The following is a 69,290-nucleotide window of genomic DNA, read 5'->3' as shown; positions in this document are numbered from 1 at the left end:
ATCCATATTAATTCAGTCCATAATTAAATTCTAAAAAAAAAAACTATTTTGGGCTAAAGCCTAATTTGTGAAACCAACCCAATTTTCGGACCAATCAACATTTTTCACCCCAGCCCACATTTAAAATCAACCCATTCCATTAAATCATTCCCCGACCCAGAAGCCCATACCCGTTTTAATTTTCACCAGACCCGACCCGGGTCGTTCAAAACAAAGGAAACCCATTAGGGTTTTCTTTCATTTTCCCCACCATCCGCCGCACTCCCCCCCCCCCCCCCCCCCTCTTCTTCTCTTCTCCCTTCTCTCCTTCATCATCTCTCGTCCCCACCACCGCCGCCTGCACCCCGCTCCCACTTCCCTCTATTCCCCACTTCGTCTTGTCCCCCCCGCTCTTCTCTCTCTTCTTGTCAATCGAAAAGCCCTAAAATTTCCCTATAAGTACTCATTTTCTAATCCATCTTAAAAGAGGATTTTTGATTGGAAAAACTCCCCCCAAGAACCCGGATGATTTTTTTCAGTTCATGAAATTCCCCAAGAACAGTTTTTTTTTAGGCGCAGAAATCCCCTAGAAATCAAAGTTGGAAACCCCCCCCCCCCCCCCAAGAATCCCCTTACAAAAAAAACGAGTTCTTGAACCCCATAAATCCCCTACAAAATAGGGCTTTCGAGTCGCAAAAATGCTCTGAAAATCAAAGTTCTGAAACAAGTTTTGAAACCCCGAAAAGCTCTAAAATATTAGTCTTTTAGTCGCCTATAATTCCCCAAAATACGAGTTCTATTAGCAGTTTCAATCTTGTTTTATTGTCAAATCAAAATATCAAATCAATTTTATTCTCGTTTACTTTGGTGCTGCTGCGAATCCGAGCATCGCAAGCTCGGATTTGGCGGTGTTCGAGTGTAGATCGAAGATTCGCACCCACTTCGCTGCACCCGAAGAAGGTCAGCAATTTCCCCTCCTCCTTTAATTTTGCGATTCTGTTTTAATTTCATTGTGTTATTTTTTTTAGTTTTGTGGTGTTCATGTTTTATTATCTTCTCTAATTATGTTGGCTGGATTTAGTTATTCTCCTAAGTTCTGTCTTCTGCCTATTTAAATCTAGCAATGAGTATAGGTTGGTTGATTTGACTATACAGTTGTTTTGTGTGTTTTGGCTTTAAACTTCTCTACCGTGTTAATCTAAAATATGAAGTCATGTAAGTTTGGGGTCCTAAGTTTCAGAGTAAGTTTGTTTTGTTTAGAGGGATAATGAGTATGAACTGAATACGATTGTTTGTGCTAGCTTTAAGTCACATTGTTCTCCTAAGATGTATTCTGTTTAAGCTGTATGAGAAGTGAAAGTAGCGTCAAACTCCCGTTCATCTTTTTTCATTATGTATTAGAAGTCAATTTCTTTTATGGCATAATCAAGAAATATAAATGGATACATCATTTTGCCTGCTAATGTATAGACTATGTAAATTGCGAAAAACGAATATGCCTTGGTAGAAAAAGAGATTTATTTGTTGTCGTGTAGTGATCTCCAATACCTCTTCTTTCAGTTTCAGCCTTTAGTTCTCATGTGTATCTATTGAATAATTAATGCATGCTGGTAACTGGTTAGCATGTTTATAACTTATTCACTTAGTATGGAGATAGTTCAGTCATAAGCATGCGATGTTGTTACTGTTTAGGGTCGCGTGCTGTTTGGTGTAATCGATAGTCTAACTTAGCATAGTTTTCCTTTTATTGATTTTAGATAATATAAATCAGTTATGAACCCATTGTTTCAAGTCTAAGTGTCCCTCATATGGTGTATTTGCTGCTAGTTTAATTTGTACTGAGCATTCGCTTAATTTGAATCAATAATCTTGGTCTGTAGCTTGTGGTGCGGTTAGCTGCCTGGTTTAGTTATATAGGGAAGAGACAATGTTTATATGAGTGTGTTTTCCCTTGTTCCCAAGTCCCCAGCTTAGATTCCCTTTTGGTTTCAATCTGTTCTATGAAGATGTGGCAATCAGATTAGTTTGGCTGAGTTTCAACATCATATGTTAAGGTTGGGTTTGAGAATGTGAAGTCATAGTCAAACTCGCTGGCTGTTTTGATTCTATTTACGAGCACTTATTGGTCTATTTGATTTCATATTTGTTTTAGCTTTTATCTGGTTGCTATATGTATAAAGCATGGAATCGATCCCTTTCCTGCTCAGTTCTGAGTTCATTTTGATGGCTATACGAATCTTTTTTTTTCTGACTGAATATGTTTTCCCTTTCTTACACCCTTCCCCACAGTTTAGTTAAGATTGATAAATATTTAGACTTCAACTATCGATAATAAAGATCGATGAATGGCTGGAATTTCGTTGAATACCTGTCTTTAGCTCATTATGGACATAAGTTGTGTATATGGTCGCGTCAATTTATTCTGCCCTTTCACCTTGTTCTGGCATGAGTGATTTAGTAATCTTGGCGTAATTCTGAAGTAGCATTTGCTTAAGTTTATTAATAGTCTCTTAAATTATAAATCTTCGTATAAATTAAGTTTTGATATGAAGTTGTCGCTTTTTTCTGCCTTAACATAAGTAGGAATACACATGAGTCAAGTTGGCTGTCTCTTTTCTATTTGTCCTATAGAACTGATTTATAGAAATATTTGGTTTTGTGGTATAATCAGTGTACTTTCCAGTCACACGTTTAGCTTATTAGTATGACTTGAATTTGGGTTCAGCTAAGCTTCTTGTACGATTTTCAGGTTTCTTCTCCTCTTTCCAAAATTAGATTTGCTTATTTCCTTTGATTCAAAACTGCCTCTTTAGAATAAGTCTCTAGTAACCTGAACATGAAAGGCTTAGGTATCCTTTTAGTTGCGTCCCTTTGAAATAAATAAGCTAGCCTAGAATATTCTTTAAGATCCATTTTACTTGATATATTGCCTACTAAGTGGTTGGATCAGATTTTGTCACTAAAGTATTCCTGCCTTAGTGGTTTAAATGCCCAGTTTAGGCTCGTGTTTTCTTTTACCATAACTTGAGGTTAACATGTAGAAATGCACTAGCACCTTTCCATACTTATTTAAAGAAATCACCCACCTGTGCAAAATGTGTTCTGAATTTGCCTCTTTCAACATAATGTGATCTCTCGTTTTGTCGAAATTATATACTAATCCTTTCTTTTATTTTTTTTATGCATGACCATCACATACGAGTCTGAGGGACTGTTCCTCTTCCACATTCGGTGTTGGGCTAAAAGCCCAACGAAATCTCCTCCGTGTCCAGCCCATCCGCAACAATTTATGAAATTTCTGCTGGATTGAGGCCCAACAGCAGCAAAACATACTGTAGCAGTTTTAAATGGGGGCTGGCTCCACGCCGGATTGCAGCAGCTCTCTTTAAAATGGGCTGAGCCCATTTAAATTATCTATTCCTCTATTTATTTTGTGCATATTAATTTATATTATGCAACTAACTCTTTGTTTGTTTTGTTTTCTTAATTTAGATAAATCCTAATTAATTAATAGATTTAGTTTTAGTAATGGGTAGTTAGTTTAAGGAAGACTAACAATTAATTTCATAAGCTTTATTCTTTTTGCTTCATGTTTTATTTTATTTGGAATAGTTGATTTGCAAAATAGCATGATTATATATTCTAAGTAAAGGGAATCATATTTTATTCTTATTATCATATACATTTTTAAAACGTCACTAATACGCAAGTATAAACTCAAGTATATTTTATAAATAACTCTTCAAGTTTGAATCAATCACGTCTATTTTTAGCCGAGCATAATTAAATAAATCAGTAAAAAAGAGAAAGAAATTCATCATCTTCGCATTCTATTTTTAATACAAGTCTAGATTTTTTACATTATTATACTGATATAATATTGGCTAGGTTTTCTCTTAAAAGCTTCTATTTATATACAAATCATTATATTTTGCCAATTTCATTTTTACAATAAAAATTATTATTTTAAGCTTAATAACATTTATAAGTTTTATTTTTAAGTGGACTACTATGCATGTCTTCAAGTCAGTTTAAATAGCATCAATATGTTTTTTCCTTTAAAACCTCAATAACACTTACAACCTATTTTCTTAAGATTTAAGCATTATATTTAATCTGAATTAATTAACCTAAGTTTGGTCGGATAACCGTAGTTAACGGATTCTAAAGGATGCCTAACCCCTTCCCTTTAGGATAATATAGAGCCCTTACCTAGAATCACATTGGTTAAGCAGACTATTAACAGAGGTTTAGTTTTAACTTTACCTTAGTTAATAAATTAGGTGTCCTAATTCACCGTTAAATTAATTAGGTGGCGACTCCTTAAATAAAACAAATAGGAATCACCAATATGTTGTACTCTTACTTTAACCCGATTAAAATGGGGTACGACAACCTTCTCTATGTACATTTCAAGGACGTTTAAAGTTATACATTCCTTATAATCATAAGGCACCTTCAAATAATCCGTCAAAGAACCATCGTCTTGAATGTACCACTGTCCATAACTAGTTACACCATGCGGCGTAAATGACATTGGATATTTTCCAATTATATTTAAATCAAATCACTCCTACTAACTTGTAGTCTATTATATAAGGTTTGGAGTAGTTTTGAGAATTTTAAGTCAAGTGGAAACTTAACATTGTATTTTGGGGGAGAATCATAGCGCAAATTATTTTCCTTGAATATAATTTGTCCGTCCCAGAATAAAGAAACTCTAATTTTTGGAACATCTTCAATTTTTTGACTAATTTAGGAGGAATACAAAATGCAAAAACTGGATGAGTCCACTCTATTAGCCCAAGGTCCACGCCATGTGTCGAATGACATGGCGCGTCAAGTCAAGTCAAGGACCAATAAAATCGTGCCACGTGCATAAGTGAAACAACATGTCAAGTCAATAGAAGAACCAATCAAATATCGCCAAGTGTTCAAATGACATGGTTCAACCAATCATATACATACCCTAGCTCTCCCCTGTAACTATAAATAGGGGTCTTCATGAAGCTAAAAGGGATGAAGAAAAATACATAGAGAAGCTCTCATCCGCAAGTCTTCCGCATACCAATAAGTCTTCGCTCCAAGTGGGGAGCCGCAAGTTTCCATACCTCTACGTTTGTGATTAAAGGTCGGCTCCGCATTCGTAGTGAAATATCAACAACAAGTGACCTGTCCATTCAAGAACAAGCAAATCCCTTGATTGACGGCCGTATCGTGAGGAGAAGAATCAGAGGATTACATCTTTTTATTTAAGATTTCATAAAGATTGTAACCCCCGCGCAAATTCTTGAAATCAAATATTATTCTTTGTCGCTATTTTTCTTGTCTTGATTATTATTTTCAGGAACGAAAGATTAGTCGTTACAAATTTGGCACGCCCAGTGGGACAATCTTTACCTCTCATCTCTTCTGTCATAGAACTTTAAAAACACTAAGATGGCTTCTAAGAATGTCAACTCGAAATCCGCATCCGCATCTGCAAAAACTATCGGATCCAAATTCTCCGTTGCTGTGAAAAACATCCTAGATGTTACTGAGGGGAGCGTCGGACCCGTCACAAGGAAACAAGCCAAATTGCTAGGACAACGAGCTCCGCAAGCACAGTCTGAATCTGCTGTCGTCATTGGTTCATCTTCAAAAGGCTTGAGATTTCCCGCAAACTCCACAGAAGAAGGGGAGGATGTCGCCAAAATGGTCGAGAGGGTTCTTGCCCAACTTAGTTTATCTAAATACAAGAAATCCTTCACGCCAGCTAATGATGATGTCTTAAGCACTGGATCTACTCCGCATAATATGTTTGCATCCTATATTCGCGAAAATCCATGTTTTTCTCCATCACCTACGATGGTGGTGCATACGATGATGACTAATGCTTCAACCATACAAGAACAACTTGAAAATTTGATGAATGTAGTTGAAGGCCTATCAAAGAACGTTAAAGATCAAGATGCTAGAATCACCAAGTTAACAAATAAACTGGAGAGCATGGCCAAAGGAGAATCTACCCAAGCACCTGTGAAGCTTCATGAAAGACAAGAGGAACGACAGTCCTCCACTAAACAAGAAATAACGATAAAAAAGGTCCAAGCTTCAGCCGAAGGTTTGATTCCAGTTGGCCAATTGAAGGATTTCATCATGGAGGCTATCAAGCATAAATCTGAGTCTGCATCCAAATCTTCTGTTACATATGCAAAACCTTATACGCAAAGGATTAATAACCTGAAGATGCCTGCTGGCTATCAACCTCCTAAGTTGCAGCAATTTGACGGCAAGGGAAATCCGAAACAACACGTAGCACACTTTGTTGAAACTTGCAACAATGCTGGAACATATGGTGATTACCTTGTCAAACAATTCGTTCGATCCCTCAAAGGGAATTCCTTCGATTGGTACATAGACTTCGAGCCTAGTTCCATTGATAGGTGGGAGCAACTAGAGCAAGAATTTCTCAATCACTTCTACAGCACAAGGCGTGTTGTGAGCATGATAGAGCTTATAAATGCCCGCCAAAGAAATGGTAAGAAAGTTGTTGACTTCATCAATCGGTGGAGGAGCTTGAGCCTTAACGGTAAAGATTGCCTTAGTGAAACTTCTGGGATCGAAATTTGCATCCAAGGTATGCATTGGGGTCTTCATTACATATTGCAAGGAATAAAGCCTAAGACATTTGAAGAGTTGTCAACCCGTGCACATAATATGGAATTAAGCATTGATACAAGTGGATATCAATGGTTTCCTATCCGTGAGCCTCACGAAGATGAAGATGTAGAAGAACTCCATAGTGGGGGCAAGTCTGAATCCGAAGATGAAATCGAAGAGTCCATGTATGTTATAGCGCTCCTCGACGCAAGAACCTAAACTGCAAGTTGAAATGTTCCTCGATGCATGAGCATAAACTGCAAGTTGAAATGCTCCTTGACACAAGAGTCTAAACTGTATGTCACAAGCCTTCAAATTCAGGCTAAATCCTCAAGTTGTAAAGCTCATCAAATTCGAGCTAAATCTACAGTCGTGAAGCTCTTTAAATTCAAGCTAAACCTTCATATCAAGAAGCTCCTCAAATTCGAGCTAAATCTACAAGTTGTGACGCTCCTCAAATTCAAGCCAAGTCTTCAAGTTTCAAAGCTCTTCAAATTCTAGCTAAATGTTCAAGTCATTGAGTTGTTCAAATATGAGCCAAATCTTCAACTTTTGGAGCTCTTCAAATACGAGCTGAGTCTTCGAGTTGCGAAGATCTTCAAATACTAGCCGAATATTCAAGTTGCAAAGCTCTTCAAATTTCAGCTGAATCTTCAAGTTGCAAAGCTCTTCAAATACAAGCCGAGTCTTCAAGTGGCGAAGATCTTCGAATACAAGCCAAATCTTCAAGTTGCAAAGCTCTCCAAATTTCAGCTGAATCTTGAAGTTGCAAAGCTCTTCAAATTTGAGCCAAATCTTCAAGTTGCAAAGCTATTCAAATTTGAGCTAAATTCTCAAGTTACAAAGCTCTTCAAAATCGAGCATAGTCTTGAAGCTGCGAAAGCTCCATGAAAACGAGCTAAATTTTCAAAGTTGAATAATCCTGGCCCACGTGAGTTTAAACTGTGTATGCCGCAATGAAAGAGAATGTCTGCTAGGTCGAAGACAAAAAATAAGGCGACCTGGGAAAAAGTTAGGACATTAAAAAAAAAACTCACTCTTTCTGAACTACGTTATGACTTGATCCTCTTCAACGAGGTACGTAGGCGCTTAGAGTTATATCTAAGTTCAGTCAAATAAGTTTATCAAAAAGAAAGCACGGCATGATGTGGTCACCAAAATTAAAGCTGGGGGCATCACATTAATGCTTTCAACTACAAAGACATACATTGAGAAAGAAAAGAAGACAAATTGCATCGAAATGTAAAAGATATTTTATTGCCTCAATTCCGAAGGATTTTGGAACATCAATGATTCCAAAAAAAAAGATGAAACTATATGTACATCATCCTGTACAAGTCAACTCGTCTTAAGTGCCTTTATCATGTGAGCATTACTTCTTCAAATGGGACGTCACTACAAAAAATTTGCGTAGTCGAATCTAATGTGAATTGTGTCTCCATCAGCCCCATAATTGTAGCACCTATATTTTGAGCTTCGGAGGATCAAGCGGTGCATAATTCGAAATCTCTAAGCTCAAGTTATGAATTTTACGGAACAAGTGCACAAGCTTAAAAGCAGGCGATATGGCAGATGTATGGACCAACTTCATGAAATTGCTACAGCAAATCTTAAACCAAATCTGCCAAAAAAATTATACAAGTTGCAGATTTCTGAGTTTCGCTTCCGATGGGACAGGCGTCTCACAATTCAGACGCTCCAAATTTGGGATATGAATTTTTTGGCGAGACTGCACAAAGCTGTGAAGCAAACATAACAGATTTGTAAATCAGATTCAAGAATTAATTTTGGCTGAACCAGAACGGTATTGGTTATGAATTATGGATATGTTGCAAAACTTTGAATTACGATTCTGTACGATCAAGAATCTCAAAATTTGAACATTTCTAACTTGGGATATGAATTTCTCCGCCATAGCAGTCAAATCTGAAAAATCAGAACGGCAGATGTTTTGTTCAACTTCAAAAATTTATTCGTGCTTGTCCTTAAGGAATTTTGATGTGAATTTTTGATATGTTGTGGCCTTTGGGATTTGACTTTTTAGAAACAAGCATGGTTTGGTTCCATCGCTCCTACATCAAGAGACAAATATTTTTGCGAAGATGCTCCACATGCTCGCAAAAGATGGAGTACGGTCTCTCCAAGCCTCTTTCTTACCAAGCCGCAAGGATGAGATGCGTCAGATGCTCGCTCACCAATGATGGAACAAAGTTGTTGCAGTCAATGTGTCTCCAATGATGGAATGCGGTCGACATGTTTCCAAGATGGAATACGATCGATATGTCGCGAAGGATAGAATACGGTCTCTCCAAACCTCTTTCTTGTCAAGGCACAAGGACGGGAATCATAATGTACTTCTTTGTCAAGCTGCAAGGAGGAGACAACATCACGTCTTCTTCAAGGGAGGTGGAAATACCAACTCGTCTCTCGCCGAAATCACCAAATTGTAAAGGGGACGCTCCATGTATTTCTTCACCGAGTTTCTCGAAGAGGTTAATGCATGTCAAAGCTGGATAATTAGTATAGGACGCTCACTATACTTTTTTGCTAAATATGTCGGAGAGAATTGGCTCCACGTTTATTCCCAAGTTGCAAAGAGAGAATACTCCAGCACTTCCTCGCCAAAGATGGAATATGGTCACCTCTTTCTCGCCGAACCACAAATGGTAACGCGCCATGTTGTTCCTCGCCAATCATGCGGCCTGTAACTTAGATCTTCTTGGCTTGATATCTAGACCAATCCTCACTTCCTCATAAACCTGAAAAAAAAGGATGATGTAGATGACAACGCCCACTGTGCTAATTGCACTAAGCTTCTTAGTTATATACGGATTGGCGCCAACGGTGCGAACTGCATGAAGCTTCTTGGTTCTATAAGGATCGACGCCAGGTTCTATACGGATCGACTATAAATATTCAGTTTGGCATGACTAACATCGGGAGAAGCACAACAATCTGGTTCGACATGGAAGATATTGGTGCCAATAGCACAAAGTTTCGATTAGAGGCCAAATTCGATCTTGAACATCCATCTCCGCTGCTCAATTAAGCTCGGAGCATGTGAAACTTCTTATGCTATTGCGGTCCCACAATATCACTGAAAATAAGAGCAGTTGAAAAAATAAAGGATATCAGCATGAATAAAGAGAAAAGTTAAGACTAAAGAAGAAAACGACTGGGAAGAGAGAAGCTAAAATCAGCAAGGGGCTGCATCGCTAGTCTGATTCTACTGGTTCCAAGAACAGAAAGGACTTCAAGTAACTTTGATGAAGGTTACGAAGGAACATACTATATTTATAGAGTTGTCAAAGGCGACTGATTTTATTTTTTTAGGTCTTACAAGGCGGCTGCTTTTTTTTTTTTTTTTTTTAATACAAGGCATTAAACGGTGGATGGTTTAAACAGCAAAAGTATAAAGCTGGTAATTCCTTAAAATAAGGGATCAATTCCCTGATGGAAACGTTTAAGTCGTCTACCAAACCCAATTCCAAATGGATACGAAGCTGCACAAAAAAAAGTTCAAAATTTTAGAACAAGTTTGATCGGGATTGAATTCATGTGGTGTTAAGTTTAAAAGCTTGGCCCCGTGACTTTTCTCATTGCTTGGGTTGGCCTTCTGTTCCAATATGAAATGGTCTTAAGGTGATCATTAAAGTCAAAAGATGGACTTATTTGATCTAGTTGTCAACTAAGAAGACCACAAATTTATCTCCTAATTGAAGGATGGTCAATCTTTGACACATCCAACAACTCATCTCCTTAATTAAGTTGTTTACCCAGTAATTATTTTGGGGAATATTTACATGGGAAATATGAAGAATATATTCCAAAATTTGATATTCTCAAGCTACACTGAAAGAGTTGTATGGCAGGTCTTGATTAAGCATTTGAAATGAGATCAAACAAAACATTATTTTCAACTGTACTACAAGCCTCGTCTTTCAAGTTCGGCAAGTTTACATTTCGACAAGCCTTGAAGTAGGGGGCATTTGTAGGCATATGAATTTTTTGGAATTGATCCATATTTAATTTGGATAAATTTTCATGTTCAAGAAATATCAAGTCTGAATGAGGGTTAAATTATTTAAGTCCAAGACATGGATTTAAAGTAAAGTCCAATTTTATTGGGCTTAGTCCATTGAGTTGGTCTTCAAATGAGTCCACTCTATTAGCCCAAGGTCCACGCCATGTGTCGAATGACATGGCGCGTCAAGTCAAGTCAAGGACCAATAAAATCGTGCCACGTGCATAAGTGAAACAACATGTCAAGTCAATAGAAGAACCAATCAAATATCGCCAAGTGTTCAAATGACATGGTTCAACCAATCATATACATACCCTAGCTCTCCCCTGTAACTATAAATAGGGGTCTTCATGAAGCTAAAAGGGATGAAGAAAAATACATAGAGAAGCTCTCATCCGCAAGTCTTCCGCATACCAAGAAGTCTTCGCTCCAAGTGGGGAGCCGCAAGTTTCCATACCTCTACGTTTGTGATTAAAGCTCGGCTTCGCATTCGTAGTGAAATATCAACAACAAGTGACCTGTCCATTCAAGAACAAGCAAATCCCTTGATTGACGGCTGTATCGTGAGGAGAAGAATCAGAGGATTACATCTTTTTATTTAAGATTTCATAAAGATTGTAACCTCCGCGCAAATTCTTGAAATCAAATATTATTCTTTGTCGCTATTTTTCTTGTCTTGATTATTATTTTCAGGAACGAAAGATTAGTCGTTACAGTTACCAACCACATAAAATTGAGTTACAATGTCATTTTTTGACCAATTTAGAGATATTAGTCGTGTTATATCGTTCACTCTAGAAAACATATTCGACGCAATGGGTAAGACATGAGAATTGGGTGAAGTTTTTGAATACTCAAACAACCCGAACGAGAGATACAACCAACATTACAACAATATGATGATAGAGGAGTGGAATTGGCGTGTTAGGGAGGCTGCAGCACTGGAGCAAACGTTAGCGTCAGTAGGGCTTAAACGCCCCAAAAAAGGTGCTATGTCAATGCCTCGTGAAACTCCACAAGAGTTTAATTTTGCTTTTAACCGTTTTCGCGAAGAGAACAATCGAATGCAAATACGTTACCTTAGGGTAGAATATGGTGTATATGGTAGCACAAGATTTAGATCCAAGTGGGATTCGGACTGTGAAATGTCCGATGAAGATTAATATTTTTTTATATAAAGTAAGTAGGTAGGGTAAAGACCAACCCCTCCCCCCCCCCCCCCCCCCCCTCCAATTAGGAGTACAAGAGGGTTTGCAACTATATAAGTAGCACTTTCTTTTATTATTAGACTACAACATATTCAATGTCGAGTAGTAGAAACTCAGCTTGGTCTTTACTCCTTCCAAAAGAACCAAATAGCAGTGATGATGAGAGTTCAAATCATAGCAGTTTTTCGAGCGATACCGGTGATTTCAAACTAGATGAGCTAAATCCCCACCTTCTTATAGAGCGTAATGATGATTTCTGTAGTGTGAAATATTCAGATTCGCGAGAATATTATTGCGGTTTACGCCGAGAATGGTCACATCGGCATGCCGAATCAGAACGTCTTGTTCGTGACTTGGAAAATCTCAACGCTCCAATCCTAATAAGGTACTCCATAACCATACCTCGAGTAGGTCCAGAAACTTGTGAGCTTGTCGTGCAAAGGATTAGACAAGAAAACAATAGAATGCTGGAAAGACGATGTAGATTTTACATGCTAAAGTTGGCCGAAGAACAAGCATCATCAACCGGTAGAGAACTAACATCTACTGAAAAAAGATGTGTCTTAAGAAACCGCCAATATTTTTCTGAGGACGATATTGAGGACTTCTATTCTGATGATGATTAAGAATGTTGTGATTTTAGTTTTAAGTTTAATTTATGATGATGTTGTTATTTTGAAGAATATTAGTATGTTTAGTTTTTCATCAACTCAAGGGCATGAATGGATGAATGTATTTTAAGGTTTTTTTTTTAATGATTGTATTTTTACTACTTTTGGTTTATTATTAATGAACAAGTTTAAGTATTCGTAAAGAACTTAAAGCTAATGACACCAAGCCTTCAAACAAAAATGGCGTTCGAACACTTTTCAACCACTAAAACGACAATCCGAAGTTTCTTATCCTTGATGTATTGTGCCTACCTTATTAATCACACAAAAATAAGTAGGGATTTATATAAAATATTGAAGTTTCGGGGTCCCGAAGCATGATTAATCTATGGTCAAAGTACGTTAAAAAGTGTAATGAAAGAGGGGTTAACCAAAAGGGCAAAAAAAAAAAAGGAACCCTTTAGTGCAGTAATTTACTGCGCTAAAGCACTTGACGGTGTCGTCCCAGTTAAGTGCTTTAGTGCAGTATTTTACTGCGCTAAAGCACTTAACGGCTCCGTCACAGTTAAGTACTTTAGTGCAGTATTTAGGTACTTATGTCACTTTTTTTTATTGGGGTATTTTGGTTCAAAAGATTTTTTTTTTTTTTTGTCATTTTGGTTCCGGACTCTTATACCTCCACCCCACCTACCCCCTTCATCACACCCAAATCCACCCACCCCAACTCCACCAACACCCATCCTACCACCTACCACCCACTACCCCTCACCCCACACTACTCCTCACCCCCACCCACCCTCTACCCTCCACCTACTTTAAAGTTTCTATTTTATCCTTTACCTTAGTTTTCTTAATATATAAAAGAGTTAAGGGTATTTTAGTAAACTTACATGTTATTACATTGTATAATACAATCAAAATAAACCATAAAAATGTTATTAAACCACTACAAACGATACAGTCTATCAAAAGGTTGTTTTTATTAATACAGTACAATATAATATGATACGATACTATACAATACCACATTGTACATTTATATGAAACCATGGGTAGTGACCATTCCATCCAAACAGAGTGTAAGTTATTTAGCTAACGGTAAATAAGAATTTAATCCCATCACCAATTATCTATTGAGTTATATATCTTATCCGTGATCCCTCCGGTTCAATTTATGTGATGTAATTTAATTTAGTACGGAGTTAGATTCTTGAAAGTTATTGTATAAAAACATGTCACATAATATTATGTTGTCATTGTAAAACTTTTGAAATTTGTGATTTTAAATGTGAGGTAACATTTGTGTACTGGCTATAAAATCTTCTCATTAAAGGATAAAATAAGATCATTTAAATTAAATTATTTTTTGAATATAAGAATGTGTTATTATTAGCAAGCTTGGAAACTATATATTTAATAAATAAATCATCATCACATAAATAAAGTACTACGGTCAGATCTCTCTCTAACATTCATCTTCTATGACGACATTTCACTATAATGACTAAATTCTATGGGGAATTAATTTTTCATGTAATTTTATACTATATGTTATTTAGAATAATACTTTGTTATAGCAACCCAAAAAATATTCGTACAAACGAATGTCGTTATAAAGAAACTTGATGGTAAATAAGCACGTATCCTCTGTCCAATACTAATCATACATAACTGGCCTTAATTATACACATATCCTCTGTCCAATACTAACCATACATAACTGGCCTTAATTATCCCTTCCTAACCACGTATCGTACACGCATGCTCCTTTAAGGAATTCTTCATATATGCTATACTTATCTTAAACTAGTATACTTACTCGCGCTTCACGCTATTGAAAAAAAAAATTACACATATAAAAATTATAAATTTAATGAAAGAAAAATAAAAGTTACAAAAAGTTTGACATAAAAAAATAAAAATATAGATAATCTCCACATTTAATTTAAAATATTTATTTCTTCCAAGGAAATAAAATTTTACAGATAAATGCACAAAAAGTAAAACATGCTAATAAGCATAACAATTGTATATTTATTGAAGAAAAAAGGCGAAAAAGAGCAATAAAAGCATAACATATTTGTCAGCCTTAAACCTCTCTGAGAACATTAACTTGACACATACAAAAAAATTAAAATTTCAACAAGATTACAAACCAAACAATACGAACTAAAGTAATTTAAGAGAACTAATGATATGTACATGGCGATCAATAAAACAGTAAGGAATAATTTTAAAGCCAGACATTTTTTTCTTCTTTAAATACACAAAGATATTGAATACAATATTCATAAAAAAATTATAAATGCACGTGCTTATTAGGCGTGAGCCTCTCTCTAAGCACATTGACCTGAAATTAAAAAAACAAAATCACAAAAAATTTATAAAAATGGATACCTCAATATTGCAAATATTTCACAGTTATAAACTGTCAATTTTTTTTATGACGATTTCAAATTTAAAAAACAAACTCGCATGTACTGGTGCAAGGGGAAGAGATCGGTAGGAACAAAAATGACATGGGAGTTTTTAAGAATCATGATAGCTTTTGTTTTGTCATTCTTTTTTTTTTTTAAATCACTTTACGAATCTTGTATAACATTTATAATTTCTTGATTTGATAGGGGTAACAACATATACACAGACACCAACTTATAATCTGTCAAAAAAAAAATTAATCTGACCCTAATCACATGTCACCAAATAAAACAAAAGCTCATCCTAGTTAGAGTTAAAACCAACTTCTAAAAATAAGAAAAGCAACAATTGGACAATTTAAACACCTGGAGTTAAGAGGGAAAAAATATACTCCTTCCGTCCCAAATTATGTGACTAATTTGGCTTCTATGTTGGATTAAATCAATTAAGTATTATAAACTTGAATTAAAGATATCTTCTCATGCCACTATGATAACAATAGTTTCAAATTAATTTGGTCAAAATTTACATAATTTACCTCTTAAGAAGCGAAGAATGTCACATAAATTAAGACAGAGGACTTATACCTTTTCCAGTTTCTAAAGATTTTGAGAACAATCTTGAATTTGATGGTGTAACTATCTTCATACCAAATTATTGCTAAAAGTCTCGTGAATCTTCTTCTGCAATCAACACACGAAAGCAAAGACCCGTTAGCTTACCCTAGTTAAGTAAGCCAGATTTTACAATCAGAGAGACGATTGTTATTTATTATAAATAAAGATGGGAAGATGATGATGCATGGCGAAGAAATACGGAAATTAAAACTGACGAAAATTGTAAACCCAGCCATACATAAAACGTTTGAGTTGTGGAGGAAAAATTGTTATAATTAACTTGTTAATTGTCTTGAGATCGTATTATGTTTTCCGCATCTGATTTTGTTAAATTTAATCAACATCACTTTGTCTTCTATCAAACTTTTTTGCTATTCTACGTGTAATAACTATTTTAAAAGAAATTATGTCCAAACAGAGATTTGCAAACAAATTAAACTTCTATTGGATACAATATATACACCAAAAGGAAAAAGATTGTGAAATAACACTTTATCGAAACAAAAAACGTACGAGTATAACTTTTAGAAAGGAAGAAAAAAAGCAGACCTGGGACTAAAGGTGGCAACCGGTTGGAACCAGAACCGGTTATGGAACCGGTTAGGAAACCGGCCGTTCCGGTTTACCGGTTTTAAACCTCAAACCGGAACCGGTCCGGTTTGGAGTGATTAAAATCTTTTTTTTTTGTTTTTTGTATTATATATATATATTATAGTATTTATTTGTATATTGTAGCTATATTTTCATATGTTATACAACTTTATAATTAAAGTTTAAATATTTACTGACTAACAGCCTAACAGCAAGTCAGCAATACAGAATAGTGCTTTTCGTATACATATATATGTATAACTTACATATATGTATAACTTATTATATATACTATATATATGTATAACTTAATATATATACTAAATATATGTATAACTTAATATATATACTATATATATGTATATATATGTATAACTTAATATATATACTAAACATATGTATAACTTAATATATATACTATATATATGTATATATATGTACTATATACTATATATACTTATATATATGTATAACTTAATATATATACTATATATACATATCTACTATATATACTATATATACTTAATATATATGTACTATATACTCTATATACTTATATATATGTATAACTTAATATATATACTATATATATATACATATCTACTATATATACTATATATACTTAATATATATGTACTATATACTCTATATACTTATATATATATATATATATATATATATATATAACTTAATATATATACTATATATATGTACTATATACTCTATATACTTATATATATGTATAACTTAATATATATACTATATATATATATACATATCTACTATATATACTATATATACTTAATATATATGTACTATATACTCTATATACTTATATATATGTATAACTTAATATATATACTATAAATACTTATATATATGTACTATATACTATATATACTTATATATATGTATAACTTAATATATATACTATATATACATATCTACTATATATACTATATATACTTAATATATATACTATATATATTTATATACTATATATACTTATATACTATATATACTTATATATGTGTATAACTTAATATATATACTATATATACTTATATATATGTACTATATACTATATATACTTAATATATATACTATATATACTATATATACTTATATACTATATATACTTATATATGTGTATAACTTAATATATATACTATATATACTTATATATATGTACTATATACTATATATACTTACTTATATACTTTAGTTTTTTTTTTTTTTTAATTTTTTACCGGTTTAACCGGTTCCGGTTCCGGTTTTACCGGTTTCCAAAATATTGGAACCGGACCGGTAAACCATTAAACGGTTAACCGGTTCTACCGGTTCCGGTTCCGATTTAACCAGTCCGGTTACCGGTTAAAACCGGTAAGACCAAACCGGTTAATAAGAAACCAGCAGCCCTTGAAATGACTCATTCAACTATTACCAATAACGAAGTAAGTAACCACGGCTAGAAACTTGCAACCTTCTTCCACAAATTTTGTAAAAGTTAATAGTGGGTTCCTATTTTAGGGGAAGAGGCCGTATATAGTGGGTTCCTACAGTTTAATAATGCAACAATTTTTTTCTCATTTAATAATATAATTATTAGCCACTTTCAAATTTTTTAAAAACAGAAAAATTAGGAGAAAAAGGCAAAAAATCCACAAAAGGATAAATAGCAATGCTGGTCATAGAGAGGTGTCACATCACCTTATCTATGTCTAGCTTTATATTATATACAAATTCTTATCTGCAAAGTCATTAATTACGGATTAAAGCGGTAACTCAAAAATTAGTGTGTAAAGTTTTGTTTTTATTGAACATAACATACTTTGTGAACGTACGCATAAAAATGCATATTAAATTGATTTCTTGCCCCCCAAAATATTGTACAAGAAGTCATGAACCAATAGAATTTGATCTTCATTTTCAACTTAAAAAAACTACATAACAATGACTCGTAGTGAACTTCAATTCGTGAGGATATTATCAAAGATAAATTGTGTTGATCATGTCGCCTATAACGTCCAGCCTTAGCTGGCCCTTTCTGGAACAAAGATTCTTTGCTAAATATTATGATTAAATATAACTTTGAGATGTAGCCTTCACAAATAAGCATTTAAGATAGAGTTTAAGCTTTACCGGCGGACTTAAGATCGAATTAAAAAAAGGGATTAGAAAAAAATGTTCTATGTCAAGGGAATTCAACATAACTTATATATATTTCATTTATAATTTTTTAAAACAGGGTTCAATTGAACCCGGTTGCATCCCTCTACCTCCCCCCATATTTACACACTGAAAATATAAAAACTATTTACACAATCAGATCGCTTATTAGGTGATTACCCATAACTTCTATGAGAGTTATTAATTTGTAACAAGATAAAAATGGTGACAAACCTGCTTTTGCAAATTAAACTACCATGACATTGTAAAAATCTTTACGTTGCAAGTGTATAACTTAAAATCCTTTAAATATCCGTGTCTGATACTATATATGCCTATGTCATGTCCATTGTGTTTATATATATATATATATATCACAGCTAGATTTGTTCAATCTAAGGAAAACATGGCTGCAATTCCATCACAACTTGTTTCAATTCATGAAAAAACCATTGTGAAGCCTTCTTCACCCTCTCCTTCTTCTCTCAAATATCACAAGCTCTCTTTTGTTGACCAATCGTTGAGTCATTTATACATTCCTCTAGTCTTTTTCTATACTAAACAGCCGCAACAAGTACTAGAACTTTCCCAAATAACTAACGCATTACAAAGTTCTCTTGCAAGAACCTTAGCCTCATATTACCCTTATGCAGGGACTATGAAAGACAGTGCCACGATTGAATGCAACGACAAGGGGGTCGACTTTTACAACGTTCACATTTCGCGTCCAATGTCTGAAATACTAAATCTCCCTTATGATCATCATACAGAAACCTGCAATGTTTTCCCAAAAAATTTACCTTGGAAGAATTCGTTCGATGGAAGTCTACTTGTGGCTCAGTTAAGCCATTTCGGTTGTGGAGGAATTGCTGTTAGCACGTGTTTGTCACATAAGATTGGTGATGGGAGCTCTGCAGCTAGTTTCTTACACGATTGGGCTAGAGTAACACGCGATCCAAACATGATTACTCGTCCTGAATTCGTTGGAGATTCAATCTTCCCGTCGCGTAATAGTCCTCTGTCTGATCCTGTTTTTCTATCCAACACAAAAAATTGTACACATAGGAAGTTCCTTTTCTCTGGCTCCAAGTTACGCGCGCTTAGAACAATAGTTGCAGCTGAATCGGGGGTCAAAAATCCTACTCGCGCTGAAGTTGTGAGTGCAATTTTGTTCAAGTTCGCCACTAAAGCAGCATCAAGAATCAAGAATTCTGTTTCATTTCGCCCGTCCATGATGTTAAACGACGTTGATATACGCCCTCTAATCGTGCCCCCTTTGCCACAAAACTCTATAGGGAACCTCGTGAGTGGTTTTTTACTCATCGTGACTGAGGAAGATGAGATGAAAATACCAACATTGGTCCACAACCTTAGGAAAGAACTTGAATCATTTTACAAGAAAGATCCTGTTCGACAAAATGACTTAGTGATGGAAATAGAGGGATGCACTAAAAATGGAAGGCCGTTGTTCGATACTGAAGACTACGACATGTACTTATGCAGCAACATGTGCAAGTTTTCGGGTTATAGTATAGATTTTGGATGGGGAAAACCAGAGAGAGTGTCATCACCATTTGGTCCATGGAAGAATAGCTTCTTCTTGAGTGCTGATAAAAGTCTTAATGGTGTTGAAGCAATGGTAACATTAGAAGAAGCGCACATGCTAGCATTAGAGAGTAATGAAGAATTTCTTGAGTTTGCTACTCCAATTACAAGTTATTAGCTAACTTAGAAAACACCATTAGTATTTCTATGTTTATGTCGCGACATAACGAGGGAAACCCGCATGTCGTGTACCAGTTACTGCCCCTAGTTTGAGTCGTGATAAAACTCTTTATGTTGTTTTTTCCATCAATAATAGCTAAAGGTTATGATTTGAATATGTATAACTTAGCACATTTTTTCCACCACCTTTATCGCTACACTACATGCTTTCTTTGTACCAAAAAGAAATGTACCCAAAAAAAAAAAAAAAAAACAAAGGAATTAATACAATTTATTTAGGGAAAAGCGTCAAGTATACCCTCCGACTTTAGTTTATTGGCTAACTTTGTCGTCCGTTAGCCAAAGTGAACACTCCCTCCGTTAGCCAAAGTGTTCACTTTTACGCTCAATTGGATGGAAATCTTCAATTCAGCTAAACTTACCCATTTAATTAAAAATACTCATGTCCCATATTATAATCCGCTGTACCCTGACCCGAAAATAATTTGACCCCATCCAAATATACCCCTCTACGCATTCTTTCTAGTAGATAGAAACAACTATCAGCTCCCACTTAAATGCCTCTTAACACACGTAAATCCCTCCATTAACATCACATGCAGTGTCACTCTCGTTATATTTAAATCAAGCCATTGGATCCTACTACGAAATTTACACCAAAAAAATACAAAATATTAATCCAGATACTCACAAATAAATGTTACACATGCACAATGTACAACTAGTAAACCGTAGCTTTAGATTTCATTAATCAATAAGAACTAACAGAAATTAAACGTATCACCATTCCTCTGAAACAAATCTCACCAAATAAGATGTATTCTAATTAAATCCATTTACTAATCAAACTAAACAGAAACTACACCCAAACACAATTCACAACAATTAAAAAAAAAAAAAACTGATCTAGAATAGAAAGAATGCGTAGAGGGCTATATTTGGGTGGGGTCAAATTATTCTTTGGGTCGGGGCGGGTTATAATATGGGGCATGAGTATTATTAATTAAATGGGTAATTTTGGCTGCATTGGAGATTTCCATCCACTTAAGGGTATAAGTGAACACTTTGGCTAACGGAGGGGTATATTTGATCACTTTGGCTAATGGACGGCAAAGTTAGCCAATAAACTAAAGTAGAAGGGTATATTTGACTGAAGGGTGAGACTGGTAAAGCCTTTGCTTTAGCCCCAAACATTTGAGGCCCCAAAAATTTTTACCGATGAATTTTTTGATATTAGTATCTCTTAGATAATATTGAAGGTTGCAGAAAGCAGTACAAAATATTCTAATAACAGAAAGAAAAAACTATCTACTTTTTAAGAGAAATATTTTAGAACTTTGAACTAAATTACTCAAATCTTCAACAACAACAACAATCCTAGTGAAATCCCACAATGTGGGGTCTGGGGAGGGTAAAGTGTACGCAGACCTTACCCCCACCTTGAGAGGTAGGGACACTATTTCCGAAAGGCCCTCAGCTCAAGAGAAAACAAGACAAAAGAGTCAGATAAGGACAAACATATCAAAATAATGAGAAAAATAAGAATTAACAAGAGCAAAGAGCCAACAAATATAAGCAGAAATCAAAGGGCAATAAACGATAGAGCAAAACTACGACCACTAGTGTGGGAGAATAAGTGAGACTACCTACTAGCCTTACTAGTCTTCTATCCTAATCTGAGCCCTCCACAACCTCCTATCTAAGGTCATGTCCTCGTTAAGCTGAAACTGCGCCATGTCCTGTCTAATCACCTCTCCCCAATACTTCATTGGCCTACCTCTACCTTTCCTGAGACCGTCTATAGCCAACCTCTCACACCTCCGTATTGGGGCATTTGTGTCTCTCCTCTTCATATGCCCAAACTATCTCGGTCTCGCTTCTCGCATCTTGTCCTCCACCGATGCCACTCCCACCTTGTCCCGGATGTCTTCATTCCTAATCCTATCTCTCCTAGTGTGCCTACACATCCACCGCAACATTCTCATTTCCGTGACTTTTATCTTCTGCACATGAGAGTTCTTAACTGGCCAACATTCTGCCCCGTACAACAAAGTCGGTCTAACCACCACTTTTTAGAACTTTCCCTTAAGTTTTGGTGGCACTTTCTTGTCACACAGCACTTCAGAAGCGAGCCTCTATTTCATCCACCCCGCACCAATACGATGAGTGACATCATCATCAATATCTCCATTTACTTGTATAATAGACCCAAGGTACTTGAAACTTTCTTTCTTTTGGACGACCTGCGTACCAAGCCTCACTTCCACGTCAGCCTCATTTGGTATGCCACTGAACCTGCACTCCATGTACTCCGTCTTGGTCCTACTCAGCTTGAATCCTTTAGACTCCAACGTCTGCCTCCAACCCTCTAGCTTAGCGTTAACTCCACTACGAGTCTCGTCAATCAATATTATGTCATCCGCGAACAACATGCATCATAGCACCTCACTTTGAATTTGTCGCGCCAATCCATCGATTACTAAGGCAAATAGAAATGAGCTAAGAGCTGATCCTTGATACAAACCCATCAGAACTGGGAAGTGCTCTGAATCTCTTCCTACTGTCCTTACCCTGATCTTGGATCCCTCATACATGTTCTTGATCGCTCTAATGTACGCCACAGGTACACCTTTAGCCTCCAAGCATCTCTATAAAACCTCTCTTGGCACTCTGTCGTAAACCTTCTCTAGGTCGATGAATACTATGTGCAAGTCCCTCTTCCGCTCCCTATACTGCTACACCAATCTCCTAACAATATGAATGGCTTCCGCAGTAGAGCGCCCTGGCATGAATCCGAACTAGTTCTCTGAAATAGACACGCCTCGCCTCACCCTCATCTCTACCACCCTTTCCCACACTTTCATAGTATGGCTTAGCAGCTTGATACCTCTATAGTTGTTGCAGCTTTGAATGTTGCCCTTGTTCTTGTACAAAGGAATCATTGTACTCCACCTCCATTCTTCGGTCATCTTCGCCATCTTGAAAATGACATTAAACAACCCAGTCAGCCACTCCAAACCTGCCCTGCTTGCACACTTCCAAAATTCCCCAGGAATCTCGTCACGTCCGGTCGCTCTTCCCCTGTGCATCCGACGAACAACACCCTTAGCCTCATCAATCCTTATACTCCTACAATATCCAAAATCACGATGCCTCTCAGAGTACTCCAACTCTCCCAACACAATGTCGCTGTCCCCTTCTTCGTTCAAGAGTTTATGGAAGTACGATTACCATCTCCGTTTAATGAGAGCTTCCTCCACCAGCACTTTGCCATCCTCATCCTTGATGCACTTCACTTGATCCAGATCATGTGCCTTCCTTTCTCTCGCCTTGTCCAGCCTGAAAAACTTTTTATCCCCGCCTTTGTCCTCTAGTTCTGCATAGAGGCATTCAAAAGCTTCCTTTTTTGCTGCCGAAACCGCCAACTTCGCTTCCTTTCTCGCCATCTTATACTTTTCCCTATTTGTCCGCTTCTCTTCATCATCGTTGTTTTCTACTAACTTCGCATATGCCTACTTTTTTGCTTCCACCTTCCCTTAGATTGCTCCGTTCCACCACCAATCCCCTCGGTGCCCACCACGGCGACCTCTCGAGACCCCCAGAACCTCTCTAGCTGCTTCTCTAATGCAACTGGACGTCCTATCCCACATACTGGTCGCGTCTCCTCTACTCTCCCATGCCCCCAAAGCCATCAACTTGTCCCCTATCTCTTAGGCGCTAGACGGAGTCAAACTCCCCCACCTGATCCTCGACCGGTCATCCACGACCCTCTTCTTCTTCTTCTTCTTCTTCTTCTTCTTCTTCCTCTTCCTCTTCCTATTTATCTCCAAATTCATCACCAATAACTTATGTTGGGTCGCAAGATTCTCACTTGGAACGACCTTGCAGTTTTTACAAAGACCTTTATCATCTTTTCTAAGGAGCAAATAGTCTATCTGCGTCGCAGCCAGCAAGCTACGGAAGGTTACCAAGTGCTCCTTCTTCTTTGGGAACCTCGAGTTCGCTACCACCAAATCAAAATCCTTCCAAAAGTGAGACTTCTCCTCCGTTCTTGTCTCCGAAGCCAAAACCCCTATGCACATCGTCATAACCCCTCGACACGGACCCAATGTGTCCATTGAAATCTTCTCCTATGAATACCTTCTCCGTAGGCGGTAAACCTCCTACCACTTCATCCAAATCCTCCCAAAAGCGCCTTTTTTCCTCCTCGTCCAAGCCCGCTTGCGGCGCGTAAGCACTAATAATGTTCCAGGTGAACCTTCCAACGACCAACTTAATCACCATCATCCTGTCATTGACCCTCCTGACCTCTACCACCTGATCCCTCAGCTCACTATCAACTAAGATACCTACCCCATTCTTATACCCCGACCTACCCGAGAACCAAAGCTTATACCCGTCCACATCCTTAGCTTTAGGCCCTACCTATTTAGTCTCTTGGACGCAAGACTCTTGGACGCAAGCAATATTAATCCTCTTCTTCTTAAGAATCTTAACTAGCTCTATGGGCTTTCCCGTTAAAGTTTGATGTTCCAGGATCCTACTCTCAACCTAGAAGCTCTCTTAACCCACTTAGCCCCTGACCCCGACCGTGAACATGACCCTAATCTACCATCCCTCACTAAAGCCACTAAAGCAAATATACACTAGCCAAAGGTTTATCTAAGACAAATAAGGATCAATACTAAAGCAACATTTAGAGCTAAAGGCAAGAAATTGAAATAAATGTTTGGTATAGTAGGGCAGGCAAAAATTATAAGGCTAAAAGGCGGAATGGGTACGGGCTACAGGAGGTACCAACTCCAGGTAAATGGAACCTGTTCACCGCCAAAAATACTGTTCACCGCTGTACTCTGCCGGGGACTTGGGTACCTGTGCAGGCCTGACCAGAAAACCTACTGGAGAAAGGTTTCCAGTTGCAGTAAAGAAAAGGGAAGAAAAGAAAAGAAAAGAGAAGAAGAGAGAGAAGAGAGAAATAAATCTGGCCGGCGTCGTCGGCGGCAATAGAGGTTATGGTCGTCGGTGACAGAGGAGCCGGTCGGAGTGGCTAGGTGTCGGGGGGAGGGGGGAGGGAGTCACTGATCTTTCCGTCGGGGAGTTAAATAAAGTTTTTTCAACAACATCGAAGGTAATGTGTTTAATGTTGGAAATCTTACGGAAAATACTTGATCACGAACACTTATAGGAAACTCTTAATACTTGATCACGAACCTTGTCGGAAAATACTTGATCACGAACCTTGCAAGAAATTCTTGAAAGCTTGAGGCATGTCAATTAAGACACTGTCCTTAAGGATATTTCACCCGGTATGGGTGTATTCCCCAGGATTCAACAAGCTCTTCTAGTACATAATTAGGAGCCAAAATATAACAAAGATTTATCTCAAAGAAAACCCAGCAATACAAAATTATAAGTAGTATTTCTGCTGTATTTTTCACCCTTTAAAGATGAATCCGTAAAATCATATATAAAGCAAAAGAGTGAGCTTTTTAATCTTCTGCCAACGTCTACAAATTTAAGAGAAATAATGCCCATAAAAAAGGCAATTGAAATAATCAAACTAAATTCCCAAACGTTTGGCAACTGCATTTTTCCTCTTTAATAAAATCATTAAAGCAATTCAATATTTGTATTAATTATCTTGACCAAACTTAATAACAGATGCTAGAGAAATTCCAAAATTGATTGTTATTCCTTTTGAGATACTACTAATATTTTTTAACAATTCCCCACATATCTCAAAAAGAATAATAAGAAATAAAATAAAATAAACTTTTTGGAATAATATTAAATGAGACGTTTTGCTGGGTTTTCAAATATGAGTACAATGTGTCGAATCTGGTGTCTCGTAGACTATGAACCAGACCTAGACAAAATAAGATTAAACTTACAGAACAATTGGTGAAGTTTAGAACTTCTATGAACCAAGAATTCTTTTGTAAGTCTAGGGTCTTATTCTATCACATTATACTCGCACAAATTTTGTCGTTATCGCGGTTTTGCGCTAAGAGGCCATGCGCGTGTCTTGGTATTCATGAGTGCTCTAGAAACCTGTCACAATTTCGTAGAAACCATAGTAGAAACATGTACCTACTCAATTAACGCTAATGTTTTTCAGAAGTGATTTTAAGAAGAACTTTTCCATTTCAAGAAATTGGGTAGTTCTAGAAATCACCAACATAATAAATCATTCTTCTTCTTCAACTTGGGTGACACAGAATTATTTTGGTAGCACAAATATGCTTAGTAGCACCGCAGTCATCTAACACCCAATATCTCACATTAGTCACAAGATTCACTTGAGAAATGATTACAATAATTATATCATCTGTTTAGTCAATTTTATTATACTTAGCGAGATTATCATTTCTCCGAATCTTCTTCTACATCGAGGGGTATGATGGCTTAGTTTGCCACACTCAAAATATTTTTTCAAAAATTTCATCACAATAACTATATATTAAAACATATGCATCTACATTCAGCTTAACACCTCAAATATAAATTATTCACAAAACACTCAAACGATTTAAAAATTATTAGGAATTACCTAAATAATAACAACACAAATATATATATATATATATATATATATATACCAAAAGGAGATCGTCCAATAAACACTTTTTGGAAGAATCAAATATATCCTCAAAAGGATCTTTAAGAATTTTCTCACCCAAAGAGGTAAAATAAATTTCCCCCCTAAACTGCACTGTTGTCTTCTTTCCAAACAGAGAAGGCAGTCATCTACTACATAGTTCAAACGGAAAAGGGCCAAAATTACTCCTGAACTTTGGGAAATAGTTCATTCATACCCTTTGTTATACTTTATGGCCAATTATACCCTTACCGTTATACTATGGGGTCAATTATACCCTTATGTCTAACAGCTGTCACGTGGCATCATCCCAGCCCTTCAAAATTATTTCCCCTCAAATAATTTTTTACCCACTAAAATAACCCAACCCGACCCGATTTTTTTTTCCAGCCAAGGGGTAGTAGGTTGGGTCTGTATCAGTTTGGCTGGAAAAATAATTCGGGTCGGGTTGGGTTATTTTAGTGGGTAAAAAATTATTTGAGGGGAAAATAATTTTGAAGGGCTGGGATGATGCCACGTGGCAGCTGTTAGACATAAGGGTATAATTGACCCCATAGTATAACGGTAAGGGTATAATTGGCCCTAAAATATAACGAAGGGTATGAATGAACTATTTCACAAAATTCAGGGGTAATTTTGGCCCTTTTCCGTAGTTCAAATTAACATTTTTGCACTATTTACAATATCACTGATGGTCATAACTCATAAGGCAAACTCAAATTCTTAATAGTTATCATATCTCCATGCTTATTACTTTTCCTAAGTTCTTAATATAGAAATACTTCTGGAAAATCTTCGGCTCGATATTTAATTACTTAAATAATACTCCAATTATATATGTAGTAGAGTCTTGACCAATATATACCCGTATGTGCATCTCACCGGAAAATTTTAATTTTGAACCAGTAGACATTAGAATTATTCTGTCAGTATTTATTCAACACATAGGTATGGAAACTTCGTACCTTCAATTTTCTTAGAGAAGAAAATTAACCTCCACTTACAATGATGATGGGATTGGTTAAAGCTTCATGTTGACAACGTGTTGAAAAATCAGCCAGCCATTCTGGCCTTCTTTGTAATTGGTATTTTCCATAAGAATATTATAGTATGAAATATCCTTAAGATTGTTGGAAATCTTGCGGAAAATACTTGATCACGAACACTTGAGGGAAACTCTTAATACTTGATCACGAACCTTGTCGGGAAATTCTTGAGGCATGTCAATTAAGACACTGTCCTTAAGGATATTTCACCTGGTATGGGTGTATCCCCAGAATTCAACAAGCTCTTCTAGTACAAAACTAGGAGCCAGAATCTAACAAAAATTTATCTCAAAGAAAACCCAGCAATACAAAATTATAAGAAGTATTTATGCTATATTTGTCACACTTTAAAGATGAATCCGTAAAATCATATATAAAGCAAGAGAGTGAGCTTTTTAATCTTCTGCCAACGTCTACAAATTTAAGAGAAATAATGGCCATAAAGGCAATTGAAATGATCAAACTAAATTTCCAAACGTTTGGCAACTGCATTTTTCCTCTTTAATAAAATCATTAAAGTAATTCAATATTTGTATTAATTATCTTGACCAAACTTAATAACAGATGCTAGAGAAATTCCAAAATTGATTCTTATTCTTTTTGAGATACTACTAATATATTTTAACATTTAAAACGCAAGGCTAACATCTTAATAACTTGAATTGGTCCTCACTATTATAAATATTAATGTTACTATGTGAAGTTTAGGTTACAAGTATAAAAAAAATAAAAAGGCAACACAATTTTTTTATATAGTTGTATATACTTAAGTCCTCGGACTAAAATATAGCTTTAGGTTACTAATTTTACTGAGACGCCCTTGATTAACGCATTATAAAATCCTTAAAATGATCATTTCACTTATGTCATATTTTCTTGTAGGTAGAGTTAGGCAACAAGTAGTGATTGGTTCAAAAGAACATACTGTTGAGTGCATGAAGAGGCTAGTTAGACGTAAGGTTATGTTTTCTAGCACGATTCAATGGATCCGAGGAGATTGATTTTGATTACACCTCTGTCGAGAATATGTAACTAGGAAAATCAAGGTCAAGTCAATCTTAAAGATTGACATGTTTTAGTTTATCCAATTCAGGATTGTGGATTATCTAGTGCTTCCACCTTAGTTTCTTCTCTTCCTTCATCAATTAGAGGTGAGATGGCCGTGAAGCTTGGAAATAAGAGAATTCTGGACGACTCTGGTATGTTTTTCAAATGCAAAAAGAGTGGATTTTGTGGGAAAAAATAATCTTAAAAATTGCCTACTCTTTCAGATTTTATTTCTTGTTAGTAGTTACTGTTGAATTGTGCCTCATTAGTGAATATACACTTCTATTTAGTTATTTTACATATGTAACTCTCACGTCTGGATCCTGATACCATGTTGGATTTTGTGTTCATCTCATCCCTAGAGAAAAGACATATCTATTTAGTTATTTTGATTCTTATGATAAACTCTTATAATGTTCCGTCCTCATCTAAAGCAAATCATTTCATTTAGGCCATATTTTCTTGTAGGTAGAGTTAGGCAAAAAATAGTGATTGGTTCAAAAGAACAGGCTGCAGAATGCATGAAGAGGCTAGTGAGACGTAATTTATTTTGTTGTATATATACTTAAGGCCTCAGATTAAAATTTAGCTTTTTGCTACTAATTTTACTGAAATGCCCTTGATCAGCACATTATAAATTTCTCAAAATGATCATTGAACTTATATTTTCTTCTTATAAAAGTCACTAAACTACTTTTTTTTCACTATAAAGTCACTCAAATATCTCCTTTGAAAACAACTATGGCTGCAAAACCAACTAAATGTCACCGGAAAACAACATGAACAAGGCAAAACACCATGGTAGCTCAAATTGAGAATAAGAGAAGCTTGTATTTAATATTCAAGGATTTGTCGGAGATATTGAATAGTTTTTCCCAGGAAAAAAAGCATATTTCATTTGACGGTAAAATAGGCCTCATACATTTTCAGTTGATGGTAAAATCGGCCTAAAATGCATACATTTGCTGGTCAATTTTAGAGCATAGACAAGACATATTTTCTGTAAACACGAACAAGCAATCCAAACACTAACTTTTGACAAGGAATTGTTGATTCAAGTATTGATATGTAAGCATTCGTTAAATTAATTGTACAATCTTCTCTATAATTTGGGCAAGTATTTACAATCTGAGTATGTGAAAGATTATGTGTTTGTTAATTAAGCTACTGGTTGTACTAATTTGCACAATCAGCATTAACTTAATGTTATTCAAAAGTGCCTTCATGACACCAAAATCTGCGACGTTACCCTAATATTGTGGTTGTGCTTAGGGCCGCTTATTGGACGGATAAGGCGGATAATTATATTTAACGGTTCGGTTTATCTGTTATCAGCTTTTAAATGTACTATAGCCAACCAATAAGATATTGAGTGGCGCGGTATCTGGTTAGTAGTTATTGAGCGGTTATCAACCAGTGTATTGGTTAAATCTAAGAGACAATAAAAAATAAAATCACAATATCTAGTCCAACTTCTACCGACAAGTTTACATTAGCGACGTTAAATTTTGTTACGTCTTTATCAACTTGAGACCCATTAAATATATGAGTGTGATTTGTTATTTCGGCTTCTTCATTTTCACCTTCTGAGAGGAATTTCCAACATTGGTATTTCCTAAAACTTCTCCTTCTCTTTCAAAGGTTCCATTCAAAATTCTCAAATGCTATGAATCCTTGGCACTAGAACAAGCATCAGAAGCACTATTATCGCAAGAAAAAGGAAATGCGGAGGTGCTTGAAGAAGAGAAAGGCCAAGAAAATGCTCAAAAATAATTAATGAAACTTAGCACAAACTAAAGCCAAAAACTACCTTACTTATAACTAAGAAATTGATTTCCTAGTTAGAAATTGATTTCACACTCTATACTTAGGGTTAAAAATGTGTATATATGATAATTCCTAACGGGTTAATGATCTATCCGATAAGAAAATTGAGTAATCCGCCCACGCACAAATAAACTGTTAATTATAAGATTTTAATTCGTTACCGTTAATCCGATAACTCAATACCAATAAGCTAATTTTGCGATTGATTTATTGGCTACAGTTGGATTTTGAACAACGCTAATTGTGCCTATTTTAAATGTGATTAGTACAATATTAGGTTATGTTTTTATCAGTGTAAAGACTAAATCCCGTTCTTCCGTATCTACTTGGTTCTTAAACATACGTGATTGAACTACAACAATATATTGGTACATATTATTCAACCTTTTAGGAAGGGCTAAAAGCATTTTGATCCCTCAGTTATTGGCAAATTCTCATTTTAGTCCCTATGATATTTGATTACGCACATTATTAGCTTTAACTTTCTTATCGGGTCAGATTAATAACCCATTATAGAAAGTGGTCAAACTGAGACTTGAACCAATAACTGAATAATCATAGAGCACTGACGCGTTACAAAACCAACAAACCAATAACCCGAACCATTAACCCTATTATTCGCTTTATTTTTCATGATAATTATAGTTGTTTAATTTTCACTTGAAATGTATCGCGATTCCTCGAACACAGCAACAAGAATGAAGAAACCAATTAGATTCCAAATATGGTTTGTATTTTAAACAGCTGCACACATATAGCTGCGCTAACTACTAACTACTTGGAGTTATCCCTTGCAAGAATCCCAGCCGCTTATGAGGGACTCTGCAATATTAACTGTAATGATGTGGGCTCTGAGTTCTTAACATTCAAATCAAGTAATGCATTTTTTTATTTCACAATTGATGTCTAGTATTCATTTTGGGCTCAATTAATCCAAATTCAAGTCAAGTAGTTCCACTTTGGGAAATAAAATGCTCCTTATCAAATACAACTTTATTTTCAGGACTTGGATCCGAGACCTATGGTTAAAGCACCACAACCTTTGATGGTGAGTGTCATATATTCACCTCATATTGCATATTGTCTCAATATATAGTGGCGTGAATTTTGTTTTCTAGTACTATAGCCGTCTCATTTTATGTTCTTACCTTAAATAGACACTGAGGTTAAATGAGTAAAAAGAATTTTTTTAATCTTGCGGTACTCTTAAACTAAAGATGTGTATAACATAAAAATAAAACACCCTTTAAATCTTATGATCTTAAACATGTAATGCAATCCTATAAGAAAATGTCATTAAGGTTAAAATGAAAAAGTAAAAATAAAAAATAAAAAAATCTGACTCTAGATGAATGAAGTATACATGCATTATGCAGAGGCTTGGGGTTTAAGAGCATAAATCATACAGATGAGTCAATTTGAGATCAAATTAAAGGAAATTGTTGCTATGAAATCATCGAGCAGTATGCAGTTTGTACACGTCCCTCATCATTGTTCATAATTGGTTATTAAATTCACTTTCTTAGAATCCATTGTTAGACGAATCAACAAAACGAAATGCCAGAATAAGAAGATTGATGCTACATTTTTGTCCAAGTACATCTGAGATGATATGGAATCTTATCCTATCAAATTCCTTTAAAAAGGGGAGGATTAAAAGACAGTAGTTACAGTCAATGAACCAATTTGATTAGCTCAGTTGTTACATAATTAATTTTAGCTTGAAACAAACTCAAGAAGATTCGCAGAGTGAAACTCAATAAGCTAGCTAATGGAGTTTAATTATTTTGAAACATCCAATTAGGCATTTGATACCAGCGGAGCCGCAGAGAAAGTGTCATTTTTTCAGCCTATGAAACAATGAATACCAACAAGAATTTTTAAAAAGCATAAATGAATACCAACTACGTACTTGGCTAATTTCTCCTTACCACAGAGGGGTGTGCTGGGAAGGTGGGATTATCCCCATTTTTAATCAGAGGTCTCGGGATAGGAAGCGTTTTATCCCCTCTAGTGTGCATATCCGATGCAATTTTGGATTAATCGAGCCAGTGTATTTCTAATACATGACGCCTAAAGTAAAAATAAAAATAAAAATAAACTTAGTAGTCCTTGTTGGAGCAAGATTCTTTAATTGTGTCCTTTAATGTAATACATAGTGCACAACTTGAGAGTATGCAAGTATATATGATACTATAATATTGTCCCTTCTTGTTTGGTGTGTGTATATATATATATATATTGGCAATACATCCAAGCCCATATTCATATTGAAAAAATAATCATGGCTATAGCTCCATCACAACTTGTTTCATCAATTACTGAAAAACTCATCGTCAAACCTTCCTTTCCTACCCCTTCTCCACTTAAATACCACAAGCTCTCATTTATCGACCAATCCTTGAGTCACTTGTACATTCCTCTAGTTTTCTTCTACTCTAAGCCACCACAAGACGTTAATAACATTTCAAGCATCCATGATCTTGATCAAGTAGCTCATAAACTACAAAATTCATTAGCAACAACTCTATCAGCTTATTATCCCTATGCTGGAAGCATGAAAGATAGTGCCACGATCGAATGTAATGACAGGGGAATTGAGTTCTTTAACGTTCGAATAAAGTGTCCCATGTCCGAAATGCTGAACAAACCTCATGACTATGCAGAAGCGAACATATTTATGAAAGATTTACCTTGGAAGAATTCATTCGATGGAAGCCTACTCGTGGCTCAATTAAGCCGTTTTGATTGTGGAGGAATAGCAATCAGCGTGTGCCTGTCACACAAAGTTGGTGATGGAGGCTCTGTGGCAAGTTTTTTCTATGACTGGGCTAAGGTTACTCGAAATCCAAATCGAATCCCTCGTCCCCATTTCATTGGTGACACGTTTTTTCCAACCCCCAATGGACCTTTGACTGCACCATTAATTGATTCCAAGTTAGAGAAATGTGTACACAAAAAGTTCCATTTCTCTGCTTCAAAATTACAGGGCCTTAGAGCAAAAATAGCAGCAGAAGCAGGGGTCAAAAATCCGACACGTGGAGAAGTTGTGAGTGCACTTCTATTCAAATGTGCTACAAAGGCTGCATCAAAGATCAATAACACTTCATTCAGGCCATCTAAGTTGGTGAATTATGTCGATATACGCCCTATGACAACTCCCCCTTTATCGCGAAACATTATAGGAAATCTCCTCAATATTACTTTCACATCAGCGAGTAACTATGAGGAGATGAAATTACCTAAATTGGTTCGCGAATTTAGGAAGGAATTCGAGCTAGCTTTCAAGAAAGACCCTGTTGAACACAATGCATTGATCTTGAAATTACATGAAACCATGGAATCACCATACGCAATCGATGAATTTGACACTTATTTCTGCAGCAATATGTGCAAGTTTTCTGGTTATAGTATAGATTTTGGATGGGGGAAGCCAGAAAGAGTGTGTGCACCAATGGGTCCATTCAAGAATTTCTTCATATTGAGTGCTGATCAAAGTGTGGATGGTGTTGAAGCTATGGTGACTTTAGAAGAACAACACATGTTGGCATTTGAATTTGATGAAGAGCTACTGGAATTTGCTTCTCCAATTTCAAGTTTCTAAAGGAGTGCTTGAAATGTTGAAGCCTCACATATTTGTTCATCAACAAGGCCTTCCAAGTTCTATTATTAGTATTGTTAATTTCAAATTTAAAACCACTTGTAATTCTACGTTACTCTTCCTTTCTTTCTTTGGTTTCTTTTCTCTTCTTTGTTTTTCCAATTCCTGTAATTATTGTAATAAAGGAATTCAAGTTATGTGTTAATGCATTGTTCTCACCAACCAGAAAGCCCCTAGCTATCCAATAAAAAATAAATATTACTTTTAAAATTCCCTTAAATTTAGTGAATGCAACACTTAGAATCAAATTTGCCCTTTGAAGGACCGATCAATAGCAAATTACGCAAGAGTTTAAGTACTATACATTGTAAGTGTAAGCAATTTTTACATTATCAGCTCATCTTTACCTGTTACAACACGTAATATCTTCTTTTTTTTTTCAAGATTTTAAATCCACATTTTTTAAGAGATGCAGATTATGTTTTCATCAACATTTCTCCTTCCCTATTTCCTCATTCCCGAGCTCCTAGCTTTCCACTACTAAAGGTAAATACAAAATAAAGTCCCATGGGAGGACGAAGAAGATTTTATTCCTGGAGAAGCAATTCAATTAAAAAAAAAAAACCCTTTCATATTGAGAAGCAATTCAATAAAATAAAAAAATAAAAAATAAAAAACTGTTTCATATTGATAAAAACACGACGAGATTTTCCTATATAAAATGATTCTTCGAATACCCGAAATAGAGTATTCATAGAAAATATGTACTACTCCCTTCGTCTCAATTTATATGTCACTTTTCATTTTTTAAAAGTTAAGTTGACTAATTTTTGAAGTCAAATTACTTTAGATCACTCAATATTCTAAAATTAAAATTTAGATATTCAAAAATAATATGATAAGTACTATAAGTTGCGATTCTTTCCATGTCAATATTGGTTTCGCATTGTTTGCATCTATGAGAAATGAAAAGTGCCACATAAATTATGACAACATGAGTATTTGATAGAATCCACATTCCTACACCATAGATTATAGAATCGGGAGCTGCAATTTGGTTTTAAGGGATATCAAACAAGGGTAACTTATCTGAACAATTATAGTTTCTAGACTTCTAACCAACTGTAGCTACTGTTTTTGTAATTACAATTCGTAGCTCTAGTTTGCCAAAAAATACAGCAAACCAAATTCATATATAGATATATATATATATATAGTCAGCCAATATACATAAACCTTATAGCTACGATTTGTAATATAATTAAGGTGTCGTTATTAAACGTCAATACCTCTTCTTATATGTTAGCTACACCACGCAAAAATTTCATAAAACAAATTAAAGAGGCTTTGCAGATTGTGAAATTGAACCAATTGTGTTTCAGGCCCATAATATCAACCACATGTGGCCCATTAGCTAAATCCAAATAGGCCCAATTAATTCCTCTACACTACTCACATTTCACCACCAAACCAAATATCCCAAAACCCTAAACCCTGTTACTATATTCTTGTAGCTTCTCTTCCATCACACCACCCTATCTATATAAATAGTATTCTCATTTCTGTTAAAACCCTAGACAGAGCAACCTTAAACCCTATTCACTTCCCCCCTCCCTCCCCAAAGCAGCCATGACTGACGTTGAGCTCTCTCGCTCAGAGAAGAAGAAAAAGAAATCCAAATCAACCAAAAATGACGACCTGGAAACCCAAACAACACTTTCCACCCCAACCAAGAAAGAACCAAATCAAGATAATACTGATGATTATCTCATTAAACCCCAAAGCTACACACCCACCATTGACACTTCACAATGGCCTATTCTCTTGAAAAACTATGATCGTCTTAATGTCCGTACAGGTCATTACACTCCACTCCCATCTGGTTTTTCGCCATTGAAACGTCCACTTGCTGAATATATAAGGTATGGTATTCTTAATCTTGATAAACCTGCTAACCCATCATCACATGAAGTTGTTGCTTGGATTAAAAGGATACTTCGGGTTGAAAAAACGGGTCATAGTGGTACTTTGGATCCTAAAGTTACTGGTAATTTGATTGTTTGTATTGATAGAGCTACCCGTTTGGTTAAATCCCAACAGGGTGCTGGTAAAGAATATGTTTGTGTTGCTAGGTTGCATTCTGATGTACCTGATGTTGCTAAGGTTGCTAGAGCACTTGAAGCACTTACTGGTGCTGTTTTTCAAAGACCACCTTTGATTTCTGCTGTCAAAAGACAACTTAGGATTAGGACAATTTATGAGAGTAAGTTGCTTGAGTATGATGCTGATAGGCATTTGGTTGTTTTTTGGATATCGTGTGAGGCGGGGACTTATGTTAGGACGCTATGCGTTCATCTTGGTTTGTTGTTGGGTGTCGGTGGACATATGCAGGAGTTGAGGAGGGTTAGGTCTGGGATTTTGGGTGAGAAGAATAATATGGTTACTATGCATGATGTGATGGATGCACAATGGATGTATGATAACTATAGGGATGAGACTTATTTGAGGAGGGTGATTATGCCATTGGAGGTTGTTTTGACTAGTTATAAGAGGTTGGTCGTTAAGGATTCCGCGGTTAATGCTATTTGTTACGGTGCCAAGTTGATGATTCCCGGGCTTTTGAGGTTTGAGAATGATGTTGAGGTTGGAGAGGAGGTTGTGCTGATGACTACTAAAGGGGAGGCTATCGCGTTGGGGATTGCGGAAATGACTACTGCTGTTATGGCTACTTGTGATCATGGTGTGGTTGCGAAGATTAAGAGAGTTGTGATGGATAGGGATACTTATCCTAGGAAATGGGGTTTAGGGCCAAGGGCTTCGATGAAGAAAAAGTTGGTTGCTGAAGGGAAGTTGGATAAACATGGGAAGCCAAATGAGAAAACTCCGTCTGAGTGGATGAGAAATGTTGTTTTACCCACAGGTGGGGACGCTATGGTTGCTGGTCATGCTGCTGCTAGTGCGAAACCCGAATCTGATGCAGTGGCTGCTGATGGTGAGGTTGAGAAGAAAAAGAAGAAGAAACATAAGGAAGATGAGGAGGAGGAGGGTAACAAGCGAAAATTGGATGACATGGATGTATCCCCTGTACCCAGTGCTTTGAAGAAACCAAAGGTAGAGATAGTCGAGGAAGCGCTGGGAACTGAAGAGAAGAAAGAAAAGAAGAAGAAAAAGAAGAAAGAAGCTGATGAAGCTGCAACCCCTGATGTAGAGTCGGTGAAAAAGGAAAAGAAAAAGGACAAAGAGAGTACTGATGCTGCATTGTCAGATGAGGATAAGTCTGAGAAAAAGAAAAAGAAGAAGAAGAAAGATAAAGAATCAGAGAATGGTGATGTTGCTGTTGGAAGTGGTGATGAAGGAAGTAAAAGCAGCAAGAAGAAGGAGAAGAAGAAAAAGAAGAATAAAGACGCACAAGAGGATTAGATGTGAAGGTCTTGGCCCCCGTCCTCCTATGTATGTTAAAATGCATGTCGTGTAGTTGTTCAAAATTTTGTCATTTATTTACTTGTTTTGGCAGGAGTTTGTTTCAGCTGGAGTTCCTGATCATAGACGTGCTTATTAGTTTTATCTTTTTATTTATTAAGACTTGAGTATTGCAATCCACAAGGCTTTTTTCAATCTTAACTTTTGAGATGTTATCTATAGATTCTTATGATCTGCTTTTGTATTTCATTGCTCTGTAGATGTCAATAGCTGAATCACAACTATTCAGCAGCTTGACTGCGTTTGTTTGAAGCTGTCTGATGTGCAAGTAAAATATATAGTTCTTGGAGCAGGATGTTTTCAAGGTGGTAGAATGATTTTGGCCTCTGTTTAGCACTTCTATCTCAGAAGGGCTGTTTGAGTGTTAAACTATTATCCTTTATTGAATCAATATACTTTAAATTTCAAAATGTGTGAGTGTTTGGCATAATACTCAATAGTTTTGGATCAAGATTTGGATATTTTGACAAGGAAAACAGATATTGGTGATGATATATTAGATTTATCTGTATGGGCAATGTTCATTGGTTAAGTTATGGCCTGTATGGTGGTTTCAATTTTCCTTTCTGTGGTTGGTTTTGCTGTTTCCATTTCTCATAAAAAATATGGTTAATTGAGGATTTCAACTTCAATCAAGTCTTGTAAATCTGAAAGTTATGTTGCATAATTCTTTTTATCATCAGCATTAGAACTAAGTTTGCTCTTTGATAGTCACAGCCGATACGGTTTTCTTATATGCAACTTTTGGTATAATTTTCATGAGGCCTTGATGAGTAGAATTATTCTTGTCCTTCCAATATTATTCATATACAAAGTGTTCCTTAAGAGTTTTTTATAATGTGAAAACACTGTTGGTGAAATTTCAATGTTCTATGTGACTGGCCATGTAAAACAGAGACTGAACGAGGAAGTTGCCTGAGTTTTAAGAGTGTATGTATGTCGTTGGCAAAAGCAAAGAGAAGAAACTAGGCGTTCTTGTTCTGTCAAACTTCTAGTCCATATTTTGGCAAAAAGATAATGGCGGCTTTTCAGTCTGTTTCTACGAGGAGCATAGTCACGCTATTCAACATGAAAGCTGGGTTGGACCAAAAAGTGCGTCAGTTTTTGTGAAGTAGGAGGACTTTGTTCGTTCCAAGTGATATCTGAAGCACGTGACTTATCCCTCTCTAAAGCTAAGGGACCACTTGCTTTATTTTCTCTATTTTTCACCACTGGTTTTGTGTTTAATTCATAGAAATTCTTGACCTCTCAAGAAAAAGTTGAAGAGAAGTTTTTGATAGTCACTTTGTAATATGTGGATAAATGTTCTCGTAGAATTTTGCTCCAATTTTGACTTAAGGTATTATAGGAGAAGATTGTTTTATTCGGTAATGGATGCTCATGCATTATGCAAGCCTCATTAAACAGAGAGAGTTGTGAGGGTAGTTAGAGACTACACCTTCTAAGCTTTATTTTCTAAATCCACCATTTATCTTACTAAAAGAACTTGTGAGTTTAAAGAAATAATATATCATGTCACCTTAAGAAAGCTATCACATGTTCTCAAGTCCTAATGTGCTTGTATCGTATGCCTCAGGAGATAATTCAGAGACCTTTGTTGTGTGTAAAGCAAACCAAGAAACAGAAAGAAAACTGTCACTCAGTCTGGAAGAGTGGCAACTGTTTTTATATTCCACTACGGACTGCTATTCTGGATGTGTTCTAACAAGAGGAAAAGCATAAACGGTGAAGACTGCTTACAAAAATTTGACTGTTTTACATTATTAGCTAAATGTAAAGAATGGACCTAACTCAACCGCAAAAATTAGCTAATGAGATGAGAATTGTCAATGACCAATTAATATAAGGTAACAATAACTCATTCCCTCAACCATTGTATTAGGAGCAAGACAAGGGGATGGGGACACACATGAAGGTGCTCGGATTATTGACAACTATATGAACTGAAATTGAGGGTGCTAATGCAAGTATATAAAGACAAAATAGCTTTTATCCAAATAGCTTTTATCAGTAGGTCCATAATTCGAGCTAATTGACTTTAAACTTTACCCAAAATGGCCAATTTACATAGTCGCAGAGGCAACACGAAATGCATACTGCTGTGAGGATTGCAGCATTAGCCCTAGACAAATGTAATTTAGGGTATGACAAATCAAGACTGGGACTCCTATGCAGTAGCAAAAACCCCTTAGACTTTTAATAGCTAAAGCGAGTTCATCACCTGTGGTAATAAAGGAAGGGAGGCACATGTGGTGGCAAGTATGCAATTTACCTCATTTCTTAAAATTTCAATTGCATCCACAACAAAGCTAGCATTGCTTTCGTGGAGTAGCAATGCTTTCCACAAAGAAAGAAGAAAGACGGACGATTTAACACAAAATGTGGCATGTTAAACCAAATCCATCATCATCACATTCATAGAACTCATACTCATTTTTGCATTCTTGTAATACAAATCTACTATTAAAGACAAGAAAATAATCAAAGAACTCATACAAAGCTTCACATGCCACTGCATTTCAGTTCCTCAGAGGTAAGCCAGTCTTTGGTAGCGGTCAAGTCGGGCAGCACAGTGGCACCATCTTTCTTCCAATTGACAGCATCAGCAGTCTTGAACCTGTCCAACAATAAAGCATGCATCCCAACACTTCTCGCGGGTAAGTAGTCTTTCCTGAAGCTATCTCCAATGTGCAATACTTCTTCAGGTGCTACATTTCCCGCTTTCTTCAAGGCAATCTCATATATCCTTGGATCCGGTTTTTCTACACCTTCAAGACCGGAGAATACACCAAAGTCCCACTCAGATCCCTGATTTTAGTGTCACGCAAAAAGGGGTTCACAACTACTTCATGATTTTCAGTATTGTAGAAAATAGAAATGAGAACCATGTGTATCTACCTGATTCAAGCCTAATGCAGGAAGAATTACATCCCGATACCGATACTCAGCATTGCTGACCAGACCAACCGTAACGCCGCTCTCACGGAGCCATCGGAGGAACGGTTTAGCATCAGGAAATATGCTATAAGGTGCAGAAGAACCAAAAGTAGCATATATGCGTCTAAATATCTTCTCAAATGTCTCCTCATCATATTCATAACCTGCCTGTCAAAAGAAAGGATACTTTATATCGGTAGAGAGACAAAATAACTGTTCTATAAATTGAACAAATGGCTTCTGAGATTACCTATAAAACTACTGACAAGCAAATATGTTAAGATAATGTCATGCACAATACCTGAACAAAGGAATCTCTGACACAAGTCTTCCACCACACAATGTTAGGAATCTTTTCATGAAATCCAAAACATGGATGCTTCTTTGCCATTTCTGTATAGGCTAGTTTAAAACCCTCATGAACCCGTTTATAGTCAGGACATTGCTGCCCAGCAGCTTTGGCTGCCATGCAATAATAGTCACCCAGCTCTCCTTTGTAAGCAATGAGTGTGCCGGTAACATCAACTGTGATGCAGCGTAACTTCGTTAAGATAGACATTGTAAATGATTGTACAGAAAACTCGACTCCTTTGTGTTATTATTTCACAGTCCTGCATTGTAATTTTCATCAATTATGTCATATACATCAGTAATTCAGTAACAAGCATTTATCGGATAAAGAGCTATTTACAAATTTTACAACTATGGTAGCCCCAAATATACGCTTCATTCCACAATATAACATGTCCATTTCCGAAAAAGCATGTTAATTAGGATAAAAGTTGACTTTAGGTAGTCCTCAGATCAGAACACAACAGTAAAAGTAGAACTAGAGGAATCCACTTAACGGGAGTTCATTATCCCAAACAAACATCAAAATAGACACCACTTTTTCTCAAATGAATTTCATGAGCAAGTAGAGACCTCTGCTATTAAGATGTTCACATGCTCAAGAATTGTAATTGGAAGGGATGTAATTCTTATATTCTCTAAGCATATTACTAATTCCATATTGCGGTGATTGTGAAGAGCTCTTCTGAGGGGAAAATTCACTGTGAAACTGAGATCACTCTTCAAATATCAAAGTATAACGCCATGTCAAGTACAACGTATGAAACCAGCAACTCTTCAACGTATAAAGGAAAGGAGCCTTGTAACTGGATCCAGAGAACAACATAACCGGAATCACTTGCTTAAGAAATGATACAATACCTTGTGTTAATTAAAAGAGGTTGGTTCTATTCCACGCAAACAGAAAGCCTTTTAGGAGCTGGTGCCTACAGCTCAGCGAAGTAAACCTAACAAATACTTGAAGGAGAGAGAGGTCCTATAAGTGTTTAGAACAACAATGGAAGCCACATCAATCTTGCATTTTTTCTTTGGTTAAGCTATCATCTTAGTTCTGCATGTATGATGGATGTTTCCTGTAACCTTATCATAACAACCATATCTAAGAGAACCAAGGTGGCAGCGGCGATATTTCAAGACATTAAATAAGATGGCCGAGAAATCTACCATATAGGCAGTCTCCAAGCTAAACTTTATACTTTTAAATAAAGCTATGTTACATGGACTTTCAATTGCTTTGACATACCTAGACTGAAAACTTGGTGTTAGTCCATCCAGATCCTTCAAGATAAAACTTGCTAACTTGGATTGGCTAAACGGATACTTACTGACACATGTACCAAATATATCAATACCTGAATCCAGGTAACATAGGACTGAAAATTATCATATATACACACAAGAAAACAAGAATATCTCCTAAAAGGGCAGGAAAATCGAAACAATCCTGGAATTTGTAGCCTTGACTCAAATGAATGAGCTCGCGCAGACATGGTATGAGCAGAAGGAACCAATCGACCAATTGTAGGTTGATCCAAGATCCAAGCGGTAACCTTATGCATAGAATCCATGAACCTGAAGGCTACTGTACAACCCTTGGTTTCGTATAAGATTTCACATTCCCCAGAAAATAAATGCCAGAGGATAAGCTAATGAAAATATAATATTCTGACCTCAGGAAGTTGCAAAATCGCTTAACGACTTATAATAAATCCTAAAATCTGTTACTTCAGATTATAAATACCATAATTGATTATCCCCTGTTCTACCACTTCTTGGTTTTTTTTAAGTACCAAGGGGCAAAATCTGATGCCTTCCACTACTAATCATGGACAACTATTTCAAAAATATTTGTTTAAAATAACAATCACATTAGCTGTGACAGTGATTTCAGAAGATATAAAACACTAAACATCTCTATTGATGTGCCACTAAACATCTACTCGGCATTAAAACTTATTCAAAGACAGATTAACCCCACAAAAAGTTTGCACCTTTATTAGACATAAACCTGCAAAGTTTTTCAGGCTTATAAACCCTGCACTTCAGTAAACCAGGCCAAACATCTCCATACCATAGGTCAGTTTAACATAAAAAAATTTAAGAGGACTAATGAACTGCATTAACCTTATCAGTCCCAAACTACTAGTGATCAGCTGATTGAAATCCCCTTGGATGGGAATGATACATCATATGATGAATAACACCATCAGTTTAGCACATAAAACAAGTATAAAACTTTCTTGTCAAAACAAACTTGTCAAATAGTTGACTAATGATAAACCACACGCAAGAGCAGAAAACACTTCATCCACACCACTTCAATTATAAATTCTGAAACATCACAAGTCAATATTAAAATATTAAAAAAAATAAAAATAAAAAAAGGTAATGAGATCGTCTTCATATATTTCCTCATTCTTTTCTATAAGTGGGGTTCAGCCAAAATGGTAACACTAAAAAAAAAAGTAAAAGAGCTGCTAAGGCATTATAAAAAATACAAACTTTAGAACAAGAAAACAATCAGCAGCAAATAATAATCAAAGAAGAAGACTAACATTTCATTTTTCAAGTTGACCACATACATGCACAAAATCAGAAGAAATGCAGGCTTCTAAATCAAACTATGGCTTCATTATTTACACAAAAAAGATCAAATTTTTACACAAGAAATGAGACAAAAGATGGATTTAAAGCATACCCAGAAGCTCAAAATGGATGAGAAAGAGAATGGCTTCAACAAAATTGCTATCTTTTCCAAGTAAAGTTAGATTCTTGCAGCAGTATATGTATATTCAATTCATGAGAGATGAATTTAAAAGCCAAATTAAGCTTCTTTCCCAGATACAATTAAAATGCATTTTCTACTTTGTGCCAGTTTTATAATTACCTTTAAAATAATATTTGCACCAAAGCCCTTTAAGTGTACTCTTTTTCCTTTTGGACCTTGTATAATTTTTTTTTCATTATTTCTTTGCCTTTTCCGTGGTCTATCGCAAAAGTGTTGGCACAAACTTTTCATAGCTGCCTATCATATAAAAATATAAAACGTGCATTAGACTATCAATTTAGTATACTATCATGTCGTTTGATTGGTCTTTTAATTGAGTTAATTAATATATAAAAATTAGTATAATATAGTACATTGGTATTTTAAGAAAAAATAGTTTTCATATAAATTCACCATAGCCAAAATGTTGGAGATTAGCCTTTGCTTTTCTTCTTACATAATACTCAGATTAATTAATAAGGAAATTTATATTTTATGCTATGGAGGTAGAAGATGAAATAAGAATATGTATACTAAGTAATACCTGAATTAAAATAATAAATGACAAAACTTAATCCTTTATAATAGTGAACAAACATTTTTTTTTTCTAAAAAAATCATAAATTATACATCATATACTAATTACTAGTATTAAATTAAATGTCCTATAAAAAAAATCCATACATTACTAATCTCTACATAACTATTTTTTACACAATAATGAATTAATTATTATTTTTATTACGTCCTACATAACTTGTATTTAACCTTACAACCCCTGTGTCTTATCTTGCATTTTGTGGTAATAACTAGTTAAGTATTGAAGTCTACAACTTCTTGAAAATGATGTTTACTAAAAGTAATATTCAAAAAGTGAATGGCACGTTTGCAAATTTTCCCGACAAACGAAGCAAAAGAAAACCATGGACGGAGTCCTTTAGTAGCATCTTGTTTCAGATATAGTAAATCTCCAACCCTTAACCACTCTCACACACTAGTAATTAATTCCTTTTTAACGCTAGTGATCAAATTTACTTGTCGTGCACTTCAATTATTTATTGGACTTTTGTTGTACATATGATAAAATATTTGTTATTTATTTGTTTCAAAATAAAAAAGGGGATTTTCCATAAATATACACTTCAAGTCAGTGGCGGATTCAAAATTTTCATTCAGGGTGTTCGGAAAAACAACTAGACCACTTGACCCATCCTTTTGCATTTGTTCAGGATGTTAAAAAGTTAATATATGTACATAAACACAAAAAAATTATCCTAAACATACACTGTAATTTTTTACTCAGAGTGTTCGGATGAACACCCTGGCCATGACTAAATCCGCCCGGCCTCCAACTCCAATATAATACATTGCACCTATTTAGTACTATATTTTTAGTTACACTTGGCATAACTAACCTTTTTTTATTCACCATCTGTGTTTATATATTCGGGATATATCTTAGTCATTACTATACATAATGTATTATACAATATTATCAAACTTACAAAAAATGGGTTTTTGTCTCCTTCTACTCACAAAAATGGGTTAAAAATTACAAATTATCTGAAATCTTCATAGAGTACCTTCAAGTGTTAACCAGAACTTCAAGATAAACATCCCAAAGAGCCCCAATCATCAGATTTGTCAAAAAAAACTAAAAAAAAATCACAAAATTCATTTGTGACTATTCAAGCTATTAAAACTCCAACAATAAAGTTTTAATTTTTCACTTTAACTCATTCAATAATGTTTAAATATGTGATGATAAACATGAATATCACTTTCAAACAGTTTCTAGCATAAAAAATGAAAATCATAATCACAAATTAAGAAAATATTTTTTCCTAAGTATTTCAAATTATATACAAATTAGGCTAAATAGGGTGATTGAAAATAAGGGCTAATTTTTATTATAAGTTTGGACCAAGAAATATAGAGGATAAAAATCTCAAAGAATAATCAATTTTTATATTTGAAAATATATGAATTTTAGCTTTTTTTTAATTTTATCTTTATTGATGAGTGTTTATGACCAAACAAATATTAGACCATAATTATAAGTCAGAAATTCTTTTTTCTTTCTTAAATACTATGTTGAATCAAATTATGTCATTAAAATGAAGGGGGTACTTTTTATCATTACGCGTACTGACTATTTAATAACTTTATATATCGTGATTTAAGTAAATAAAACAAAATAAACAGTAGTATTATTCTGTCTCTATAAATTTTCTTATTTCTGTATAATTCGGGCCCCTAGTAGAAAAGAAATAAACACTTTTAGATTATATGATCTTAAATACTCCTATATCATATTTTTTTTGCAATTATAAAACTTTTAATATGTAATCCTAAATAACCAAACATATTTATGTTATTATAAAAAATATCATTAAAGATAAACTAAATTTTAAATTAAACACATTGCAGATTTAGAAAATTATCATCTTATTGGAAAGGACTAACAAATATAGAGCTACATAAAATAGAAAGAGGGAATATTCCTTTACCATGTGTGTCGATTTGCAGCGAGCCAGCTACGTGTCGAATTAATATAGACTCATCCCATATTTAACAATAAAATATTTTTTGAATATGCCTTCCTACTAATTCTTTTTTGTTTCCTATTCAATATTTGGTATTGATATTGGGACTCCGCCTTATTTAAATTTGTGTCACAAAACTTAATTAAGACGGAAGCGCTTTTTAAGATAATTTCTTTCATAGCTAAAATTCAAACTCAAAATTTTTAATTAAGAATCGAAAAATCATATTCATTTTACACCAACTGCCCTCTAATTAACCATAAGAGGAATTAATTTTTTTTTTTTTTTATCCTTTTCAAAGCTACTTTTGTAGATGCAGTTAGTCAGAGAATAATCAAAGAAGGGAAGATAAATGTTGTTTTGATGCTTTCACAATATCTTGGCGTTTTCCAAAATTAGTTATGTTTTTTATTGGGAGTGAAATTTCACATTTTAGTGAGGTGAGATGAAAGAGGAAGTTTATTTTGGCTTCTATTTTCGGTTTAGGTAATGGAGTAATTTGGGCCACTCATTGAAAGTTAATAAAGTTTGGATTTCTGGTTTAGAAATTGGATTTAAATGGATTAATTTGAATTTGATTATTAGAATTCTTTTATTGGATTTTGATTGATTATACTATTTCTGTTTTTTTTTTAAATATGTTGATTTAACTTTTTGCTGATTTTTCAAAATTGTCTTGGATTGTTTATTTAAAGACAACTTTATAAGCTGATATCAACTATCTTGTTTGTGGTTTAATGAGTGATCATCTCCCTAATGAGTGCTTTTTAGTGTTAATGCTACTAACTAAGTTTCTTTTTCATTTAGATCAATATATTCACATTTAGATTTGACTGATTTTCGAAGCATAAATTTGGATTTATGTTGTTAAATCAAATAACCATTTTTTTTGCGCGGATTTTGCCTCTCAAATTGTTGGTCTTTAATTTTTTCCCTTCGCCTGAAATTCATGGGTTCCGGATTCAAACCCCGCTCAGCCAAAAAAGTTTTAAAAAAAAATCACAAGACAGAGTTTTGGGGTTTGCCTTATGCATGATGGCAAACTCTGCTTAATAAGTAGAATTTGCACTTTAAGGCAAACTCTGTGTTATAAAGTAACAAGCTCTGCTTGCCTTAGCCCTTAAGGTAGAGTTTTGCAAGTAAATTCTGCCTTGCGATTCTTTTAAAAAAATTTGACTGAGCGAAGGTTCAAATTCAAAACCCATAGATTTTTAGAAGAAGGGCAAAAATTAAGAATAAACAATTTGAGGGGCAAAAAATAAAGACCACCGCCGAATAAGGACAATCGTGCAAATTGCCCATAATACATCGTTTATCTTGTGAAAACCAAACTCGTCGGCCTCGAATTTGATTTCCAAATTATATATGAGCTTTTTTTCAAGTTCGTTTTGAATTTCATATTTTTAAATGGTTTGTTAAAGTTAATAATAAAGTCCAATTTATCATACGTACTTCACATTACATGTGATAAAACAAGGGGCTCTTTTATCAGAAATCAAAAAGAAATTTAAGAGAACTTAAATACGAAATATCTTTCTGTAATATTCCGTTTTCAAAATTTACAAACCTAACTCATTCAAGTTTGCTTTCAATTTTTCCACCTACTATATAGAAATGTGGGTTTTGGGGCAGTTCGTCGTCTGTCATATGCAAAATTATTAGGAAACAAAAAGACAGTGGGTCAGGGGTTATCAGGACACGTGCTGGTACAGTACAATTTTTTTAAGAAAATGAACAAATTACCTCTGCAATTTCCTTTGTACAGTTTCTATTACCTTTGGTACAACAGAATAGAGCTGTTCAGTCATTTGCTTGCTTAGGAAGGCTGTTCCATCTGCTTTATTATTTGGACATTGACAATTATAACAAAAGTCTACCCTCTGATAATGTAACCATTACGTGCTCGAGACAATCATTTCACGTGGGGCCTACTGCCCAACTATTTTATATCTTTATTGCACTTTTTAGGTTGTCTTGGATTTACATTAATAGCTTACATGAAGTAATGTGTTTTGCTACTTGTGTAGCTTCTACATGTACTCTAAAATAAATACTACACAATTGTTATATAATTAAAAAAGTATTAATTTTTTTCTTAATTTAATTTATTTAGATAAGTGTATTTTTATATAATTTAGAAATCGTATTAAATAAATGCTATTAAATTAAAAATAATTTCATAAAAATATTTTTTATTTTTTAGGGGTGAGTAAATTTTTTAACAAAAATTTGCCCAAACTAAAAACACCATATAATATGGACGGGAAGGAATATTAACATGATTTATGTAGAATTCGAAGTGCCATTTTTGTGGGGTTTTCTTATGATTAAGCTGTTTAATACATATTAAGATTTAAGAAAATGATGTTTGTTTACTGATTATAATATTTATATTTTAAAAAATCTTAAAATGCGTTTTAAATTAACCTTGAGTAGAATTATTTTTCAATGACTTAATTTTCAATTACAAAAATCAAATAACTAAAATAATTTTGATTAACTGAGATTATTATTCAGTTACATGGCTATTGTATTCCATTGTTATGTTTAGATATGAAGTATATTCGACTTTCTAGGATAAACCACACGCAAGAGCAGAAAACACTTCATCCACACCACTACAATTATAAATTCTGAAACATCACAAGTCAATATTAAAATATTAAAAAAAAAAGGTAATGAGATCGTCTTCATATATTTCCTCATTCTTTTCTATAAGTGGGGTTCAGCCAAAATGGTAACACTAAAAAAAAAAGTAAAAGAGCTGCTAAGGCATTATATAAAAAATACAACTTTAGAACAAAGAAAACAATCAGCAGCAAATGATAATCAAACAAGAAGACTAACATTTCATTTTTCAAGTTGACCACATACATGCACAAAATCAGAAGAAATGCAGGCTTCTAAATCAAACTATGGCTTCATTTTTTACACAAAAAAGATCAAATTTTTACACAAGAAATGAGACAAAAGATGGATTTAAAGCATACCCAGAAGCTCAAAGTGGATGAGAAAGAGAATGGCTTCAACAAAATTGCTATCTTTTCCAAGTAAAGTAAGATTCTTGAAGCAGTATATGTATATTCAATTCATGAGAGATGAATTTAAAAAGCCAAATTAAGCTTCTTTCCCAGATACAATTAAAATGCATTTCTACTTTGTGCCAGTTTTATAATTACCTTTAAAATAATATTTGCAACAAAGCCCTTTAAGTTTACCCTTTTTCCTTTTGGACCTTGTATAATTTTTTTCATCAGTTCTTTGCTTTTTCCGTGGTCTATCGCAAAAGTGTTGGCACAAACTTTTCATAGCTGCCTATCATATAAAAATAATCAACTTATAAAACGTGCATTAGACTATCAATTTAGTATACTATCATGTCGTTTGATTGGTCTTTTAATTGAGTTAATTAATATATAAAAATTAGTATAATATAGTACATTGGTATTTTAAGAAAAAATAGTTTTTCATATAAATTCACCATAGCCAAAATGTTGGAGATTAGCCTTTGCTTTTCTTCTTACATAATACTCGGATTAATTAATAAGGAAATTTATATTTTACGCTATGGAGGTAGAATATGAAATAAGAATATGTATACTAAGTAATACCTGAATTAAAATAATAAATGACAAAACTTAATCCTTTATAATAGTGAACAAACATTTTTTTTTTGCTAAAAAAATCATAAATTATACATTATATACTAATTACTAGTATTAAATTAAATGTCCAATAAAAAAAATTCATACATTACTAATCTCTACATAACTATTTTTTACACAATAATGAATTAAGTATTATTTTTATTACGTCCTACATAACTTGTATTTAACCTTACAACCCCTGTGTCTTATCTTGCATTTTGTGGTAATAACTAGTTAAGTATTGAAGTCTACAATTTCTTGAAAATGATGTTTACTAAAAGTAATATTCAAAAAGTGAATGGCACGTTTGCAAATTTTCCCGACAAACGAAGCAAAAGAAAACCATGGACGGAGTCCTTTTCCAGTGGACTTTGCATCAACTAAACCCTTTAGTAGCATCTTGTTTCAGATAATAGTAAATCTTCAACCCTTAACCACTTTCACGCACTAGTAATTAATTCTTTTTTAACGCTAGTGATCAAATTACCTTGTCGTGCACTTCAATTAATTTATTGGACTTTTGTTGTACATATGATAAAATATTTGTTATTTATTTGTTTCAAAATAAAAAAGGGGATTTTCCATAAATATACATTTCAAGTCAGTGGCGGATTCAGAATTTTCACTCAGGGTTCAGGATGTTCAAAAGCTAATATATATATATATGAATACAGAAAATTTATCCTAAATATACACTGTAATTTTTTACCCAGAGTGTTCGGGTGAACACCCTGGCCATGACTAAATCCGCCCGGCCTCCAACTCCAATATAATACATTGCACCTATTTAGTACTATATTTTTAGTTTACACTTGGCATAACTAACCTTTTTTAATTCACCATCTGTGTTTATATATTCGGGGTATAATATTAGTCATTACTATACATAATTGTTTACCCTGAATTCGGGTAATTTAAATTTATAGGTGGGTATAGGATATGTGTTTTGTTCTTGATGTGTACTAGACAAAGAAAACAAAATATTTGAAGGTTAGCGATATAAAGGTTTGTGAGCAATGTATGATACTTGATAGATGAAATGCACTAATCACAATAACAGGCGACCTTGGCCGAATTAAATGATGAAAGAATTAGTATATAAGAGTTCCTCTATTACAAATGTTCTTGGAAAGTAAGAAGAGCCCAACCCCCTTAGGGGAGGTGGATATGCCCTATTTATAGCAGTGAGCCCATGTGCCTCATACAACATAAATCAATAAAATAGCAATAAAAAGGACAGCCCCTGCACGGATTTGGTGGGATTGGACTGACGGCGCCGTCTGACACACGCATAGTTGGTGGCCGACCATGACGTGACACTACTGGTGCGCTTCAGCAACGGTCATAACGGACCAACGGATACACGGGCAAACGGTTGTCCGGTTCAACGGTGATGAACCCTCGGGAAGAGTCCCCGAACCATCGGTGGCATAGAAACCGGGCCAAAGGGCGCCTCTGCTCAGCTTCGATTAAAGCGCTTATCCGGGAAGGTGTGACGCCCCTCGTGCGAACTCCCGACCCTTTTCTTCCTCCGATCCATAGTTTCTTCGGAGACTCATATCCGATTTTCACCGTATACAGATAGCCCCCACACTTCCCGGGCCAACGATCCATCGGAGTAACGGGAAGTGAATGAATCATACAACCGACCTCCCGGATGGCCTATTCTTATCTCCTTATTTTGGCGGGAATAGTTGCGTCACGCCTTTTCCTTCGACGGCCACGTGTCCTGCTCCGGATGGTCCGCTCCTGCCAACCGCCTTTTGCACGTCGTTTCGGGTCGCTTCGCATTAATGATGGGGCACGAGACGATCCCCGATTGGCCCTCCTCGATAACCGTTCCCCTCCTTATGCCTATATAAAGCCCCTCATCTCCTCATTTTTTCACTTTTACGATCTTCTCTTTCGTTTCTTCTCTCTTCTGTGTTCTACCTTCATCCTTTCTACAGCAAATCTACTACCAAATCTTCGCTTATTTTTACGTGAAAGGGAGATTAATTTTGTCACCATTCTCGCCAATTGCCTTTTGCTCCAGTTGCTCTTCAAATCACCGTTTCCTTCGTTTCCTTTGCATTATCTTCCGAAATTCCCTTCCCTTCATTCCTACAATATGTCTGAAACCACTTCTCCCGAAATTCCCTCGGTTTCATCCCCGAGGGCCGAGACTGTGTCTCCGACTAAACAAAGGAGTAACCCCGAGACTCCGGCCTCAGATATTATACCGGCCAAATTTAACTTCAATAAAGACCTCGAGGTGGAAAAACCCTCTGCCGTCTCAGACCGGGGATACGACGTGAGGCGATATCCTTCTTCCATAACCGAGGATAAGCTTGACATAGTCCGGGCAGACTGCGGGTGGAACACACGCCCAGTGAGGGTTTTTGCACCCGGGCCGAACGAATCCATTACCGACCACCGGGAAGGGTTCTTGTACGTGTACTCTTATCCCTTTACCCTTAAACTCGACCCCCCGATTGATCCGGTCATACTGGATATGTGCTGGACCTATGGTGTGACTTTGGCACAGATCGGCCCAATCGTTTGGAGGGTCGTTGCTTGCCTCCGGCTGCTGGCCAACAGAGCCGAGAAGGAATTCTCGCTGGGCCACCTAATACACCTGTATTCTCTGAGAATATTCCGGGGCGGTGTCATAAAACTAACCAAGCGTAGCCAGAACCCGTTCTTCTCGAAGATGGACGAAGACCGGGACAGGGGGTGGCTAGAACGCTATGTCCGGGTAAAAAACGAGGACATAATCCCGGCCGCCCATCTACCTTTTTCGGAGAAGTGGAACGACAAGCGTAAGTTCGATCCTTTGAGCAATCGTCCTTACTTGTTTAGCCATTTTTAGTCTTGTTTCCTTATTGCCCTTTCCTTATTTTTTGCAGCAAACGGATTTGTTCCCCTGGTTATTCGTGATCTGAGTGAATGGGTCACGACACTCCTCGGCCAGCTTCCCTATGAGGACCGAACATGGGCCCATTTGTCACGTGGTTGATGGATTGCTCAAAATCATGGTAACGTTTGACTTTCCTTCGTTTCTGTTGTATCTTTAGCCATTCGCGGTCGTCAATTTTCTCAACCCTGCCTATGCCTTTGTCGTTCAGGTTTGCCGAAGGGCTCGATGGCATCCAAATCGGAGTCGGGGGTCACTTCCCCTGCTCCGGCGTCCACGTTCGACACGGCGGGTTCTTCCCGTGTTCTTGCCGAAGCTGCCAAAAGGAAACAGCCCTCCGAAAAGGGGGAACCGCCCAAACAGAAGAAGGCAAGAAGTGTTGCCCGGCCCCCGAGAGAAGAAGCGGAGCCCGACATCAAGTTCGGAGGGTCGACCCGGCTCCAGTACCCGAGGAGACCGCCTCCGTTCCGCCTTTGCCTTCTGTCAACGAAGGTCTCTTGATTTCCGTTCTTCCTTCAGGTGCGGAAGAAATCCTTTCCCCGGCTCCTCTCCGGTCGGTTGACTTTGTCGACATTTCAGGTGAAACTTCTCCGGAAGATACTCCCCTGCAGAGGAGGAAGGGACCGGGGGAAACGGCTGTCACTGCAGCCGATCAAAGAACTGCCCCAGTTCCGGAGACCGAAGCCCCCATTCACGCTCATCCGTCTCCCGACCATGAACCTGTTTCCACTACGGAGCCTCCGGTCTTTGCCAGAAACATTGAGTCCACACCAAGTTCATCTACCCCGGCTCCGAGGGCTGAAGATTTTGAAGATATGTTTTCAACCACTCCTCCTGCTACCGGTGAAACTGCGGGTTTCGGCCATCTGCCAAATCCTCGGGCCACGAGGCCGGCTAACCGACAGTCAGAATCTGGCTCTAGAGATAACCTGGTGACTATCTTCCCAGCCCCGAGCGTAGAACCAAAAAGGACTAGATCGGCCGTAATCACCGTCCCCGAGGATTGCGGCTTTCTATCGCGCCCGGTGGGAGTAGCAAGCTATTTACGGCCTTTTGTCTCCGACTCGGACAAGCGTAAAATGACCGGGGTCACCTGGCAGTGCCTTATGAACGAAGGCATGCACGCGGGCAGCCGGGTAAGACCCTCAGCCACCCTTATATATCAGCAGGCTTTATGCTCACTTTGTTTGATTCTTCATGTTTGTTTTTCTTGCAGAGTGTGATACTGGTTAATGAGGCCTTCATCCGTGCCCAACACGAGATGGACGATCTTCGAGGCCAACTAGATGCCCAAGGCCCAGAAACGGAGAAATATAAGCATCTTCTCCGAGAAAAAGAGGAAGAGTTGGGTCGGGCGGCTGTCAAGGACGAAAATCGTCCTTTGAAGAGTGAATTGGTCGCCATGACCGATTATAACCGAAGCCTCGAGACTGAGAAGATTGGACTTAGCCGAGACAAAGCCCATTTTTCGTCGAGGCTGGACGAGCTGGAGACCACCGTATCCCAACTCCGGGGGGAACTGGATTTGGTGAAGGACGATGCAGCGGGCCTAGCCGAGAGGAACCGACTACTGGAATCCGACACCGCTCTGTATAAAGAACGTATGAGATTTTTCGAAGGGAAAGCCGAGGAGCGGTCTCGGATATGTGAGGGCTTAAAAGCCGAGCTGGAGGAGGCGGTGAACGCCAACGATGTTCTTAAGGCTGAGCTAGAAGCTGTTGTTCACATGAGGAATATTGTTGTGGCGAACCGGGCCGAGCTGGAGACTAAGTTAGCTAAAGTCGAGGCTGATTTAGAAGAAACCTCGAAAGACGTGGAGGCGGCCGAGGCTCATACTGCCATCGTCGCCGAGTACGAGAAGTGGAAGTCTCGGCGGCTCACCCTCAAAGAAGCCGAGCACGGATTCTCCGATCTTCTGGCCCTGATAAACCAAGCCAAAGGAATGGAGGAGGAGGCAAACCACGCCCTCGGGTCTGATTCAGACGATTCCGAGAGAACCGAGTCCGATCATTCTGCCTCCAGTCATCTAACATAGGATTTTTACTTGGATTTTGCCTTTTGCCTTTGCTGGCTTTTTGACCTTTGACGTGAAAGTGTTCTTTGTAAAAGTACCTTTTGTATATATGAAAGTTGCACTTTTCTTGTTTCTTCATTTGAGTGCTTGTTTTTATTTTGCTTTGAATTATCGGTCTATTTTTCGGACAAGATGACCCGTAGTCATTGATTAATTCTGCCTGTAGGGCCTACTAAGATGTTTTGTGACCTCGGATCTTTCCGTGCCCGTGATAGGCGCCTCTTTAGGATCGGCATTTTTTGTGACCGGTTCGTAATGACCTCGTTGACCTTGTCGAATTTCGACCACAGTGCCCGGTGTAGGGCGTATAAATTGAACAACACCGAAATACGACCAATGCCATGGTCTTTGTATTGTAAATGTTCGTACATATGAGAATTTTTTTTCTTGTATCTTTGCCGTAGCAAACACTAAATGGGACACGATTCATTATGATCGTTTGGTCCTTACATCGAAGGCGATGACCGGTGGCCAGCCTTTGTTTTTGCCGTGGCAAATGCTGAATGGGACACGATTCATTATGATCGTTTGGTCCTTACATCGAAGGCGATGACCGGTGGGAAGCCTTCGTTTTTGCCGTGGCAAATGCTAAGCTTCTTCGTTTCTCTTTATCGTGGCGTGCTTCGATGAGGGTGTTGTGCCCCCACCTAACACTTATCCGAGCTTCGAGGTCGGGTGAGTGTTATCAAGCCCCCACTCGGAAGGTGTGACCTCGTGTGTCCGAGTGCTGGCCCTTCATCTTTGTTGCGTAGCACGCTGTACTTGTTGCCTCATTAAAAACCTCGTCGGAAAACCCATTTCGGGACAAAACCGCACTAAGGAAAAGAGTGCAACACGTGCTTTCAGTCCTAAATTTCTAATTTTGTGTTGTCCTTGATTTCCTGCAAAAGAAAAATACGGTTAACAAAAAGTATGTGGGAAGATCATACCTTAGCAGTAGTATATTTTTAGATGGGCTATGTTCCAGTTGCTGCGCAGGCATTGCCCATCCATGGACTCCACCTGGTATGATCCTTTGCCCGTTACACCGGTTACCCAGTACGGTCCTTCCCAGTTTGGTCCTAGCTTTACCTCGTTGGGGTTCTTTGTATGTAATGTGACTTTTCGAAGCACCAAGTCCCCCACTTGGAAATGCCGAAAGTTGGCTCTTCGGTTGTAATATCTTTCCATCCTCTGTTTTTGTGCCGCTATGCGGACCGACGCTCCTTCGCGTAGCTCATCCGCGAGGTCGAGCTTCACGACCATAGCCTCCCCATTTGATTCTTCGGTGGCATATCTGAAACGGAGGGTCGGTTCGCCAACCTCCACGGGAATGAGGGCTTCGGCTCCGTAAACTAATGAGAACGGGGTTTCCCCCGTGCTTGATTTGGATGTGGTTCTGTAAGCCCAGAGCACCTCCGGGAGTATTTCCCTCCAATTATGCTTCGATGCCTCAAGTCTCTTCCTCAGATTTTGGATTATCGTTTTGTTCGTTGATTCTGCTTGCCCGTTTGCACACGGGTGATACGGGGTTGACACGATTTTCTTGATCTTCAACCCTTTGAGGAAACTGTTGACCTTGCCACCCACGAACTGGGGGCCATTATCACAGGTTATTTCAGACGGGATGCCGAAGCGGCAGATGATATGGTCCCATATGAAGTCGATGACTTCCTTTTCTCTTATCTTTTCGAAGGCCTGCGCTTCAACCCATTTAGAAAAATAGTCAGTCATAAACAAAATGAAACGGGCCTTACCTGGTGCCCGAGGTAACGGACCAACAATGTCCATTCCCCACTTCATGAAAGGCCAAGGTGAGATGACCGAATGCAGCAACTCCCCGGGCCGATGAATCATCGGAGCATGCTTCTGACACCCGTCACATTTTTGGACAAAATTTTTCGTGTCCTCGTCCATCCGGTTCCAGTAATAACCGGCCCTGACGATTTTCCGAACCAAAGCTTCTGCACCGGAGTGGTTGCCGCAGGTCCCCTCGTGCACCTCTCTTATCACATATTCCGTTTCACCGAGGCCCAAACACTTAGCTAAAGGACCGAGGAAGGACCGTCGATACAGTTGACTATCCACCAAGCAAAGGCGGGCAGCCTTGGTCCGTAGCGATCGTGACTCCTTCGGGTCCTTTGGGAGCTTCCCCTCACGCAAGTAGTCGATGTACTTATTGCGCCAATCCCAGGTCAAGCCCATTGTGTATATTTCGGCGTGCCCGATTTCTATGGCTGTGTTTGATAAGTGCACCGTTGCCCCGAGGTTGATTTCCTCCCCCTCAACCTAGGATCCCAAGTTTGCTAATGCATCGACTTCGCTGTTCTGCTCCCTCGGTATGTGCTACATGGTCCACTCTTTAAATTGATGAAGCACCACCTGCGTTTTTTCGAGGTACCGCTGCATCCGTTCGTCCTTTACCTCGAATACGCCATTCACCTGGTTCACGACCAGAAGCGAGTCGCACTTTGCCTCGATTGTTTCGGCTCCCATGCTTCGAGCCAATTCCAAACCTGCAATCATAGCCTCATACTCGACTTCATTGTTAGTCAATCTAGTAGTTCTAATGGACTGTCGGATGATCTCCCCGGCCGGGGTCCTAAGGACAACCCCAAGGCCGGAACCTCTAAGATTCGAGGCCCCGTCCGTATGTAGAGACCAAATGCCCGCGGTCTTTCCCGAGGTCAGCAAAAGTTCCTTCTCGACCTCGGGGACCATGGCCGGGGTAAAATCTGCCATAAAATCGACCAAGATTTGGGATTTGATGGCCGTCCGAGGCTTGTACTCGATATCGTAACCGCTAATTTCTATAGCCCATTTTGTTAACCTACCGGATAACTCAGGTTTATGCATGATGCTTTTTAAAGGGTAAGTGGTTACCACACATATGGGGTGGCATTGAAAATAAGGTTTGAGCTTTCTGGAAGCGCTTACCAATGCTAAGGCCAGTTTTTCCAAATGGGGATAACGGGTCTCCGCATCCCCCAAAGTTCTACTTACATAATAGATAGGAAATTGCGTACCTGATTCTTCTCGGACTAAAACGCCGCTTACCGCCATTTCGGAGACTGCTAAATAGAGGAAGAGTGGCTCATCGGACTTCGGCGTGTGCAGCAACGGGGGGCTGAATAAATACTTCTTCAATTCCCTTAGGGCTTCTTGGCACTCCGGCGTCCAAACGAAGTCGTTCTTCTTTCTGAGCAAAGAGAAGAAACGGTGGCTCTTGTCCGAGGACCTCGAAATGAAGCGACTCAGCGCCGCTATCCGCCCGGTGAGCTTCTGCACCCCCTTTATGTTGTTCACGACCTCGATGTCCTCGATGGCCCTGATCTTATCCGGGTTGATTTCAATTCCCCGGTTTGACACCATGAATCCCAGGAACTTACCAGACCTGACGCCGAAGGCACATTCTCGGGGTTGAGCTTCATGTTGTACTGCGGAGTACATCAAAGGTTTCCTGCAAATGCTTTAAATGGTCCTCTGTTTCCAGGGACTTAACAACCATATCGTCAACATAAACTTCCATCGTTTTCCCTTTTTGTTCTTCGAACATCCCATTAACTAGGCGTTGGTAAGTTGCACCGGCGTTTTTTAATCCGAAAGGCATGACGTTATAACAGTAAGTCCCATAACGGGTGATGAAGGATGTTTTCTCTTGATCCTCCGGGTGCATCCGGATCTGGTTGTACCCGGAGTAAGCATCGAGAAAACTTAACATTTCGTGCCCGACCGTCGCATCGATCATTCTGTCGATGTGAGGCAATGGAAATGAATACTTCGGTCATGCCTTGTTTAAATCCTTATAATCGACACACATTCGAAATTTATTACCTTTTTTGGGCACCACCACCACGTTAGCAAGCCAATCCGGGTATTTCACTTCCCGGATGGAACTTATATTCAAAAGCTTCGTTACCTCGTCTTTCACGAAGGCGTGCTTTGGCTCTGACATGGGCCTCCTTTTTTGCTTGACCGGGGGAAATTTCCCGTCCAAGCTGAGTTTGTGTGATGCTATTTCCGGTGATATACCTGTCATATCTATATGCGACCATGCAAAGCAATCGGCGTTAGCTCGAAGAAATTCAATTAACTTACGCCTGAGCTCCGGGGTGAGCCCCGTGGCCAGGTATACCTTTCTGTCCGGTAAGAACTCAAACAAGATGATCTGCTCCAGCTCCTCCACGGTTGACTTGGTCGAGTCCGAGTCATCCGGCATGACAAAGGATCTGGGCATCCCGAAGTCGTCCTCCTCGTGCACTGGACCCGGTCCAGTATACTTTAGTTGCTATTGGGGGACCTCCCCTCCGGTTGTACCCTTCTCTTCCTGAGCCGGCTTCTCGGGCCGGGAAGCCGCCTCATCTACTGCGAACATTTCCTTTGCTGCGGGCTGCTCGCCCCAGATGGTTTTCACCCCTTCCGGAGTGGGGAATTTCAACAACTGATGCAGTGTTGAAGGAACCGCCTTCATACCATGTAGCCAAGGTCTGCCCAATAACACGTTATATTTCATGTCCCCTTCGATCACATAGAATATCGTTTGTTGAATGGTGCTATCCATGTTTACGGGCAACGAGATCTCTCCCCTCGTGGTTTCACTTGCCATATTGAACCCGCTTAACACTCGGGCCACTGGTACAATCTGACCGAGCAGTCCCAGCTGCTCAACCACTCTCCATCGGATGATGTTGGCCGAGCTACCTGGGTCAACCAAAATACGTTTGACCTTAGTTTTAAAGACAAGTACAGAAATTACCAACGCATCATTGTGGGGTTGGATGATGCCCTCCATGTCATCGTCATTAAAGAAGATAGATCCCTCGGTCGAATGACCTCGAGTGCGCTTCTCACGAACAATAAAAATCTTCGTCCGCTTCATTACCGGCCCTCGAGGGGCGTCAATGCCCCCCCACTATCATGTTGATCGTATGTTGGGGTTCGACAGGTTCGGGCCTTTGATAAGATTCCCTTTCCTTATAATGATTTTTGGCCCGCTCGCTCAGCAGATCTCGGAGGTGGCCATTTTTCAATAACCGGGCTACCTCCTCTCTCAATTGGCGGCAATCTTCGGTTCTATGACCGTGGGTTCCGTGATATTCACATACTACGCTCGGATCCCGCTGACCCGGGTCCGACCTCAATGGTTTAGGCCATCTTACATCGGGGACACACCCAATAGCCAAGACAAGTCCCGAAGTACTAACGTTGAAGTTGTACTCCGAAATTTTTGGCGGAACCTTATTACTGGCGGAACTTCCGGCATCGCTCCTAAACGAGAGTCCCCGACTGTTCGACGGGCGCTCAACCCGCTTGCTGGCCCGTCCAGAGAAATGGCTTGGACTCTCGATTAACTTTTCTGACCTGACATTTTGTCTCTCCGAATGTGGATATGGCCGAAATCTTTCTTTCGATGATTCGGACTTCGTTTCGTATCCCTTCCTTGGTGCCTCGAAACCTCTATTTACTTTGATCCTTACCGGCGGGAGCTCGAATTGATCATCCTCCACCCGATTGTGGACGTCGGCCTCGTATTCTAGCAAACTTTCTTTCAATTTGGCCGAAGCCACCGAACTTAGCATGTTGAGGCCCTTTGTGAAAGCCTGCGCGGCCCACTCTTCTGGCACCGGGGGGAGTTCCATCCGCTCCCTCTGGAACCGGGTGACGAACTCCCGCAGTAGCTCGTCGTCCCTTTGGGTTATCCGGAAAATATCAGCCTTACGGGCCTGCACCTTTATGGCACCGGCATGGGCTTTGACGAAGGCGTCGGCGAGCATTTCAAAAGAAGTGATCGAATGCTCGGGTAGATGGTCGTACCACGTTAATGCCCCCTTTGATAGAGTCTCTCCAAATTTTTTCAACAATACCGACTCTATCTCATCTTCTTCCATATCGTTGCCCTTTATAGCACAGGTGTATGAGGTCACATGCTCATGCGGGTCCGTGGTGCCGTCGTATTTCTGAATATCCGGCATCTTGAATCTCTTCGGGATCAACTTGGGGGCCGCACTCGGAGGAAAAGGCCTTTGAATATACCTTTTTAAGTTTGGCCCTTTTAGCAAAAGTGGAGCCCCCGGTATCTGATCCACCGGAGAGTTGTACGTTTCGACCCTCTTTTCGGTGGAATCCACTCGCTGCGCCAAAGTTTCGAGCATCTTCAGAACCTCGGTGGAGGAACCGGCCCCAGAATCATTACTCTCGACCACCCGTGGCTCATTCCTTCCGATTTCCGCTGTACCCTTAGCTTTTTCAGGCCCAGCTTCACCCTTTCCGCTCTGCAGTTGGGCAATCGCTAATCCTTGCTCGGCGATTGCCGCCCTTTCTTCCTGCAACATTTCAAAGATTAATCGCAAGTTAATGCCATCGTTTGGTGCGTCCGGTTCTCTCCGGCCCCGATCCCGGGACAATGTAACAGAATGATGAGTGTTTAGGGGGTCGGTTGCCGGTGGGACGGCGTTCTCTTGATCTACGGTATTTTGCCGGTTGAGTCCTTCCCTTGAATCAACGGGGTTCGGATCAGCGGGGTTCGGCAATGCCCGCAGTCCGCTCCCTTCGTTTTCCGCCACGATCTCGATATTATTGACATGACCGGATTGCTCGACGTCAGCCATTTGGACCATTTTCACAGAGATGGGTAGGGACGTTTTTGGCTTTGATGAATATGGTAGAAATCAAGGCCAAAGACCACTATTATCCTAGCCCCACGGTGGGCGCCAAACTGTTTACCCTGGATTCGGGTAATCAATTAAATTTATAGGTGGGTATAGGATATGTGCTTTGTTCTTGATGTGCACTAGACAAAGAAAACAAAATATTTGAAGGTTAGCGATATAAAGGTTTGTGAGCAATGTATGATACTTGATAGATGAAATGCACTAATCACAATAACAGGCGGCCTTGGCCGAATTAAATGATGGAAGAATTAGTATATAAGAGTTCCTCTATTACAAATATTCTTGGAAAGTAAGAAGAGCCCAACCCCCTTAGGGGAGGTGGATATGCCCTATTTATAGCAGTGAGCTCATGGGCCTCATACAATATGAATCAATAAAACAGCAATAAAAAAGACAGCCCCTGCACGGATTTGGTGGGATTGGACTGACGGCGCCGTCTGACACACGCATAGTTGGTGGCCGACCATGACGTGACACCACTGGTGCGCTTCAGCAACGGTCATAACGGACCAACGGATACACGGGCAAACGGTTGCCCGGTTCAACGGTGATGAACCCTCGGGAAGAGTCCCCGAACCATCGGTGGCATAGAAACCGGGCCAAAGGGCGCCTCTGCTCAGTTTCGATTAAAGCGCTTATCCGGGAAGGTGTGACGCCCCTCGTGCGAACTCCCGGCCCTTTTCTTCCTCCGATCCATAGTTTCTCCGGAGACTCATATCCGGTTTTCACCGTATACAATAATGTATTGACATTGTATAATGGTATATAAGAGGTGTTTATTCACACTTTTACAATGTTATACAAAATTATACAATATTATCAAACTTATAAAAAATGAGTTTTTGTCTCCTTCTACTTACAAAAATGGGTTAAAAATTACAAATTATCTGAAATCTTCAAAGAGTACCTTCAAGTGTTAACCAGAACTTCAAGATAAACATCCCAAAGAACCCCAATCATCAGATTTGTCAAAAAAAAAAAAAAAAAACTAAAAAATCACAAAATTCATTTGTGATTGTTCAAGCTATTAAAACTCCAACAATACAGTTTTAATTTTTCACTTTAACTCATTCAATAATGTTTAAATATGTGATGATAAACATGAATATCACTTTCAAACAGTTTCTAGCATAAAAAATGAAAATCATAATCACAAATTAAGAAATTCTTTTTTCCTAAGTATTTCAAATTATATACAAATTAGGCTAAATAGGGTGATTGAAAATAAGGGCTAATTTTTATTATAAGTTTGGACCAAGAAATATAGAGGATAAAAATCTCAAAGAATGAGCAATTTTTATATTTGAAAATATATGAATTTTACCTTTTTTTTAATTTTATCTTTATTGATAAGTATTTATGACCACACAAATATTAGATCATAATTATAAGTCAGAAATTCTTTTTTCTTTCTTAAATACTATGTTGAATCAAATTATGTCATTAAAATGAAGGGGGTACTTTTTATCATTACGCGTACTGACTATTTAATAACTTTATATATCGTGAGTTAAGTAAATAAAACAAAATAAACAGTAGTATTATTCTGTCTCTATAATTTTTCTTATTTCTGTATAATTCGGGCCCCTAGTAGAAAAGAAATAAACACTTTTAGACTATATGATCTTAAATACTCCTATATCATATTTTTTTTGCAATTATAAAACTTTTAATATGTAATCCTAAATAACCAAACATATTTATGTTATTATAAAAAATATCATTAAAGATAAACTAAATTTTAAATTAAACACATTGCAGATTTAGAAAATTATCATCTTATTGGAAAGGACTAACAAATATAGAGCTACATGAAATAGAAAGAGGGAATATTCCTTTACCATGTGTGTCGATTTGCAGCGAGCCAGCTACGTGTCGAATTATTATAGACTCATCCCATATTTAACAATAAAATATTTTTTGAATATGCCTTCCTACTAATTCTTTTTGTTTCCTATTCAATATTTGGTATTGATATTGGGACTCCGCCTTATTTAAATTTGTGTCACAAAACTTAATTAAGATGGAAGCGCTATTTAAGATAATTTCTTTCATAGCTAAAACTCAAACTCAAAATTTTTATTTAAAAATCGAAAAGTCATATTCATTTTACACCAACTGCCCTCTAATTAACCATAAGAGGAATTAGATTTTTTTTTTTTAATCCTTTTCAAAGCTACTTTTGCAGATGCAGTTAGTCAGAGAATAATCAAAGAAGGGAAGATAAATGATGTTTTGATGCTTTCACAATATCTTGGCGTTTTCCAAAATTAGTTATGTTTTTTATTGGGAGTGAAATTTCACATTTTATTGAGGTGAGATGAAAGAGGAAGTTTCTTTTGGCTTCTATTTTCGGTTTAGGTAATGGAGTAATTTGGGCCACTCATTGAAGTTAATAAAGTTTGGATTTCTGGTTTAGAAATTGGATTTAAATGGATTAATTTGAATTTGATTATTAGAATTCTTTTATTGGATTTTGATTGATTGTACTATTTCTGTTTTTTTTTTAAATATGTTGATTTAACTTTTTGCTGATTTTTCAAAATTATCTTGGATTGTTTATTTAAAGATAACTTTATAAGCTGATATCAACTATCTTGTTTGTGGTTTAATGAATGATCACCTCCCTAATGAGTGCTTTTTAGTGTTAATGCTACTAACTAAGTTTCTTTTTCATTTAGATCAATATATTCACATTTAGATTTGACTGATTTTCGAAGCATAAATTTAGATTTATGTTGTTAAATCAAATAATCATTTTTTTGCGTGGATTTTCCTTCAAAGGCACTGGTCTTTAATTTTTGCCTCTCAAATTGTTGGTCTTTAATTTTTTCCCTTCGCCTGAAATTCATGGGTTTCGGATTCAAACCCCGCTCAGTCAAAAAAGTTTTAAAAAAAAATCACAAGACAGAGTTTTGAGGTTTGCCTTATGCATGATGGCAAACTCTGCCTAATAAGTAGAATTTGCACCTTAAGGCAAACTCTCTGTTATAAAGTAGCAAGCTCTGCTTGCCTTAGCCCTTAAGGTAGAGTTTTGCAAGTAAATTCTGCCTTGCGATTTTTTTAAAAATTTTTGACTGAGCGAAGGTTCAAAATCAAAACCCATAGATTTTTAGAAGAAGGGCAAAAATTAAGAATAAGCAATTTGAGGGGCAAAAAATAAAGACCACCGCCGAATAAGGACAATAGTGCAAATTGCCCATAGTACATCGTTTATCTTGTGAAAACCAAACTCGTCGGCCTCGAATTTGATTTCCAAATTATATATGAGCTTTTTTTCAAGTTCGTTTTGAATTTCATATTTTTAAATGGTTTATTAAAGTTAATAATAAAGTCCAATTTATCATACGTACTTCACATTACATGTGATAAAACAAGGGACTCTTTTATCAGAAATCAAAAAGAAATTAAAGAGAACTTAAATACGAAATATCTTTATGTAATATTCCGTTTTCAAAATTTACAAACCTAACTCATTCAAGTTTGCTTTCAATTTTTCCACCTACTATATAGAAATGTGGGTTTTGGGGTAATTCGTCGTCTGTCATATGCAAAATTATTAGGAAACAAAAAGACAGTGGGTCAGGGGTTATCAGGACACGTGCTGGTACAGTATAATTTTTTTAAGAAAATGAACAAATTACCTCTGCAATTTTCTTTGTACAGTTTCTATTACCTTTGGTACAACAGAATAGAGCTGTTCAGTCATTTGCTTGCTTAGGAAGGCTGTTCCATCTGCTTTATTATTTGTACATTGACAATTATAACAAAAGTCTACCCTCTGATAATGTAATCATTACGTGCTCGAGACAATCATTTCACGTGGGGCCTACTGCCCAACTATTTTATATCTTCATTGCACTTTTTAGGTTGTCTTGGATTTACATTAATAGCTTACGTGAAGTAATGTGTTTTGCTACTTGTGTAGCTTCTACATGTACTCTAAAATAAATACTACACAATTGTTATATAATTAAAAAAGTATTAATTTTTTTCTTAATTTAATTTATTTAGATAAGTGTATTTTTACATAATCTAGAAATCGTATTAAATAAATACTATTAAATTAAAAATAATTTCATAAAAACATTTCTTATTTTTTAGGGGTGAGTAAATTTTTTAAAAAATTTGCCCAAACTAAAAACACCATATAATATGGACGGGAAGGAATATTAACATGATTTATGTAGAATTCGAAGTGCCATTTTTGTGGGGTTTTCTTATGATTAAGCTTGTAGACAATAAAATTCGCGTCGAGAAAATAATAATCAAGACAGGAAAATATCGCAACAATCTTTGTATTTGATTTCAGAATATGAGTGTTACAATCTCTATTATTCCTCTGATTCGTCTTTTCAACAATAATTTCAAGGGCTTTTGAGCTTATTCTTGAACTTGATGGATTTGATCTTGACTTGTACTTGAATTCAAGGGCTTTTGAGCTTGATCTTGAATCTGGTGGTCTTGATCTTGAACTTGTACTTGGATTCAAGGGCTTGAAGCTTGATCTTGAATCTTAGTCTGGATCTCTAGAACTTCTAGAGAAATACTTGAATGCTTGAATGCTTTTAGCTTGTAGAGAAATCTGCAGCGTTTGATCCGCGAGCTCTCTCTTGCTTCTTGTTAGAATTTCTGTCCCTTTTTCTGAATTATGAGACCCCTATTTATAGTTGTAGGATGGAGGAGTTGTGATAAGGGCAGACTTCTTTCGACCAATCAGATTTAAGCTGACATGTCGATATTTGATTGGTCGGAACATGTCACTTGTACACGTGGCGCATCTTCATTGGCCTTCGATTTGACTAGGCATGTTGCATCGTTCTCACACGTGGTGTGATCCTATAGGCTCCTTTATTTGACTTGGCGTGCCACGTCATTTGACACGTGGCACCAATTTGGGCCTCTAGGAATAGATGACATCTTGGGCTTAGCCAAGTGGGCTCACCATTTGTAGCCCAAATCAATGGACTAGCCTAACGAAATTGGACCTTTAATAAACTCCGTATTTATTGGACTTAAACAATCGATCCAAATATACTAGCCAACAATATTTATTTGGACTAACATATCTTTGATTTAATATAATCTGAATTTCTTGTGAATTGAAAGTTAATAAAAATTCGTTATCCACAAATGCCTCCTACTTCAAGACTTATCGAGATATAAACTTGTCGATCTATCAAAAGATCAGTCTTGAAGTATTATTGAAGCGTAATTTGAAATTCGGGTCAAATTTAAACGGAGAATTATCCATGCAATATGTTATCACATATTGACAGTGCAACTACTTCAATGACCATTTGTCATGAATAGAGACAAGGTTATGCACACGTTTGGAAAACATTTTGTTTTTTTAACATTTCTTATTGGGAAGGAAATTCTTTTCATTGTAATCATGCTGCATGAATTACATCTAAATCTTGCATCCTCCACGAAGCTCATGTGTAATTACTTTAGGTCGGTAATTGCACTCCTAATTTCTCTATAACTCAAATTGGAGGAGACAATTTTAATTGGTAGCCACGTACCAATATTGCCCCCGTTTGCTGACCCAATTCGTGTAGGAGACATATTTTTGGTAGACGCCTTTTGAAGTCTATAAATACCTGCTTGCTCCTCATTATTTTACCATAAAAAATTGTGTGCGTTCCTCCGAAATAAGTTTAGAACCCGACTTGCAAGCATCAAAGTGCAAGGTAATTGTTTTCTTGCCTATATTTCTTTTATGGTCTCCTTTGTTTCCTTTTTTTTTTTGTCCAAATGACAATGATGAGTTCTTGTTCAAGAGAATGATCCATGCATGAGGAAGGTAATATTGAGGCGCAAAGGGATGGATTCTCGTCCCCGCCTTAAGAACGGTAAGGTAATCTTACGGCGCATAGGGATGATTACTCGTCCCCGCCCTAAGAATGGTAAGGTAATCTTACGGCGCAAAGGGATGGTTACTCGTCCCCGCCCTAAGAACGGTAAGGTAATCTTACGGTGCAAAGGGATGGTTTCTCGTCCCCGCCTTAAGAATTTAGGGAGTTCATTTGTCAAGGTCTTTGTACCTATGAATATACGTCCAAGTCTGCTACTAATAACTTCTCTCGTCCTTTGCAACTTGAAGAGATGGTTTACTTCAGACACTACACTTCCCCATCCACCAAACTAAAGTATCTCGTAGTTGAGACTGAAGATGGCGCGGACCAAACTAGATTCTTGATTCATACCATACTAGCTAGCGATATGCGAGTCTGTGGCCTTCTTTGAGGAATTCGCTTCATATGGCAAATTGGATATCGGAGAAAACCCAAAATTCTAATCGATCATCCAAGATGTGGTCACTCCAAGCACCAAACCATCATCATGCCAATATTGTGTCCGCGCTACCATGCTTAGCTCGTCGTATAATCCCATATAGATCATCCCAGATAAATCCAAGAATTTGGCTCTACATGCTGAAACGCAAATATTTCTCAGATTCAAGCAGTCTCGCCAAAATTCATATCTCGACGTAGGGGCGTTGAAATGATGAGCCGCAAAATTCCTAAGAAACTAGACTCATAAATCTAGCATGTATCCAAAAATAAATGTCAACAAACAGATAGATCATCTCAGATAAATCCAAGAATTTGGCTCTACATGCTGAAACGCCAATATTTTTCAGATTCGACCAGTCTCGCCAAAAGATTCATATCTCGACGTAGGAGCGTTGAAATGATGAGCCGCAAAATTCCTAAGAAACTAGACTCATAAATCTAGCATGTGTCCAAAAATCAATGTCTACAAACATATATATCATCCCAGATAAATCCAAGAATTTGGCTTTACATGCTGAAACGCCAATATTTCTCAGATTCGAGCAGTCTCGCCAAAAAATTCATATCTCGACGTAGGAGCGTTGAAATCACGAGACGCAAAATTCCCAAGAAACTACACTCATAAATATAGCATGTGTCCAAAAATCAGAGCCAACAACAATATGAATAGTTCCAGATAAATTCAAGAAGTTGACAATACATGCTAAAACGTCAGTAGTTTCAGATTTGCACAGTTTCGTCGAGAAAATTCATATCTCGATGTAGGAACATCAAAATCATGAGCCGCCAAATTCTCAGGAAACTAGACTTACTAATATAATATGTATCCAAAAATCAAAGTTGGAAACCCTCTGGATCATCCCAGATAAATTCGGGAAATCCACCTTAGATTTTTTATTCCAACTTGAAGACTTGACGGATTTGAAGGATTGAATTTGAAGGCTTGCTAGATTCTAAGACTTCAACTTGCAGATATGATGAATTTAAAACTTTAGCTTGAAGACTAACATATTGGAAGGCTTCGCCGTGCAGTTGCGATGGCTTTGGACTCCAACTCAAAGAGTTGCCAGATTTGAGGCCTTCAATTTGGAGACCAATGATTTTGCAAACTTTAACTCCTTGATTTAACCACTTGCTAAGAGATTACAGTCATTCCATTGGAGAAACCCATTTGTCATGGAGATTTGCCTTCGTTGGACTACAGATATTTAGTGAAAGTCCAAATTGAAACAAAAGGATACTTGTCTGTACGATCTCCATGCGCCTGGTCAGGTGAACTTCATTTTGAACAACGCATAGGGGGATGCGTTTTTTTTTTTTTTTTTGACTCATGCGACTGAACTTAGAATAAAACTCTAAGTGCCTACGTACCTCGGTGAAGAGGATCAAGTCATACCGTAGTTCAGAAAAATGAGTTTTTTTTTTTTTTTTTTGTGTCCTAACTTTTGCCTAGGCTGCCCTTTGCGGGATTTTCAACCTAGCGGACATTTTCTTGGGCCGTGCACAGTTTATACTCTTGCGGGCCAGGAGTTGTATG

The 69,290-nt window shown here is 37.2% G+C and overlaps 4 protein-coding genes across 6 annotated transcripts; 3 read left to right on the top strand and 1 right to left on the bottom strand.

Annotated features, from left to right (window-relative positions):
- The first annotated feature begins 18,665 nt into the window (after positions 1 to 18,665).
- On the top strand, positions 18,666 to 19,982 carry LOC132624395 (acyltransferase Pun1-like). The gene has a single exon (XM_060339181.1). It carries the CDS (start codon positions 18,666 to 18,668, stop codon positions 19,980 to 19,982), a length of 1,317 nt encoding a protein of 438 aa, XP_060195164.1.
- A 12,767-nt stretch (positions 19,983 to 32,749) lies between these two features.
- On the top strand, positions 32,750 to 34,340 carry LOC132622222 (acyltransferase Pun1-like). The gene has a single exon (XM_060336785.1). The coding sequence runs from the start codon at positions 32,787 to 32,789 to the stop codon at positions 34,104 to 34,106; it is 1,320 nt and encodes a 439-aa protein (XP_060192768.1). The 5' UTR covers positions 32,750 to 32,786; the 3' UTR covers positions 34,107 to 34,340.
- A 1,244-nt stretch (positions 34,341 to 35,584) lies between these two features.
- On the top strand, positions 35,585 to 37,744 carry LOC132621107 (H/ACA ribonucleoprotein complex subunit 4). The gene has a single exon (XM_060335259.1). The coding sequence runs from the start codon at positions 35,733 to 35,735 to the stop codon at positions 37,521 to 37,523; it is 1,791 nt and encodes a 596-aa protein (XP_060191242.1). The 5' UTR covers positions 35,585 to 35,732; the 3' UTR covers positions 37,524 to 37,744.
- A 2,089-nt stretch (positions 37,745 to 39,833) lies between these two features.
- LOC132621561 (uncharacterized) lies at positions 39,834 to 49,301 on the bottom strand. 3 transcript variants are annotated; one of them, XM_060335884.1, is made up of 5 exons: positions 43,570 to 43,729; positions 42,115 to 42,195; positions 40,822 to 41,131; positions 40,482 to 40,688; positions 39,834 to 40,391 (listed from the first exon to the last, which is right to left on the bottom strand). In XM_060335884.1, the coding sequence occupies exons 3-5, from the start codon at positions 41,077 to 41,079 to the stop codon at positions 40,086 to 40,088; spliced, it is 771 nt and encodes a 256-aa protein (XP_060191867.1). In that variant the 5' UTR covers positions 41,080 to 41,131; positions 42,115 to 42,195; positions 43,570 to 43,729; the 3' UTR covers positions 39,834 to 40,085. The 3 variants fall into 3 exon arrangements, with proteins under 3 accessions (XP_060191867.1, XP_060191868.1, XP_060191866.1); XM_060335885.1 differs by lacking the exons at positions 42,115 to 42,195; positions 43,570 to 43,729 and adding an exon at positions 49,175 to 49,301; XM_060335883.1 differs by lacking the exon at positions 42,115 to 42,195.
- Between the last annotated feature and the right edge of the window lie 19,989 nt (positions 49,302 to 69,290).

This window comes from Lycium barbarum, chromosome 12 (genome assembly GCF_019175385.1).
Source record: "Lycium barbarum isolate Lr01 chromosome 12, ASM1917538v2, whole genome shotgun sequence".
Lineage (NCBI taxonomy): Eukaryota > Viridiplantae > Streptophyta > Magnoliopsida > Solanales > Solanaceae > Lycium > Lycium barbarum.
Note: the sequence above shows the minus strand (reverse complement) of the source record. Positions and strands in the feature narration are given on the sequence as shown.

Bases quoted from the DNA above. Each gene is read 5' to 3' on its own strand.
- LOC132624395 (XM_060339181.1), top strand. From the start codon at position 18,666: ATGGCTGCAATTCCATCACAACTTGTTTCAATTCATGAAAAAACCATT.
- LOC132622222 (XM_060336785.1), top strand. From the start codon at position 32,787: ATGGCTATAGCTCCATCACAACTTGTTTCATCAATTACTGAAAAACTC.
- LOC132621107 (XM_060335259.1), top strand. From the start codon at position 35,733: ATGACTGACGTTGAGCTCTCTCGCTCAGAGAAGAAGAAAAAGAAATCC.
- LOC132621561 (XM_060335885.1), bottom strand. From the start codon at position 41,079: ATGTCTATCTTAACGAAGTTACGCTGCATCACAGTTGATGTTACCGGC. The intron at 40,689-40,821 runs GTATTGTGCATG...TTCTTTTGACAG, and splicing joins TCAGAGATTCCTTTGTTCAG to GCAGGTTATGAATATGATGA. The intron at 40,392-40,481 runs GTAGATACACAT...CACTAAAATCAG, and splicing joins CTGCATTAGGCTTGAATCAG to GGATCTGAGTGGGACTTTGG.